The 52,133-nt window shown below is 42.5% G+C and overlaps 3 protein-coding genes across 6 annotated transcripts in view; 1 reads left to right on the forward strand and 2 right to left on the reverse strand.

Annotated features, from left to right (window-relative positions):
* LOC120054666 (long-chain-fatty-acid--CoA ligase 1-like) overlaps positions 1-653 on the reverse strand; it is a 9,691-nt gene extending 9,038 nt beyond the window's left edge. The window contains exons 1-2 of one of the 4 annotated variants that reach the window (XM_039002197.1): positions 402-653; positions 83-197 (exon numbers count right to left, since the gene is read on the reverse strand). In XM_039002197.1, coding sequence (XP_038858125.1) covers positions 83-197; positions 402-653 — 367 coding nt within the window. The remainder of the gene's footprint in view (positions 1-82; positions 198-401) is intronic. The other 3 variants (XM_039002213.1, XM_039002204.1, XM_039002223.1) reach the window with 3 other exon arrangements.
* A 6,476-nt stretch (positions 654-7,129) lies between these two features.
* On the reverse strand, positions 7,130-22,390 carry LOC120051165 (cGMP-dependent protein kinase 1-like). The gene is made up of 19 exons (XM_038997882.1): positions 22,201-22,390; positions 20,086-20,209; positions 19,666-19,832; positions 18,421-18,534; positions 16,073-16,178; positions 15,835-15,898; positions 15,382-15,459; positions 15,071-15,165; positions 14,469-14,534; positions 14,170-14,241; positions 13,831-13,927; positions 11,914-12,053; positions 11,556-11,645; positions 11,259-11,400; positions 9,822-9,985; positions 9,595-9,717; positions 9,431-9,493; positions 9,271-9,337; positions 7,130-7,228 (listed from the first exon to the last, which is right to left on the reverse strand). The coding sequence occupies exons 1-19, from the start codon at positions 22,388-22,390 to the stop codon at positions 7,130-7,132; spliced, it is 2,061 nt and encodes a 686-aa protein (XP_038853810.1).
* Positions 22,391-23,494: 1,104 nt separating this feature from the next.
* LOC120054689 (ubiquitin-like protein 4A-A) lies at positions 23,495-26,266 on the forward strand. Its single transcript, XM_039002232.1, has 4 exons — positions 23,495-23,644; positions 24,093-24,198; positions 24,929-25,131; positions 25,460-26,266. The coding sequence occupies exons 1-4, from the start codon at positions 23,597-23,599 to the stop codon at positions 25,565-25,567; spliced, it is 465 nt and encodes a 154-aa protein (XP_038858160.1). The 5' UTR covers positions 23,495-23,596; the 3' UTR covers positions 25,568-26,266.
* Positions 26,267-52,133: the final 25,867 nt, after the last annotated feature.

The raw sequence follows: 52,133 nt of genomic DNA on the forward strand, positions 1-52,133 counted from the left end.
AACACAGTCTAGTCAGGTACACTCTGGCAAGTTGTCAGTGCTCCTAACTAGCTCATTAGTCCACTGTGTCCGGCCAGCTCACCTGCCACTCTCAGTCCTCTCTGGAACATGTCATAGGCTGTCCTGGTGTCATCATAGTAGAACTCCAACAGGACATCGTCCTTGAGCAAAGCTGAACGCCTCCAATTGGGCTCTCCCTGCAATACACAGACTCCATAAAACTCTCCCTCTTCAGCTCTTTAATATAATCAACGTTAATGTAGTAGTATAACTACAAACCAAAATACAGCGATAAATACAACTACTATTACTCACACAAACAAACATGACTATTCTGAATAAATATTACTCTTATTAACACTCATCTGCTCCTTGAAGCTTCCAGAACACAATACTCTCACCTGTACAGGGATAGACTGGGCATTCAGATCACAAGGGGGGCGCATGGGCCGAGGGCGAGTCACCAGCCAGTATGCAGTGAAGGAGGCCAGAGCACCTATACCCAGCAGAGAGGACGGGGATAGAGAGAGGGAGGAGAAGGAGAAAGAGGACGACAAAGGGAGAAAGGGGACAAGGCTCCAGAAGTCTTTGTTTACAGGTCCTCGAACCCCCCCACTGGTACGAAGGGACTTTAACCACTCCTGAAAATGCATAGCTGAGAGAGAGAGAGAGAGAGAGAGAGAGAGAGAGAGAGAGAGAGAGAGAGAGAGAGAGAGAGAGAGAGAGAGAGAATGAGTGTATTTGCCTGAATGAATGAGAGAGAAATGTAATGAGAGAGTCAAAGTGAAAGGGGAAGCAATTACATCCAGGAATTCTCTACAAACTTGTGAAAAGACGTCCACAGAGGTGCTATTGTACTTTAGAAACAGAACATAAAGCATGTGCTGTATGCAAGAAAGAGGAGCTAATCTCCCTTATACAAAAGTATTCTACAGTCGTGGCCAAAAGTTTTGAGAATGACACAAATATTAATTTTCACAAAGTTTGCTGCTTCAGTGTCTTTAGATATTTTTTGTCAGATGTTACTATGGAATACTGAAGTATAATTACAAGCATTTCATAAGTGTCAAAGGCTTTCATTGACAATTACATGAAGTTGATGCAAAGAGTCAATATTTGCAGTGTTGACCCTTCTTTTTCAATACCTCTGCAATCCGCCCTGGCATGCTGTCAATTAACTTCTGGGCCACATCCAGACTGATGGCAGCCCATTCTTGCATAATCAATGCTTGGAGTTTGTCAGAATTTGTGGGGTTTTGTTTGTCCACCCGCCTCTTGAGGATTGACCACAAGTTCTCAATGGGATTAAGGACTGGGGAGTTTCCTGGCCATGGACCCAAAATATCGATGTTTTGTTCCCAGGGCCACTTAGTTATCACTTTTGCCTTATGGCAAGGTCCTCCATCATGCTGGAAAATGCATTGTTCGACACCAAACTGTTCCTGGATGGTTGGGAGAAGTTGCTCTCGGAGGATGTGTTGGTACCGTTCTTTATTCATGGCTGTGTTCTTAGGCAAAATTGTGAGTGAGCCCACTCCTTTGGCTGAGAAGCAGCCCCACACATGAATGGTCTCGGGATGCTTTACTGTTGGCATGACACAGGACTGATGGTAGCGCTCACCTTGTCTTCTCCAGACAAGCTTTTTTCCGGATGTCCCAAAGGGGATTCATCAGAGAAAATGACTTTACCCCAGTCCTCAGCAGTCCAATCCCTGTACCTTTTGCAGAATATCAGTCTGTCCCTGATGTTTTCCTGGAGAGAAGTGGCTTCTTTGCTGCCCTTCTTGACACCAGACCATCCTCCAAAAGTCTTCGCCTCACTGTGCGTACAGATGCACTCACACCTGCCTGCTGCCATTCCTGAGCAAGCTCTGTACTGGTGGTGCTTCGATCCCGCAGCTGAATCAACTTTAAGAGACGGTCCTGGCGCTTGCTGGACTTTCTTAGGTGCCCTGAAGCCTTCTTCACAACAATTGAACCGCTCTCCTTGAAGTTCTTGATGATCCGATAAATGGTTGATTTAGGTGCAATCTTGCTGGCAGCAATATCCTTGCCTGTGAAGCCCTTTTTGTGCAAAGCAATGATGACGGCATGTGTTTCCTTTCAGGTAAATATGGTTGACAGAGGAAGAACAATGATTCCAAGCACCACCCTCCTTTTGAAGCTTCCAGTCTGTTATTCGAACTCAATTAGCATGACAGAGTGATCTCCAGTCTTGTCCTCGTCAACACTCACACCTGTGCTAACGAGACAATCACTGACATGATGTCAGCTGGTCCTTTTGTGGCAGGGCTGAAATGCAGTGGAAATGTTTTGGGGGGATTCAGTTCATTTGCATGGCAAAGAGGGACTTTGCAATTAATTGCAATTCTTCTGATCACTGTTCATAACATTATGGAGTATATGCAAATTGCCATCATACAAACTGAGGCAGCAGACTTTGTGAAAATTAATATTTGTGTCATTCTCAAAACCTTTGGCCACGACTGAACATGTCAGTTTCAGGGATAAGAGGGGCTGGGGGGGGGGGGGGGGGGGGGGGGGGGGGTGTCAATGTTTATGGAACAATTAGGAATGAGGCTGACAGATTGTATACAGCCCAAAATGAATAAAGCAAAATTACAAACAAACTTGGTGACCAAAACTAAATAATGCAACATCCACTGTTTTTAAAAAGCCCAGCCGAAGCACACTGGCCCTCCGGCTCAGCAGACAGACAAGGGGACTGAGGAGAGAATGAATGGGCTGGGGAGTAAAGGGGAGAGGGACTCGGAAGTAATCATGATTGGCTAACCAGAAACATGCGCTTAGGTTACTCTTAGTCAATGCTGTTTCTACCAACATAGATGGAGCTAGAGAGAGGAGAGAATAAAGAGAGAGCGAGTGAGGGGGAGAGTAGATGCATACAGTAACAGTTTGGTGGCGAGATGGGAGGGACAGCGTGATGGCCTGTAGGTCCACCCTCATGTTTCCCTGCCAGTCTGTAATTGCTCATAACCAAACCAGAGTATGAGAAAGAAACATGGACACTATGTTAAACAAAACAAACGTGAAACAAACGTACATCTACGAAAACATTTCATTCTCACACCCTCCTGTCTTCTAAAATCTTGTATGTCCTTCCAAACTATGAGTTTGCCCACAGTTCCACTTTCTCTGCTTATGCACATGGAATTCACTTCACCAAATAAATCCCCCTCCCCTATACCCCTCAACCTCTCACCCACTTTCTCTCCCCTTCTTTCAAAAGTGAAGGGGATAAAGGGTGTCCCTCTCCTTCAGTCTTTGAACCAGGCCAACCATGTCCCAGTTCGCTCCCCTGGAGAAAATAATTACCAAAGATCCATCATTCTTTTTCTCATTACTTGTTCTTCAAGTTCTTTGAAAGTTCTAGGACCTCTCCAAATGCACAATATCTAGCCAGAATATATTGCCCTGAACTCAAATAAAATGGCATGTTGGAGTGGTCACATAATTCATACTGTGCCCAGCATTCATAATAATTACAATTCTTTTAGCCGATAAAATAATAAATATGGCTACAATTGTCTTAAGCGTTGCACTACAATAGGAGCCAACACCTGCTGAAAAGTGTCAGTCTGAGTTTGGAAGGTCCCCATGGCTCCTTTGACATATACAAAAACAAAATAAATGGTCTTTCATATATGACACATAACAAATGGTTTGCTAAGAAGAATATCCCCCTATGTTCCCCTCTTTCTCTCTTTATCTAGATTAGAATGTAGCATCATCTCCCTTCTTCCCTCAGTCCCATTCATTGTGGCTATTGTCAGAGCCAGACAGGGACTATTGTGCTTCCCTGGCACTTACTCCCAAACAGAGATGAGACAAAGGGAATAATGGAGACATGTGAAACAGTTACTAAGCAAATGAAATATCTAAGAGGGATTAAATACACCCATTGTAGGCCTGTAACATATATTTGCTGTGTTATAACGTGTAGATTAAACACAACAATCTGGAATTAATCACCTATACTGCTCAGTAAGATACGCATTAAAGGGTGGCATAAAGCACCAGCTAAGAGTTTCAAAAGTGACAAATATTTAACAGACACCCAAAGGCAGTTTGCATGTCTGTGCATATTCACTCCTGCTGGCAGGCAGAAACAGAGATAAAAAAAACAGAGCAATACTAAGACAAAAGCAGAAACCACACAATGTGTAATTCTCTCCAATGGAAAAGAATGAGGATCAGGAGCAGTATTGCAGCCACTGTCTGTATCCTCATTGTCTTTGTACTAAAATAACATAAGTACCTATGTCATTGCAGACCTGGATCTATGTTCCACAGGAGAGAGGTGTATGGGGGAATATGGTTGGCAAGGGATTTCTTCATCAAGCAGATTCATTATTTTCCAGATTTCCAGTGATCAAAAGCCACCACACTACAAAAATCTCATTACGTGTGTGAGCAAATGGGATGTTGGCTTCGAAGAACATCCCTGATGAAAGACAAATGGCATGTTATTCTCTGACCCAGAAAACTACAGGTGGTGAGAGGAAGGACTGAGTGGCAGCATAGCCTAGCACTACACCAAACGGTTCTCTGAATGGAGATGGGAAGAGCACTGGGGACACGTGAGGTTAGTGAATAAGTGACAGAGTAAGGGGGAGAACAAGTGAAATGCAAGGTTGTTTTCCGGCTGTGATTCCCAAATGAACCGTGAAAAACACGGACAGTCACAATTAGGGTTTTGGGAAGGGAAAGGCGACAGAGAGGAAGAAAGATGGCACGGTATGCGTCACGATGATGGCTGCTGGGAAGATTAACTGTACAGGAGCGGACAGAGCAGCATCACTCTAGTCAACACACACTCAGAGAACACAGGAGTTCTTTGCAGAACTCCTACCACCATCATTAGACTCCCATGGTATTGATTAGAAGGAGGGCCTGTCTTGAATGTGTGTTTGTGCACTAAAGCAGCACAGCCCACTATACATAAATGGACACTCAAACTTCAGCTGTCCAAGGTGTTACTTTTACCCAGTGTTACTATACCTCCACTATCTGACTGTACCAGCGACACAACAGTATGCCAACTCAGCCCTGCCCAGACTGCATTCCAGCAACATGGACAACTTTTAAACATGTTGCCTGTGGTTTCCATAGACAGACATAGACTTCAATATTAATGCAAAGGCATAAAGCCCCTGCAAAAACAAACTCAATGCAGACATATGGGTACATGCAGCCAGACATTATGTCTAGTAACTGTACAGAACTCAAGCTATACATGTGTTTGGTCCAGCTGGCCAAATACAATGGGTTTCAAGCCATATAGCAATTACCTTTGTTTGGGGAAAAAGAAGGACCACATCATTCTGCAATGGGTGTTTTCACCTCATATGCTAGAATTAAAAGTATAAAGAAGTATTTAAAATATATCCTTACTTGAAACTGATAACTTACTGTTATGGCAGCTGACAATTTCTTACCATGCATTGCAAAGTTTAGAATGTCGAGCTCGAAAATCTTATTTCTGTCCCATTCATGACCAATACATAACTTAACATGCATCATCTTCAGAAAAGACACACGCCTTTCTCTCTCTCTTCATTGACATAATTGTGCAGGACAACTCAAAATCGTCAAAAATGTACTGTAACGTTACCTGTTTCAAAGCTTGTATCGAATGGAAATGGTAAACAGGTTATAAGCAAGTGTATTGCACTTATGCCCCACGATGAGTACGCTCGCTTGTATCCAATAGTGTCACTACTAGTGTGTTACAATTACCTACTCTAGTTAATTTGTACCTAGTAGAGAACTTTCCCCACAGTTTTAAAGAAATAGTTTCACAAGAGTCGAGGCAACCGACTCTTACCTGAACAAAATCTAGGTCACCCAATTTTCTTCAAATTGTGTTCTTCTACTTCGGCAGGAGTAGCGAAATCACCAACCGACACCAAACACACCAAAGTGTAACCCTTAACCCCCCTCTTCTTGAGAGGGGTACAGCTGCAGACCTCATCCCTCAGGCCCCTCTCTATACCGCCACCTACTGGAGACCTCATCTCTCAGGCTCGTCTCTATAATGCCACCTATTGGAGATCTCTCAGGCCCCTCATCTCTCATACCCCTCATCCTCAGGCACCTCTCATCTATCAGAGATTGCCATAGAACTGTTGCCATAGAACTGAACTCTACATGTCAGACAGGATTATCGTCATCATCCAACATAATTCATAATTCTTCAATAATGCAAAATAGGGTTCAATTTGTTGTCTCCCAAATAGAATGAAATAAACAAGTCAATGAAACAATTGGGATAGCGACATGAAAGGCATTCCATGAATAAAATACTTACAAATAAGCATATAAATCAGGAACAGTAGCCTGTCAAAAAATGGCTGCTACTGCGACCCGTAGAACGATAAAGTAGTCACAAGCCAATAGAAAGAGAAGCATCAAATAGCCTTTTGATAGAGGGGGTTCGTTTTTCCTGGGTCGTTTGTCACTGAGGGGCCTGAGAGATGAGGGGTAGGGGCCTGAGCGATGAGAAGGACCTGAGAGATGAGGTCTCCAGTACGTGGCAGTATAGAGAGAGGCCTGAGAGATGATGGGCCTGAGAGATGAGGTCTGCAGCTATTCTATTGCTCTTGAAATAAATGATCATGAGAGAAAAAAAGCTATTGAATTAGTAAAGCACTTCAACAAAAAAAAAAAAAAAAATGCTGGAGGTGATTAAACATTTTTTTTAAATTAAAGTGCTTTAAAACACCCTATGATTTAACAACCAGTTATTGAATGCAATTACATGATAAAGCTCAGATTATTATTTGATTGTTTATTTAATTACAAATATTCAGATGTTGACTCATAGGTTTATGAATTGAAAATGCCTACATAACACTTTTGGTAAAACAATAATACAAAGTAAGAAATATCACATGATAATACAGGAACAGCTATCAACATTTACTTCTTTGCTAGTTCACAAAATATGGAATTACAAAATATTCTAACCAGTTGAAATAAAAGAATGCTGAACACAATGGCATTCCATTGCTCTGTCTCTTCGGTTTAATTTATTTCCAGTACCAAAAACTATTTTCGTATCAGATCATGTGTAGGATTCAACCCAGATCAGCATTATATTGTTCAATCAGAAATCTATGTCCCAGTCTGAGTCCTCAACAGCTGGTGAGTCCTCAAGGATGTCAGTGAAGGGGTCCAATTTGCTGTCCTCCAAGTGACTGATGAACTGAAAAAATAATATTTCTAAGGGTAAAATACAATATGCAAGTATATATATAGTCAACTTCTGATTATTATAGTACCAGTCAAAAGTTTGGACACACCTACTCATTCAAGGGTTTTATTCTTTTTACTATTGTTGACATTGTAGATTAATAGTGAAGACATCAAAACTATGAAATAAATCAAAAATATTTTAGATTCTTCAAAGCAACCACCCTTGATGACAGCTTTGCACACGCTTGGCATTCTCTCAACCAGCTTCACCTGGAATGCTTTTCCAGCAGTCTTGAAGGAGTTCCCACATATGTTGAGCACTTGTTGGCTGCTTTTCCTTCACTCTGTGGTCCAACTCATCCCAAACCATCTCAATTGGGTTGAGGTCGGGTGATTGTGGAGGCCAGGTCATCTGATGCAGCACTCCATCACTCTCCTTCTTGGTCACATAGCCCTTACACAGCCTGGAGGTGTGTTGGGTTATTGTCCTGTTGAAAAACAAATGATAGTCCCACTAATGCTGCAGAATGCTGTGGTAGCCATGCTGGTTAAGTGTGCCTTGAATTCGAAATAAATCACAGACAGTGTCACCAGCAAAGCACCCCCACACCATCACACCTCCTCCAACATGCTTCACAGTGGGAACCACACATGTGGAGATCATCCATTCACCTACTCTGCGTCTAAAAAAGACACGGCGGTTGGAACCAAAAATCTCAAATATGGACTCATTAGATCAAAGGACAGATTTCCACCTGTCTAATGTGCATTGCTCGTGTTTCTTGGCCCAAGCAAGTCTCTTCTTATTGTTGGTGTCCTTTAGTAGTGGTTCCTTGCAGCAATTCGACCACGAAGGCCTGATTCACGCAGTCTCCTCTGAACAGTTGATGTTGAGATGTGTCTGTAACTTAAATTCTGTGAAGCGTTTATTTGGGCAGCAATTTCTGAGGCTGATAACTGTAATGAACTTATCCTCTGCAGCAGAGGTAACTCTGGGTCTTCCTTTCCTGTGGCGATCTTCATGAGAGCCAGTTTCCTCATAGCGCTTGATGGTTTTTGCAACTGCACTTGAAGAAACTTTAAAAGTTCTTGACATTTTCCAGATTGACTGACCTTCATGTCTTAAAGTAATGATGGACTGTCGTTTCTCTTTGCTTATTTGAGCTGTTCTTACCATTATATGGACTTGGTCTATTACCAAATAGGGCTATCTTCTGTATAACACCCCTAGCTTGTCACAACACAACTGATTGGCTCAAACGCATTAAGGAAAGAAATTCCACAAATTAACTTTTAACAAGGCACACCTGTTAATTGAAATGCATTCCAGGTGACTACCTCATGAAGCTGGTTGAGAAAATGCCAAGAGTGTGCAAAGCTGTCATCAAGGCAAAGGGTAGCTACTTTTAAGAATCTCAAATATAAAATATTTTTATTTGTTTAACACTTTTTTAGTTACTACATGATTCCATATGTGTTATTTCATAGTTTTGATGTCTTCACTATTATTCTACAATGTAAAAAATAGTAAAAATAAAGCAAATCCCTGGAATGAGTAGGTGTGTCCAAACTTTTGACTGGTACTATATAGAGTTGAAGTCGGAAGTTTACATATACCTTAGCCAAATACATTTAAACTCAGTTTTTCACAATTCCTGACATTTAATCCTAGCAAAAATTCCCTGTCTTAGGCCAGTTAGGATTCCGCCAAAATTCACCCAACTTATTGTGGGAAGCTTGTGGAAGGTTACCCGAAACGTTTGACCCAAGTTAAACAATTTAAAGGCAATGCTACCAAATACTAATGAGTGTATGTAAACCTCTGACCCATTGGGAATGTGATGAAAGAAATAAAAGCTGAAATAAATCATTCTCTCTACTATTATTCTGACATTTCACATTCTTAAAATAAAGTGGTGTTCCTAATTGACCTAAAACAGGGAATCTTTACTACGATTAAATGTCAGGAATTGTGAAAAATTGAGTTTAAATGTATTTGGCTAAGGTGTATGTAAACTTCCGACTTCAACTGTAGCTCTGCCAAGTACTTACTTTCGGTATGATTGGGGGAGACAAAGTGCCTTTGCGAAGTCCTTCCCAGTTGAAACCTTCAAACCACCTGAAAGAAAGAACAAGATAACAGACTATAAGCTGCTGCTATATAGATGACAGTCACACAGTCTGATGTTTTCATCTCAGCCTTTCATCTTACTTGTGCTTCTGGATGTCCTTGGCCCCGTTTCTCTGGTTCCCCAGTCTCTCTGCAGGGTTGTTCCTGAGAGACCAGGACAGAGTGTCATCATGACACACAACTAATAGCTGAGGAAGTGTGATACAATGAATGTCTGTTTTCAGTCATTGCTAAATGTGTCACACCTGCAGAGCTTCTTGATCAGGCTTGAGGCACTCTTACTGATGGTTTTTGGGAATTCAACCAGGTCAATCCCACGGATGGTGGCTGTGAAAGTCTTCATAGGATCAGGGCCACAGAATGGGAGACTGGAAAGGTAAAGATTGGGAAGAGACATCTATGAGAATGACTGACAGAGACAAGAACAAAAAACTGGAGCTCTGGAGAGAAATGGACTGTCTTATAATCGCACCTTCCACTCAGCAGTTCAAACACGAAGACGCCTAGAGACCAGAGATCTGCAGACACACTGTGCCCCTTGTTCAGGATTATCTCAGGGGCCACATAGTCAGGTGTGCCACAGAACGTCCACGTTTTCTTACCCAAGCCCACATTCTTAGCACAACCAAACCCCACCTAGGAATAGTAGCACAGTCAAGTCATGAATATGGATGTTCAGTATCTCACTGGATCCATAACATATATTTTCCAAAGTGATATTTTCCATAGATTATTCAGACTCTTTGATTTTTCCTTATTCTAAAATGTATTATATTGTTCCTTTCCTTCATCAATCTACACACAATACCCCATCATGACAAAGCAAAAACAAGTTTTAGAATTTTTTGAAAAATGTATAAAAACCAAACAAACGGAAATATGACATTTACATAAGTATTTAGACCCTTTACTCAGTACTTTGTTGAAGCACCTTTGGCAGCGATTACAGCCTTGTGTCTTCTTGGGTATGACGCTACAAGCTTGGCACGCCTGTATTTGGGAAGTTTCTCCCATTATTCTCTGCAGATCCTCTCAAGCTCCGTCAGGTCGGATGGGGAGTGTCGCTGCACAGCTATTGTCAGGTCTTTCCAGAGATGTTCGATCGGGTTCAAGCCCTGGCTCTGGTTGGGTCTACTCAAGGACATTCAGAGACTTGTCCCGAAGCCACTCCTGCGTTGTGTTGGCTATGTGCTCAGGGTCGTTGTCCTGTTGGAAGGTGAACCTTCGCCCCAGTCTGAGGTCCTGAGCGCTATGGAGCAGGTTTTCATCAAGGATCTCTGTACTTTGCTCCGTTCATCTTTCCCTCGATCCTCACTAGTCTCCCAGTCCCTGCAGCTGAAAAACATCCCCACAGCATGATGCTGCCAACACCATGCTTCACCGTAGGGATGGTGCCAGGTTTCCTCCAGATGTGACGCTTGGCATTCAGGCCAAAGAGTTCAATCTTGGTTTCATCAGACCAGAGAATCTTGTTTCTCATGGTTTGAGAGTCTTTAGGTGTCTTTTGGCAAACTCCAAGTGGGCCACTCTACCATTAGGGCCTGATTGGTGGCATGCTGCAGAGATTGTTGTCCTTCTGGAAGGTTCTCCCATCTCCACAGATGAATTCTGGACCTCTGTCAGAGAGACCATCAGGTTCTTGGTCACCTCCCTGATGGTAGAGTGGCCAGGTATTGTGTGTAGATTAAATAGTCGTCCCCCCCCCCCCCTAATCAATACATTTTAGAATAAGGCTGTAACGTAACAAAATGTGGAAAAAGTCTAGGGGTCTGAATACTTTCCGAATGCACTGTAAATGTAACCTTTGAAAGTACTGTATTTCTTTGTGTAACCTTGTGCAAAATTGACAATTTTGTACCCCTCTCCATCTTGTATGGGTTTGAAATGCAGTGAAAGGAGCTCATGTTACCACTTTGGCATATCCACGCTGGTCCAGAACTACATTCTCAGGCTTCAGATCCCTGTATGTGATACTGTTTTGGTGCAGGAAGATAAGGGCCTCAACAACACAGGCAGTGTAAAAACGTGTGCTACTGTCATCAAACGAGCCTCTGAAATGTAGGAGCAAGAGCACAATAGTGATTAGAATGTGGGACATACGGATGTTGTGCTCTAAAAATAAGAATTCAAACGCTATCAATTCAGTTATAAAATCCATACTGTAAAATATACAAAAACAACATGTAGTAGACAGTAGTGAAGTTACCTGTCTTTCAGTAGATTCCAGAGCTCACCACCTAAACAAGCTTCTGTCAGCATGTACAGGCACTTTGCATCTCGGAAGGTACGGTGTAACCTAGGAGTGGCAAAGAAGACAGGTGTTGTCCAGTTGATAAGCATATAGTGAGTTAACCAATCTAAGATTAGTGCAAGGATTCAGTCCGATCACAGGTGATAGGCATTGAGTTAAAAAAAAACAATTGAGCCGATATATGCAGCGTTTATACAGTGAATGGGATCTCCGCGAACGTGGGAACATTGCCTAAGCCGCAATGCCTATAACCCGCGATACGATTGAATCCCAGCCTAGGTATGTTTGGCTGGTGGTTGGGTGCACAGCACACCTGACGATGAATGGACTATGAGCTGCCATGAGGATGTGTCTTTCCCTCAGGATGCACTCCTGTTGAGCAGTGCTTAGGATCTGATGCTTCCTCAACACCCTCATGGTGAACGGGCAGTTGATGTTGGTCTTAAGCTGTACCTAGAAGGAATGCAAAAACCTCAACATGTAGGTTAATCCATTAAAAGCAACATGGAAACCAGACAATAATGCACTGGGATTTACTGACACAGTTTCAAGCTTGACCCACTACTTACTCCCAACTTCGGCCAATTAGACCACGTCGGTATTCCTACAAGCAGGAACTCAAGAGGGAGTCACCAACACAGAGAATAGTGAGGCGCTGGACAGAGGAGGCAGACTCAATGCTGCAGGATTGTTTTGAGAATGTTTGGAATATGTTCAAAGATTCATCCACCCAGGACTCATCCATCAACATTAATATACATCGTCAGTCACAGGCTTCATTAGGATATGTGTTGATGATGTTGTACCCACAATAATAATCTGGACATACCCCAACCAAAAACCATGGATGAACGGCGATATCCGTACAATGCTGAGAGCCCGCATTTCAGCATTCAATGTCAGCAGAACGAACCCCGATGACTCGGTTGTGCACAGCGCGTACAAGACAAGCAGGTACGAGCTCAATACATTCGGGAAGCAAAATGACAATACAGACTCAAACTTGAATTGATGGTCGACAACTCAGACTCGCGTCACAATGGCAACTCCAGCTGTACGTTGCCCACCGAAGCCTCCCTCACAGACAAGCTTAACACATTCTATGCTCGCTTCGAGGCAGACAATACCCAACCATCCAGGAATACTCTCACTGCTCCGGAGGACCAAGTGATTACACTCTCTTAACACAGGGCCCCCCCAGGTGTGTCCTCAGTCCTCTGCTGTATTCCCTGTTCACCCACAACTGCGTGGCTTTGCACGACACCAACTCTATCATCAAGTTTGCTGATAACCAACAACGACAAGTCACCCTATGGGGTGGAGGTAAGTGAACTGGCATTATGGTGACATGATAAAGACCTCAACGTCAAAAAAACAAAGGAGTTGATTGTTGACCTGATCCACATCAACAGGACTGCAGTAGAGAGAGTCGCGAGTTTTAAGTTCCTCTGCGTCCACATCACAGAGGACTTGTCATGGACCAACACCACCACCATTCTTGTCAAGAGGGCACAACAGAGTCTCTACTTCTTAAGGTGGCTGAAGAAATTCTCTCCAAATACTACCGCTGCACCATTGAGAGCCCCTCCTGCGAGTGGTGAAGACAGCCCAGTACATCACTGGGACCGTACTCCCAGCCATCCAGGACATCTACTTGAAACGGTGCCTGAGGAAGTCACACAGCATCATCAAGGGCCCCACAAACCCCAGCCATGAACTGTTCTCTCCCTTACCGTTGGACAGACGGTATCGGAGCATGAGGTCTGATACCAACAGGTTCAGAGACAGTTTCTATCTACAAGCCATCAGACTGCTGAACACTTGAACTGGACTGACCATCTGCTCTGACTCTCCGCACCTTAGCACACATGCCCTCAGTCATGCACACACCCAGACAGACATACACACACGCATATACAATCATGCTACACACACACACACACACAACTGCTGCTAACAGACTCTTATTATACGGCTCAGTTTATACACTGTCCCCCTTCCCCAATACACGTGTAAATATTGGACTATAAATTGTGCCTTCCTTTATAATACTTATGCTAAAATGTTTATTCTATTCTACTGCCATTTACTTTTTGTTTGTATTCTTATCTTTTATTCTTTTTTATTGTTGTTGCATTGTCAAGAAGGCACCTGCAAGTAAGCATTTCCTTGGATGATGTATTCCATGCATATCCCGTACATACTACTAATAAAACTTGAAACAACTCACCAGCTCTGAATGACCGGTTTCTCCCTCTCCTAGGTTACAGATGACCTGGAAATCTCTGAGAGACGCGTTGGATAGGAGAACTGCATCTTCCTCTGACCTGCTCATGTGGAAAAGATGAATTAGCCAATGTTGCTTTACTTGTTCTAAATAAAGGTTAAATCCATAAAAATGGTTCATTTGGATCAAGGCTCATTAAAATATAAACAGCGAGCTAGAGAGACAAAACATGTAAGCCTTATGATAAGACATTATAAAGGTTTATACCATGCTTATAACAAGTACTAACGCAATATACCTGTTGGCTGGAAAGTGTTACCTATAGTTTCAGTTGCTACTTACTGGGCTTTGAGTTCGCTGCTCTTGTGCACATTATGACTGTCCTCTACCAAACCTATGATCTTTTTGAAAGACCTGATGAGAGATGATATGATCTCAGGTCACTTAAAACATTTTTAACAATTTTCACATCATAACAAAGTGGCTTATAAAAACTATACTGGCACTGTGTGCTTGGGGGTCACTGTGGTGGGGCATTGTGTGCATGTTGGAGATCTGTACTACATATTCTACAAATAAGATTGAAGCAGAATGTCCAACATTCTCAAATAATCATGCCATAGTCTAAACAAATCACTTACTCTCTATCCACAACCAGGCATGTGACATCACCAGCAGCAATTACATTCACTGTCCGCACATCTTCTCTGGAAATCGAACAAAAGGTTTGTAATTGAAAGGTTATCAAAATGGCATTGCAATAAATGACAACAGTACTGACACCATGCAGACAGAAAATGTTATCGCTCAGAATATTCTCTTGAAACCTGTGAGACCTTGTGTTGCTTTTATTACTATCATTTTCTCGAATCCATTGACCTCGATAGTTTCATTATGAATTTGCATATTGTCACTAGCTCACACTGTCCTATTGATTGTAGTTGATTATGAGGGACAACATGATGAGCAAAATGCAATCACATGGGGAGAGTATGTCTCATTCCCCAGATGATTACGTCAATCAAACTTGGCAACGTTGGCTTAGTAATAGCTGAATTATACATATAGTATAATGTATGTATGTTCTATTACTCTGTAACTACAACTGTCTAGTGGTTATTGAGATTTGTGATACAAGAGAGCTAGTATGTCACTGTATATCAAGCCATGTAATGTGTACGAATGTAAGCTGCTGTATAACAGACCTTTGGATAAAAGCACATGATGTATTACTGTTTCTCACCCCCTCAGTGCTTTCTCTCCAAACCAATGGCCCTCAGAGAGAGTTGACAGGAGTACTGCCTCTTCATTGGCTGACTTGTTCTCTGTCACCTTCACCTAGGTCGGGAAGCAGATAGAGGGGTAGAGACTGCTTATCTGTCTTGTCTCTTTCATGCCATCTTTGAAATGTGGCGATGCACGGATTAATTAGCACCATCTGTGCCCGTACAGTTGTTGTGTCAGACTAACCCCTGCAGATGCCTATTTCTGTCCTCCACTAGTTGAAGCTTGTTTATTGAGTTCAAGGTAAGGTTCAGCCATCCTCATCCTTACCTGGCCACTACTGATGATATAGAACGTGTCCCCTGTTGCACCCTGGCGAATAATATAATCACCTTCACTGTAGCGACTCTGTTGAGACAGACAGGTGAGAGATGGTGGATAGGTGGGAAAATGAGCGACGGGAGTTAGAAATAAGTAGCAGTATGACGGCAGGGGGAAAAGGGATATGTAGCATGTGAGATGTTGAGAATCCTGGCATGAGTACATCACCAACCAATCAACACAGATATTTTTGTCTGTGTGCCAACCTGATTAGGCCACCAATGCAATGCAAATATACCTGTAAACTGTCAGAGAATGCATAGCAGATGGGTAATTATTATTTGGAAGACATACAAAAATCATTAGCTAGCTAGATTCTGTTTGTGGAACATGGCTTTTCTATAGCATGTTGTGTTAGTGAATCTGAGGAGTGAATGTGTATAATAGATTCATGTTCTGTACCTCTTCCAGAATATCAGACACTTTCATGAGCACATCCTCTGGCAGCGAGCGCAGGAAGGGTACTCTGCAGCCAGACAAACACACAAACAGCAGAACGACTGACTCACAACATATTACATTTGAACTGTTCTATTATAGTCGCGTAGATTATAGATTAGTGTAAATTCTACACAAATATGTATTTTAAATTTTACACAGATATGTATTTTCCTTGTGTAGTGATGAGGGTGGTATTGACCTGCAGAGGAGCTCTCTGAACTGGGCCAGTCTGCTGAGGCCACTCTGCACCATGATGGTCTGAAAGCTCTGCCGGTCAATAACCCACAACATGCTGTTTTTTAGGGCTGCAGAGAAAGACAGGGAATGGTAAAGAAGATCTTCCAAATCACACAATGTCAAGAGCAGTGGTAGGAAGAAACATAAATCTCTTTACAGATGAATGTATTCTGTATTCTGTGAGTATACCGTATGTGTGTTGAGTGGAAATTTAAATTCTTACCCTTACAGTTTATGTTAGTATTATAGATAGTACCCTCTGTTGCATTACAATGTAAGGCTAGGGGACTTAGCAAATGTCTTCTATTTCACAACATTTTCATCTCTATAAATAGATGTCAAGGCCGGGTTTGCAAACGAGGCTCTACAAACAATTTACTCCAAGAAACACAGTTACATAACACTACTATAAATGTTTCCTGTACTCTTAAAAGGAATGTCTGAGTGTTTGTGTTCCTTTCTCTGAAAGTGTTGTGGATAAAAGAATAAGGAGGACAGATTCTAGATTACATTCCCCACGCAGCCTTCCTCTCTTCCTTTGTCTGTTCTGTGCACAGACAGTAATGGAACTCTGATACAGATGTTGTAAATTAATAATGATCCAGATGAATTGATTCAGCAGGGCTTTGTGCGAAGAGGAGCCTCTGTCCTGTACTGGCCATACAACTCCAATCCTTCTAGTCCTTCCCCTCCCAATCATGCCATTATTTAAGTTGGTAATGTAAGCACGGTGGGAAATCAACATGCCATTGTTATCTTTATATGGTACGTATTGCAGCGAACGGCAGGGAAGTGAACCCGGGTCGCTGGCCTACGCATTGCGCCAATAGGTTTAACCCACTTGGTGGGAATTCTAACGTGGCTCATATAGCAAGGGTCACTACACTGCTGCCTTCGAACGGGAAGGCACGTCCCCGTGCTTCATCACTACCGCAGCCCCCTCACGTGTCTGGCCATGCGTTCCGATGGTCTCGACAACTTCCATCCCACTTCTGACACCAATGTACCGAACGGCAGGGCAACCAGGCAGGGAAGCGAACCCAGGTAACTGACGTGAAAAGGCAAACACCCTATCATGCCAATAGGGTTAACCCACTTGGTGGGAATTGTAACGTGTATATTTGAGTCTAAAATGTGAATGTCAGATATTAGTCTAACCCTTTTAAATGTCATACTCTTTGCCATTTTCTGGGAAGAACATCCTGTGTGACCATGAATGTCAAATCAGGGAACACATTTTTTCACCTAAACCTCTTACTGTTACAGTGATTTTAGACTACAGGATAGAAAGCTTTATTGATGTTCTTTGATGGCAACAAAGGGAAAAAGTAATTTCAGGTCAGCCAGGAGAACCAGGGAATGGGTTGGGAAGAGTGCATACAGAAGAAAGAGAAAAGGCCAGGAACATAAATTGAAACGTTGCTGTGAGAACAGATAGGGAGAGGGAGATTAACTGAAAGATAAATGTACTATACAATTAAACAGGAAACCGGCAATGCACTGAAAGAGAAAATGGACATGGTGGCACAGTGGAAAAGAGGACAGGAGGATGACAAAGGAAACACTATAAGAGGGGGAGAAATGAACAGATTTTTTTCATTTGCACTGATTCTGTCCATTCCGTCAACCTATTTCCTTGTGAAAGCAGGTCAGATGTGAGCAGCAGTGGCTGCGTTTCCCAGTGGGCTATGGGCACAGACAGTGTAGAGAGACGATAGCACACATTTAATTTTCCATTGAGAAAATCAACTGCAAGTCACTGAGCAATAATAGGTCTCGTTGAGAGGTTATTTGGTCAGTCATGAGGAAAAGTGCAGTGAAATCAATAAAGAGAAAATGTATAACCAAATAAAATGTGTTGTTTTGATATACAGGTATCATTATACATATGTGCGTATGTTAATTTCCATTTCCAAGTAAATGGTATAAATAGCAGGAAAGCTGAGAAAGGAGATGAGTTAGGCAGTCAGGTAATTTATGAGCCAAAGATGTGTTTTCTTATTCCGCACATTTCAGAGGAGAGGAGTGTTTGAAGCTGTGATGTAGTGTTTGAAAAAGTTATTTTGATTTGAAATTCTACAGAACTTCCCAATCTGACACCAAATCTACTCAGCTGTGATGAATAGGCTGGTCTGTGATGGCGATGCTCTCTTGAACAATCATTTTTTTAGGCCAATGAAAAATCAATCCAAGCACAGCAAAATTGTGAAAGGATTTCAAGACAACATGTTTTGCATTCACTTCAGCTGTTGTTACAAAAGGAATAGAACAACCACATTACACAGCACTCCATGCACAATGCTCCAGTACCTGATATAGTGTAGGTGTAGGTGCAGCTGTACAGGAGTGCCAATTCTCCAAACACTTTTCCTGGTTCAATTGTGAGAAGCTTCTTGGCATCCTTGGTCATCTCCATCTTCCCCTCTGTTAAATGCCCATTTAAAACACAAATACACAATGCAGCAAATACAGAATATATTGTTATCAACAGATTACAAATGCTTAAAATCAAAGTGCACCAGTGATGTTGCAGCAATATGTGGCGTCCTTGTGTTTAAGTATGCATGTATGTGTTTACCTTTGTGCATGTTTATGTTTGCATGTGTGTGTTTATGGCATTGGCATGTGCGTGTTAGACTATGTGTGTGTATGACAGTGCAGTTGCTGTTTGATCTCCTTCAGAGGAGGATGGTAAAGGATGGTGATGGCAGACTGAGGCGTCCATACAAACAGCAGGGTGGCAGCTGAGGAGGTGTGACCACACGTTAGCTCAGCCCCCCTCACCCAGCTCCCAGCTGCAGGTGCAGGGAGTGTGACTGACACAATCAGATGAACGCAGCTGTCTGAGATATGCCATGTGTCAGGTAGAGACACTTTCATCTACAACAGCACAGCAGAAACAGAAACAGTCTAGGGCTCAGGTAACAAGAAAAGCAAATTGGACAACCGTGCCCGATTGCCTGTCACATCAGATATGAGGGTAGCAGGAGAAATGCCTGAGCTCCAGCATCAATGAGCATTGCAAACCAGGGCCGATCATGAATGGGCCTCTTGCCCTGTCCCTGTCTGACATTAAACATTTTGTATGCCGCTTATCATGCACAACACCATCTCCCCCTCTCTCCTTCCAGAAACAGGTCATTCTAACATTCCCCCTCATTGCGCCAGAAAGCAGTGCCGGCACTAACAGAGGAGCATACCAACTCAACTTGAGCCAGAGGGAGGAAGAAATTAGGAGGGGGGAGATGTGTACTTGAGTAACATTTACTGGGCATATCTCTGAGCAAACTTAAAAAACGAATAACCAACATACATTAAAGACCAAGAGCTGCCTGCTCTTAGATTGTGGAACCATGTGCTCAAAGAATCATTCACCAAAACATCTTGAGCAATTACTATACCTTGGGGACTTTGGGAATACTTAAGTCTTCTTTTTGAGAGTGGGGCTATGCATGGAAATTCAAGAAGACAACAGGGTTTGGACCTTGAAGTGACTGTATTGCCAATCCACACTATACTCACCACTTTTAAACCACTGTTGATTTAACTTGTTACCTTCTAGAACATAGGCAAGAGTTCCACTGTCTCCCTCTTGAATGACGCAGCAGCCTTGGTTGACCGTGGTGGGGTACATACAGTCCATTATAGCCAGGATTTGCCCACTTTCCAGGTTCTTTAGAAAGTCATTCTCTAAAAAGGAGGTTTGAATCAGCTCCTGTGACCTGAAGGAGTAAAGATTGTGTGAGGCAATCAATAAGTAATTTCACTGTGGCTAGTGTTTGACAACAAAGGCTCTAAAGCCTTGAGCCAAGTTTCATACAGTGTGTATAAATCAATGAAAATCCTTATTGACATTTGTGTCTGTGCAGGTACCACTTGATCAGCCTTAAGGGCCTTTAGGAGCACATTTCTCAAGTGGAACAGTTAAAAGGGAATGTTGCCAAGGCTAACGGTGTCTTTAGTGTGTTCTCTCACTGTTGGCTTTTGTTGTAGCTTTTCAGGGTGGCCAAAGCACGTTGCCTTGGATCCTGAGTGAGGGGCTTTGACAATATGGTCTTTCTTCTGGTTCTCTGGATCTCTTCACACTGTGCAGAATGCCCTAAAACAGGCAAATACATATATTTCTCTGCTCACTTACTTTGTGCAACATATAAGGAGCACAATTTAAGTCTAAAAACAACAAATAGCCAAATGTAGAGTATTTGCAGGTAGCCTAGTGGTTAGAGCGTTGCTGGATCGAATCCCCGAGCTGGCAAGGTAAAAGTCTGTCGTTCTGCCCCTGAACAAGGCAGTTAACCCAATATTCCCAGATAGGCCGTCATTGTAAATAAGAATTTGTTCTTAACTGACTTGCCTAGTTAAATAAATAAAATAAAAATAATATTCAGACACTCAATACAATGTATCCTGTGTCGGCACATATAGAAATACAGCGCCTTCAGAAAGTATTCATATCCCTTGACTTATTTTCTCATCCATCTACACACAATACCCCATAATGACTACCTGAAAACATTTTTGCAAATGTATTGAAAATGAAATATCTAATTTACATAAGTGTAACGGCATTCCTCCTCCTCTTCATACGAAGAGGAGGAGTAGTGATTCGACCAAAGTGCAGCGGGGTGTGAATTCATAATGATTTATTAGACAAGACAAAAAACGAACTAACTTGAATAACTAACAAAATAACAAAACGGAGTAGACAGACCTGGACATGCGAACTTACATAAAACGAAGAACTCACGAACAGGAAAATGACTACACAAAAGAACGAACGTACAAACAAACCGAGACAGTCCCGTGTGGCGCGACAAACACAGACACAGGAGACAACCACCCACCAACAAACAGTGTGAAAACACCTACCTTAATATGATTCTCAATCAGAGGAGATGAAAACCACCTGCCTCTAATTGAGAACCATATCAGGTACCCAAAACCAACATAGAAACAGAAAACATAGACTGCCCACCCAAAACTCACGCCCTGACCAATAAACACATACCAAACAACAGAAAACAGGTCAGGAACGTGACAATAAGAATTCACACCCCTGAGTCAATACATGCTAGAATCACTTTTGGCAGTGATTACAGCTGTGTGTCTTTCTGGGTAAGTCTTCAAGAGCTTTGCACAGCTGGATTGTACAATATTTGCACATTATTATTTGTTTTATTCTTCAAGCTCTGTCAAGTTGGTTGTTCATCATTACTAGACACCCATTTTAAGTATTAGATTTTCCCCAAACATAATGCTTTGTCTTTAGGACATAAAGTTAATTTCTTTGACAATTTTTTGTTGTTTTACTTTAGTTCTGTACAGGCTTCCTTCTTTGGAGTAACTACAATGTTGTTGATCCATCCTCAGTTTTCTCCTATCACAGCCATTAAACTCTGTAACTGTTTTAAAGTCACCATTGGCCTCATGGTGAAATCCCTGATCGGTTTCCTTCCTCTCCGGCAACTGAGTTAATAAGGACGCCTGTATCTTTGTAGTGACTGGGTGTATTGATAGACCATCCAAAGTGTAATGAATAACTTCACCATGCTCAAAGGGACATTCAATGTCTGTTTTTTTTTTACACATCTACCAATAGGTGCCCTTCTTTGTGAGGCATCGGAAAACCTCCCAGGTCTTTGTGGTTGAATCTGTGTTTAAAATTCACTGCTCGACTAAGGGACCATACAGATAATTGTATGTGTGGAGTACAGAGATGAGGTAGTCATTCAAAAACCATGTTAAACACCATTATTGCACACAGAGTGAGTCCATGCAACTTATGATGTGACTTGTTGGGCACAGTTCTACTCCTGAACTTATTTAGGTTTGCCATAACAAAGGGGTTGGTTACTTATTGACTCAAGACATTTCAACTTTTCATTTTTAATTAATCTGTATAAGTAGGCCTGTGCCACAAAATCTCAAATTCATCCATTTTTATTTCAGACTGTTACACAACAAAATGTGGAAAAAGTAAATGGGTGTGAATACTTTCTGAAGGCACTGTATGTGATAAGTAAGATGTATAAGAGCATAAAATAAAAACATTGCCTGAAATGTGGATATACTTTTTGCATAATGTTTTACCTTCAATAGCTCCAGAAGACTCTGGGGGAGTGATGGTTGCCCTGTAGCGGTCCAGTTCACCCTGCAGCCTCCGAATCAAGTCGTCCTTGGCATCCAACTCCAGCTCCAGCTCATCAATGAGTGTATCCCTCTGGCGAAGCTCCTCAATCTTCAGTTGCAGGGCAAACTGCAAGTCTCGAAGTGTACCCATTGCCTCTGTAGAGCGGTGCAGAGCTGATCGGCAAGGGAATTATGAGATACTTAAGAGTGCGTGTTACATTGCAAATGTTTTATTTGTTGCATTTCAGAACATTCTAATTAGACTGTCTTTGATTGAAAAGACAGCTCAAAAACGAATCTCTTACTAAGGATGCAGTTGATGAAATAATAGGCATAGTACGCAACAAAATATGTAAAATTGTTAAGAGTATACATGCATTCAGCTATGAAACTTTAACTTCACAGCAAAACAATTATAAATCACAAAGTAAAATAACTTACCTACCTGTCTAAGCAGAAGGACATCAGCAAGAAAGTCTGAGAATCGAATGCCTGCAGTATAGTCTATCTTTTAGTTTTAAAGAATCGAATCACATCTGTCGCTGACTGTTTTCGATTCTGTTTTCGCTCGATTTAAAAGAATGGACAGGTGCAGCACAGGCACTTGCAATACTGTCAGTGAAGATTAGATGTTTGTAGCTACAGAAAGACTATGGATAGATGACGCCTGAACGCTCTCGCCAGTAGGCTACTCTTGGCTCTCAGATTCCCTGTTCTCTCGCGTCGCCCAACATTGCTCTCGTACCTAATTGGGACACGGGACACACTCCTTTCAGTGTTTTTCGTACATAATTAGCCTACATGACTCGCTCAATAGTAAGGGGGTGTTTGTTCTCCAAAGTTTCTTGTAGGTAAAATCGTGGATGTCATGTCATCATATTACAAATTGGAATCGTGGTGCACATAGCCCTATTGCATAAAGGCTATATCTAAGGATTTTTTTCTGAATTTGATGAGCAGGTTCAACATTTCTAATAACCTAATGTTATAAAGAAATACTATTACAGTTGTGTAATGCTCTCGATAACATAAATAATAATATTACATGTGTGTAATGCTCTCGATAACAAAATTATCATGATGACATTTAAAATATATATATATATATATATCATCATGCACAAATGATCCTTGCACCAATGGTTCCATCTATGAATTTGAGAGTAACATTTCTCCAGCCCCATAAGTGACCGGTCGAACATACTCCACACAATAGGGGGCAGCACGCACATATTGAGTAGTAAAAGCAGTAGGGAAGTAACTAGAACATGGATTGTTGATAAGGTTCGGCCTGTTTGAAGAAACAACAAACCTGATATAATAACGTCGAATCGTTCTTAATTAAACAGTCAATACAATGATTTTAACTGTAAAACCACTTCAAGGAAAGGAGTGCAACGTACAGGTAAGCAGAGCAAAAGTCAGCCCAAGCCGGTGGCTATGTTTGGCTAGCTTAGCTGAAAATGTTGTTTTCCTGCATCACGGGCTTCAGTACAGGTTACAGTTTGGAAACTAGCTAGTTAGCATTTTTAAAGAAATTTGTATTTTTTAAAATGTAACTAGCTAACGTTAGCTACAGAGTGTCTTGATAGATATGTTGTTCACAGCAGGGCTGTAACTTAATGAAATGATAGCTAGCTGGCTACAAATGCAGTGTCAGCTAGCTAACTAGTTACTGTAGCTTTCTTGTTCTTACTAGTAGTGAAGATAGCTAGCTAACGTTGTAGTTTTGGTTCAGGGCGTTAGTGCGCGTTCAAGTCAGGAAGACTTGTTCAATTATATAAATTGTGCAGTAGCTCATCAATATAGTCACGAATATTAAATGTCAGTTGTTTAATCTGTCACAATTTCAGGTCACAGAAGATGAAAAAGTATCCACTGTGAAAGAACTGGTGTCTGAACGTCTGAATATACCTGCAAATCAGCAGCGATTGCTTTACAAAGGGAAAGCCCTTGCAGGTACCTACACCAACTACCGTAGCTAGTAGTTAACGGAAAAGTCCAGTTTACTAGACTCTGCCATATGACAATCATACATAGCTGGGGTATTGTAGACAACTGTGTATGATGATGTCAAGTCACTGAATCTACCAAGCTACACATTGACCCGCTGCATGTTTGAATACTCTTTGTAACATCCATACCTGTACATACATTGAGTATACCAAACTTTAGGAACACCTTCCTAATATTGAGTTGCACGCCCCACTTATTCCCTCAGAGCAGCCTCAATTCGTCAGGGCCTGGACTTGACAAGGTGTCGAAAGCGTCCACAGGGATGCTGGCCCATGTTGACGCCAATGCTGCCCACAGTTGTCAAATTGGATGGATGTCCTTTGGGTGGTGGACCATTCTTGGTATATGCAGGAAACTGTTGTGTGAAAAATCCAGCAGCAAGCCACCCTTTGCCTTGATGACAACCAGTTCTTGACACAAACTGTCTGCACCATTACACCTGGTCTTGCCCATTCACCCTCTGAATGCCACACATACACAATCCATGTCTCAAGGCTTAAAAATTATTTAATCTGTCTCCTCCCCTTCATCTACACTGATTTGAAGTGGATTTAAGAAGGGATTATAACTTTCACCTGGTCAGTCTGTCATGGAAAGAGCAGGTGTTCTTAATGTTTTGTATGCTCAATGTATATTACAAAGCTATACACCTCTTTGTCAATTTTCCTTTCAGATGAACACCGATTGAGTGATTATTCCATTGGGCCAGAGGCCAAGTTAAATTTGGTGGTTCGTCCTGCGGGGGAGAGGAGTGGTGTGACTGGGATGGCTAGCAGTAGCAGTGCTGTTGGTGGGGTGTGGCAGACTCTGTCCACTGTCCTGGCGAAGCACTTCAGCCCTGCAGATGCAGCTAAAGTGCAAGAACAGCTTGTCAAGGTACAGTATTTCCATTAACAAGAGTAGGCAGCTGTTGGTCCATATCCATAGGTCTTATCATGCTCACCAACAAAAACAAAACACTCAGGAAATACATTATACTGATTTCGGAGTATATAAGCTGCTTTGCATGCACACCCATTGAATGCTGTTTCTACGCTACAATAATTACCAATGAAGTGTTTAAAAACATCCCTCTGTACTTTCGCTGAAGTACATAATTCACTGAATGTTCTCACCTGAGACTGTGTAGTTACAACTACTTTTGTACTGTATGAATTATTTTATATTTCTCTAGCTATTGATTAACACTGCTTTCTCTTTTAAGGATTATGAACGTTCACTTCGGCAACTCAGCCTGGATGACATTGAACGCCTGGCCGGGCGACTGCTTCACCCAGACAGTGAGGGTATGGACACATCGTACATGGATTGAGGGCCTACCTATCTGACATGACAGTATTCTGGCGATTCCCAGAGGAGCGGTGGGTCAATTTTGACAGATTATGGCAGGGGAACTGCAGTGTAAATTAACTTCATGCTGAGAATCCCCAGTGTCAGCCTTATATAGGTTTAATTGTACAGGGATAAAATGAACTGTTGACTATAGTCTTATTGCAAAGCTTCCAGATTACAGCCTGGCTTAATGATTATTTTCTTTGTTTTCTTCAGTCATTCCAGTTCAATTAATAGGATATTTTCACTTGATCAAATCAAGACTGAAATGAGAGCCAATCCCTTTTGACTGTTGGTCTAAAGTTATCTGTGGCTGCTACATCACGCTACAAGAGGACACTGAGTAATTATGGAAGTTCTTATTTATAAGCAATGTGTTTGAAATGAATGATGGTATGTTTTCTGTAAACTATCTGTAAGAAGGTGAGTGGTGCCTGTCTGTTCAGCCATTTGCAGCCATTGTATGATTTGTAAATATTGTGTTTATACAAGCATTAAAAAAGAAAGTTACTGTTTTTCCCTAAATTCCAAATACAGTACAACTCAATAGGCCTAGCCCTAGTATGAAAGAAAGCACAATCTACCTCAAATAGTGCTGTCATAATTGCACCTTTTTATTCAACTTTGTCAGGAAGTTATTTAACAATTTAATAAAATATATAGGGGTATTTAACTTCTACTTACAACCTTATACATTTTGTATATAGACTTGATGAGGACCTGCATATGGTTGTGTTTGTGTATATATACAGTGGGGAGAACAAGTATTTGATACACTGCCGATTCTGTAGGTTTTCCTACTTACAAAGCATGTAGAGGTCTGTAATTTTTATCATAGGTACACTTCAACTGTAAGAGACGGAATCTAAAACAAAAATCCAGAAAACCACATTGTATGATTTTTAAGTAATTAATTTGCATTTTATTGCATGACATAAGTATTTGATCACCTACCAACCAGTAAGAATTCCGGCTCTCACAGACCTGTTAGTTTTTCTTTAAGAAGCCCTCCTGTTCTCCACTCATTACCTGTATTAACTGCACCTGTTTGAACTCGTTACTTGTATAAAAGACACCTGTCCACACACTCAAACAAACAGACTCCAACCTCTCCACAATGGCCAAGACCAGAGAGCTGTGTAAGGACATCATGGATAAAATTGTAGACCTGCACAATGCTGGGATGGGCTACAGGACAATAGGCAAGCAACTTGGTGAGAAGGCAACAACTGTTGGCGCAATTATTACAAAATGGAAGAAGTTCAAGATGACGGTCAATCACCCTCGGTCAGGGGCTCCATGCAAGATCTCACCTTGTTGGGCATCAATGATCATGAGGAAGGTGAGGAATCAGCCCAGAACTACACGGCAGGACCTGGTCAATGACCTGAAGAGAGCTGGGACCACAGTCTCAAAGAAAACCATTAGTAACACACTACGCCGTCATGGATTAAAATCCTGCAGCGCACGCAAGGTCCCCCTGCTCAAGCCAGCGCATGTCCAGGCCCGTCTGAAGTTTGCCAATGACCATCTGGATGATCCAGAGGATCAATGGGAGAAGGTCATGTGGTCTGATGAGACAAAAATAGAGCTTTTTGGTCTAAACTCCACTCGCCATGTTTGGAGGAAGAAGAAGGATGAGTACAACCCCAAGAACACCATCCCAACCGTGAAGCATGGAGGTGGAAACATCATTCTTTGGGGATGCTTTTCTGCAAAGGGGACAGGCCGACTGCACCGTATTGAGGGGAGGATGGATGGGGCCATGTATCGCGAGATCTTGGCCAACAACCTCCTTCCTTCAGTAAGAGCATTGAAGATGGGTCGTGGCTGGGTCTTCCAGCATGACAACGACCTGAAACGCACAGCCAGGGCAACTAAGGAGTGGCTCTGTAAGAAGCATCTCAAGGTCCTGGAGTGGCCTAGCCAGTCTCCAGACCTGAACCCAATAGAAAATCTTTGGAGGGAGCTGAAAGTCCGTATTGCCCAGCGACAGCCCCGAAACCTGAAGGATCTGGAGAAGGTCTGTATGGAGGAGTGGGCCAAAATCCCTGCTGCAGTGTGTGCAAACCTGGTCAAGAACTACAGGAAACGTATGATCTCTGTAATTGCAAACAAAGGTTTCTGTACCAAATATTAAGTTCTGCTTTTCTGATGTATCAAATACTTATGTCATGCAATAAAATGCAAATTAATTACTTAAAAATCATACAATGTGATCTTCTGGATTTTTGTTTTAGATTCCGTCTCTCACAGTTGAAGTGTACCTATGATAAAAATTACAGACCTCTACATGCTTTGTAAAATCGGCAGTGTATCCAATACTTGTTCTCCCCACTGTACATGGATGGTTTAAAAAATATCAAAACATAAGGTCTGTGTGTGAGAGAGACGTTCTGCCTTATCTATGGTAGCAGGGTGCATATTGGCCTGCATATTGAACAATCTTAGCTGGGAAAAGCTATTTCAACTCGCATCTAATAAGATGTCCAGTTTTGTATAATCAATGTGACTTGATAACAAGAATTTCCCTCTGACTGCATTGTCCATATTAGAGAGATACAGCACAAATTGCTGATCATAATGGATTTCCTAGTGAGCGTTGTCTCCTTTCTCCCACCTACTGTCACACTTGAGTCCCATTTCTACACTCAAATCAGCAGCTCAAAACTGTCTTCCAATTCTCTATTGTTCATGCAATTATGCTGTACGTAAGTATTAACCTACTTTAATAGTAAATACAATAGTAGTGCAGATAAGTGAGAATGACAATGTGACACCAAGTTCTTTTGAGGAAGAATGGTAGTTATGACTGCCATGACAAACACAGTGAGCTAGCACAGAAAACACAACCAAAATGGAAGGCACGTTGATAAGGGAGAATCTGCATTGGATGTCTCCGTGACATAACATACGTTATGGCATGACTGATGAGTATCAAATACAAAGCCAGTTGTCTTGGTGAAAAGACTGAAATTGTAACTGAGGGGGGAAAAACTTCAAAGAGAAAAACAGGGAGATTTGCATTTTTCATCTGATATCACGTATGGGAAGACATATAAATGGTAGGAATGTACATGTTTGTAGTTCCACCCCCCTCAATCAAACATTGTGTATATTCATCCTTTTTCCTCCCTTCAGCAGCTGCAGCCATCACTGGAGGAGGCTGGTGTGTCATCCCTCAGTCTGATCTGGGAATCATAAGTCTCTACTTCTGATTCCTAGAAATGGAGAGAAAAAAAGCTTTGTGAATGCATGTTTGTATCTGTATCAATCAATTGTTCTTCGAGTGTGAAAGTTGTCATTAGTTTAACATCTAAATTCAATCAGCATATGGCTACCTGTTTGAGAGCATTTAGGCAAATAGTCTGGAAGGCTTGATCAACATTGGCCTACTTCGGACTTGTCTCGAAGGAGGTGTACTGATCTTACTTGTACACCATGCCTGGGCTTGATTGGTTATCACCTGGTCAATAGTATAATATTTACAAATGACATTTCACACAGCAAACCAAAAACTGAGGTAACTATGCAGCATGGCACAACTTCACATAATTCACACATCTGGGCAAATGCACAGACCTGACTGTTCTCCAAGTCAATTCTGTGGCCGAGCACAACGAAGGGGAAGTTCTCTGGGTCACGACGGCTGACTTGAATCAGGTACTCATCTCACCAGCTTTCAAGAGTTTGAAGGTGTTGGGAGCGGTAATATCGTACACAAGGACACAACAGTTTGCACCTTGATAGAAAGCAACTCCCAACAACTGGAATTTCTCCTGCCGTGCGGTGTCCCAGGTCTCGTAAAAAAAAAAGGATGAAATTCGCAACAACTGTAAACTCACCACTACATGCATCTCGAGACAACCAAAGGGACCATGTTACATAATAGAGAAAGGAATGACTTAGGCTGTGTTTACACAAACAGCCCAATTTGAACCTTTTGCCCAATTATTGTTCTTTGGACTTTTGACAATAATTGGGCAAATGGATCAGAATTGGGCTGCCTGTGTAAGCACAGTCTAAAAGGTTTAGTTGTAGGGTTGTTCCATTTGATTTCAATCCCTTTTTAACCGCACCCCTTTGATTTGAATGAAACTTTCCATACATGGTAGAAGTGGTCAGAAAGTAACTTTTTGGACCTGGATGCCAAAACATTTAGGGGAGAGATGTGCTCAAAGTTGACCCATTTTAGATACCCCACCAATGAGACATCTATTCCTTCATCACTGGAAAATATAAACTGTTGAGTTTGATATAATTTAAAAGCTTACAATCAGGGTTGTCAAACTATTCTATAATTTCCCCAAAATGTGTCTAAAAACCGCGAAAACTATAATTTCTGCATATATTTTAGCTTAAACCCTATTTTACATAATCTGAGGTGTTTGTGTTGTGCCCGCCATTGGTTGACATGTTTTGGCTGATAAATGTACTCAAATGGGAATAAAAATTTAAAAGGTAGCGCAAACATGTTTGGAGGTCCACACATCAGAACATTTTGATTTGAATGGGAATATTAGTAGTTTTAAATTATACTGTCAATCTTACAAAGAAAACCTTTTGAAATAATAAATAAATAATCAAATATACATTCACATTTCCAATTGTGTGTTGACTGGCAGCCATCGTTATGGTAGTAATTGGAAGTGAAACTGTAAATGATGTACCAGCTAAATTGCAATAGTCTGAAGGGATATGTACAGTCTGATTGAAATGAGACCCACACTGTATTCAAGAGTATGCTGTCTCTCAACTGATGGCAGGCACAACACAAATACCTCAGGTTATGTCAAATAGGGTCTAAGCTACAACATATGCAAAAGCATTCATGTTTTTAGATAGACGTTAAAGGTAAAATAATGTAAACAATTTGTTTTAATGTTTTATTCAAGAAATGTTTTAATAGTTTGACAACCCTATTTGTTAATGATGTCAAACTCAACCATTTATCTTTTCCAGTGATGAAGACATGGATGTCTCATGGTAGGGTAGGGTATGCAAAACAGGTCAGCTTTGAGCAAAAATTGCTTGAGTTAATACAGCAGAATACAAACTTGGTCTCTTTCTTTGAGTGCATCCAAGTTGCTTGACATAGGCGTTTGAAAGAGCCGTCAGTCAAGCCGAACTCATTAATATAAGCTTCCGGGCCACTCAGCCTGTCTTTTCAAACTTCCTGATAGTTAGCCATGAGAGAAAAAGTACTTTTCAGAATGGCTGTTCGGGGCCTTTAAACTGGGATTACTAGGGGAAATTGTGGCTCAGCTAGACACGGCATATAGACAAGCCCTGACCTTCACAACCAACAAACAAAGGAGAATAGGTACGTGCTTGCCTAAATTACAGCTCACATTAAATTGAGTGGCAATTGTGAGACAGCACTGCAGGGCTGTGTCACAAGTTTGCCTACAAAAAGGACCGCCATGCCATCTTCCTGTACAAGTGAGCACAGGACAACAACAGTGAGTCCAAAAATATATATTGTATGCTGCTGCATAAGTGATGTAATATGCCAGGGAGATATGTATACTCTAGCTAAGAAAGTAATACTAAGTGTAAGCTGTTAGTAGCCTATGTGTCTCACCCTAAGAATTTGGTCCATCTCAATATATGGGTGGTCCCGGGAATCAAACCCACTACTCTGCCGTTACAAGTGCCATACTCTACCAATTGAGCTACAAATCCTCTCCCCCTCAGAACTTAGCCTACTGTTCTGACTTGGTGGTGCACATGTAGCCTATAGCTGTTAGAGAAATGTAATCATCGAATATTGTAAGAGCTTTCATTGTCTGCTTATGTGCCCCCGTTATTTATCCTGCGGTTCTGACTTGGTGTACTGAGAGAATACTGTAAGAACGGCCCATGTTCTGAATTCTGTCGCTGTCCATTTGAAAAGTGCCCAACGAATAGGCATATACACTAGGCTCGTCCGCCTCAGCTTGCTGATGTCTTAATCGAAATTACAGCTTGCCTCTCAACCGCTCATCGTTCCCTTATGCCATCGTTTGTACACCTCCATTGTTATATTGCTTATATAGGTCCATCTCATTCATCATTTTATGCAATGTTAGAATGGTGCATTTCATTGTTTTGCTTACTATTTGTATTATAATTAGCTTGTGCTTTTTTTCACGGGGAGGGGATACTATATAGTGTTGTTGGGTCTGTAACCATGTTTGACAGTCTCTTCCCATTCAAATATTGTTTTTCAACAAAAGGTTCAGTAATAGACCCCTGTAATTCCAGTTGATATGGCGAGGGTTGTTTTGTTTGCGCAATGCGTTGTCTGTGCGTCGGTATATTGTCTATAAAAGTGGATTTTCCTTTCTTTTTAGACCACATAATAAAATATTTCAAATGGTAGGCTAACCGCTGACTCTGCATCGCTCTCTCTCTCTGTGTGGTGTCTTAAAAAAAGAGTAAAGTTAAGGCCTCAACATCTTGCTAAATCTATCTGAACTAACATCTATCAATTTGTTGCTGTCCATTTAGAAAGTGCTGAACGAATAGGCCTACCTCATCGCAGCTCGTTTGCTTGCACTAACTTATACTTAGAGCTACAGTACCAGTCAAAAGTTTGGACACCTACTCATTCCAAGGTTTTTCTTTATTTTTACTATTTTCTACATTGTAGAATAATAGTGAAGACATCAAAACTATGAAATAACACATTTGGAATCATGTAGTAACCATTTTCTTTTAAAACAAATCTAAATATATTTGATATTTGAGATTCTTCAATGTGTTAAGATTCTCCACCCTTTGCCTTGACAGCTTTGCACACTCTTGGCATTCTCTCAACCACATTCATGAGGTAGTCACCTGGAAGGCATTTCATCTACCAAGTGTGCCTTGTTGGGTTAATTTGTGGAATTTTTTTCCTTCTTAAAACATTTGAGCCAATCAGTTGTGTTGTGACAATGTAGGGGTGTTATACAGAAGATAGCCCTATTTGGTAAAAGACCAAGTCCATATCATGGCAAGAACAGCTCAAATAAGCAAAGAGAAACAACAGTCCATCATTACTTTAAGACATGAAGGTCAGTCAATGCGGAACATTTCAAGAACTTAAAAAGTTTCTTCAAGTGCAGTCACAAAAAGCATCAAGTGCTATGATGAAACTGCCTCTCATGAGGACCACCACAGGAAAGAAAGATCCAGAGTTACCTCTGCTGCAGAGGATAAGTTCATTAGGAGTTACCAGCCTCAGAAATTGCAGTCCAAATAAATGCTTCACAGAGTTCAAGTAACAGACACATCTCAACATCAACTGTTCAGAGGAGACTACGTGAATCAGGCCTTCATGGTCGAATTGCTGCAAAGAAACAACTACTAAAGGACACCAATAAGAACTTGTTTGAGCAAAGAAACACGAGCAATGGACATTAGACCGGTGGAAATCTGTCCTTTGGTCTGATGAGATTTTTGGTTCCAACCGCCGTGTCTTTATGAGACGCAGAGTAGGTGAACGGATGATCTTCGTATGTGTGGTTCCCACCGTGAAGCATGGAGGAGTAGGTGCGATGGTATGGGGGGTGCTTTGCTGGTGACACTGTCAGTGATTTATTTAGAATTCAAGGCACTCTTAACCAGCACGGCTACCACAGCATTCTGCAGCGATACGCCATCCCATCTGGTTTGAGCTTAGTGGGTCTATTATTTATTTTTTAACAGGACAATGACCCAACACACCTCCAGGCTGTGTAAGGGCTATTTGACTAAGAAGGATTGCAGTGCTGCATCAGATGACCTGGCCTCCACAATCAGCTGACCTTAAACCAAATGAGATGGTTTGGGATGAGTTGGACTGCAGAGTGAAGGGAAAGCAGCCAACAAGTGCTCAGCATATGTGGAAACTCCCTGTTGGAAAAGCATTCCTCATGAAACTGGTTGAGAGAATTCCAAAAGTGTGCAAAGCTGTCACCAAGGCAAAGGGTGGCTACTTTGAAGAATCTCAAATATAAAATATATTTTGATTTATTTAACACTTTTGGTTACTACATGATTCCATACTACATGATTCCATTCCATTATTTCATCCTTTTGATGTTTTCACCATTATTCTACAATGTAGAAAATAGTAGAAATAAAGAAAAACCCTTGAATGAGTAGGTGTGTCCAAACTTTTGACTGGTACTGGATGCTTGGGATGTGTGACAGGCTTTGACCATTAATCATGATGATCACTGGAAATTCCAGTGGAATACAGAAAAGGCAAATTGGTAGCCCAGCTATACTTCTTGCTAACTGTTCAATTTACACATGACCTGAGACATGTTGGCTAGGTAATAGCTAGCTATAGCTAACGTTGGCTAGCTGACTATCTTGAGGGAAAATCAAATGTTTAACGTTACCTTTTACTTTGGCTTCAGACACATAATGTTAAGGATACAGGTATCCTGTGTGTATTTGTTTTCTCTCCTTCTGCTTTAGTCACAGGTGGCAGTCATCAGTCGCCAATCTGAAGACACACCTGCTCCTTTTCCCTTACCCAATCACATCCCCTTTCCCTTGGTTTAAAAACCCAGTCAGTTGTGGGGTTTTCTCGCTCTCACTCTCTCTCTTTCTTCCCCCCCCCCCCTGAGTATGTATTGTTGTGGTGTATGACTGATTGTTGGTGGGAAAAGGGGATACCAAGCCAAGTCGCCCATGGCCATACATTACCCGTAGGAAAACATTGTCTAAATACCCTAGTTAGAACTGGGCGGACCACCCACTGTATTTTATTGGTTAGTTAGCTAGCTGTGCTTGAAGCAGGTAAGACTAGCTTAGGGGTTTTTGGACCCTTTTCCCCACACCCCATTACCGTGTGTTTAAAATAAACCCGAAGTGTTTGACGGTAGGTTTAAGTTGTCTGTGGATTTCTTTTAGTTCTCACTGTTCCTTTACACTGTTATGATTTGCATGAGATATGTTACGGGTCTCGTTTCCATCCCCCCTAGACTGCAGGGCCAAAGGGGTTTGTAACATAAATGGGGGCTCATCCGGGATCTGTCTTTACTGACACCCATGCCGCTCGTGCAAATTATTGTGGTGGTCTAGTTCAGTGTTGAGCGTCACAGCTGGGAATAGCTGATGTAGCATTAGAGTTTGCTATTTGTTGGCGCTTGTGTTTTAGTGGTAGTTCAAAATGTCTACTTTTGATTTGAAATCCTTTATGGATAACCCTACGTGGGAGGTTTTTGACAAATGTCGTAGTTGATTTACTGACCTTGGCTGACCATTATTCTGTATCTATTCCGCAGAGTTTAATTAACCTCTCTAGGCTAGGGGGCGGTATTTTTACGTCCGGATTAAAAGCGTGCCCAAAGTAAACTGCCTGCTACTCAGGCCCAGAAGCTAGGATATGCATATTAATAGTACATTTGGATAGAAAACACTCTGCAGTTTCTAAAACTGTTTGAATGATGTCTGTGAGTATAACAGAACTTATTTAGCAGGCGAAACCCCGAGGACAAACCATCCAGGATTTGTTTTGTTGAAGTGACAGTGTTTTCAATGGTTTTTCTATGTGGATCTAGATTTCTAAGACACTTGCTTGCAGTTCCTATCGCTTCCACTGGATGTCAACAGTCTTTAGAAATTGGTTGATGTTTTTCCTTTGTGTAATGAAAAAGTAGGGCTGTTCAGAACGAGGGTCGAGTCTAGTGTACTGTTGTGGTTGGGGCGCGGGACCTGAAAGCTCGCTCCACTTTGTTTTTATCCGCTATTGAACGGAGTTTATCCCGTCTTAAATTTGATCGATTATTTACGTTAAAAAATACCTAAAGTTGTATTTGAAAAGTTGGTTGAAATGTTTGGACAAAGATTACAGGTAACTTATTAGATATTTTGTAGTCATGTTACGCGAGATGGAACCAGTGTTTTTCTGGATCAAACGCGCCAAATAAATTGACATTTTGGAGATATAACGACGGAATTAATCGAACAAAAGGACCATTTGTGATGTTTATGGGACATATTGGAGTGCCAACAGAAGAAGCTCTTCAAAGGTAAGGCATGAATTATATCGTTATTTCTGAGTTTTGTGTCGCGCCTGGCGGGATGAAATATGATTGTCTGTGTTTGTTTGATGGGGTGCTGTCCTCAGATAATAGCATGGTTTGCTTTCGCCGTAAAGCCTTTTTGAAATCTGATATGGTGGCTGGATTAACAAGAAGTAAAGCTTTAATTTGGTGTATTGCACTTGTGATCGTATGAAAGTTAAATATTTCTAATAATTTTATTTGAATTTGGCATTTCACCCGTTAACGGGATTTGATCCCTATGTTAAAGCAGAGGTTAAACACTTGGTGTTAAATGTTTTGTTGGAAGAGCAAGTGTTTGTGTTACCGCTGTCTGAGCCTACTACCCATGTAGGGGATGTTGCTGCTCCTGTAAGCCCGTTGGTGTCAGAGAATGAGGGCGAGGCTAAAGCTCCAGCCACATTGCCCCGTTTTGATCCACTCTCCCCACTGTCAAACGGTGATGCCATGAGGGATGTCCGTTCGACACGGCTCCAACTGGAGGCGGAAGAGAGAGGCCAAATTAGGCGAGAAAATCTCCAGTTGGAAATGTGTAAACTTGAGGCAGAAAAAGAAAGAGAACAGCGGCAGTTGGAGTTCAAAATGCGCCAGATGGAACTGGAGGCCTCCATTCCTGCTGTGCCTGTTAGTGAGCCGTCCTCACCAGCTGGAGCTTCCAACACTTTTGCCATTAGTAGGCAGATTGCCTTAGTACCTTTGTTCAGAGAGTCAGAGGTTGACTCGTATTTTTGTGTTTTTAAACGTATAGCTGTAGAATTTAAATGGCCTGAAGAGTTATGGTGCCTATTACTTCAGTGCAAAATAACTGGTAAAGCCCAAGAGGTTTTGTCAGCGCTACCTCTTGAAGACAGTTTGAATTATGAAGTGGTCAAAGCTACTGTTCTTCGCGCCTATGAGCTTGTGCCTGAGGCATACCGACAGAGATTTAGGTCTCATAGAAGTCTTCTAGTAAGACTTATGTGGAATTTGCTAGAGACAAGGGAAATCTGTTTGATAAATGGCATGCTGCTAGGAAGGTAACTGATTTCAACTCTCTCCAGGAGTTAATCTTGTTGGACGAGTTTAAATATTGCTTACCCGAATGCATTGTAGTTTACCTAAACGAACAGAAAGTATCCTCCCTGTCAGAAGCGTCTGTGTAGGCAGACGAGTTTGTGTTGACGCACAAGAGCGTGTTTTCGGCTCATAGAGAGCCACTGAGTTGCCTACTTTTAGCCCTAGTCGGCCAGCAGCAGTATATCAAGCACGCCCGAAAAATTAGCGTCCCTGTTTCTATTGTCATAAGAAGGGACATATGATTAATGATTGCTTCCTGCTAAAACGCAAACAAGGGATGCCTCTTTGTGCCAAGCCGCCAACAGGTGTTGGTCTAATTCGTACGGTTGTGAGGTCTGAAACGAAACAGGTGCCTCAGGGTAAATGTAGTTTGAAAGTCCCAGTCCCCGACCGCAGTTATGAACCGTTCATTTTCGAGGGGTTTGTTTCCCTAACGAGTGACGAAGCGTCTCAGCGTCCGGTTAAAATCCTTAGAGATACTGGTGCGGCGCAGTCGTTTATATTGTCTGATGTGTTGCCCTTCTCCGACAATACCTACTGTGGTTCCAGTGTGTTAGTTCAGGTTATTGAAATGGGTTTTGTCCCAGTGCCATTGCACTTTGTGAATGTACACTGAGTTAATCAGTGGAATATTCAGAGTGGGGGTACGTCCTATGTTGCCAGTAAAAGGTGTGACCTTTATAATGGGTAACGATATTTTGCCGGAGGAAAGGTAGTACCCTTATTGGATAAAAGTGACCACTCTCTCTCCAATGAGCTGGCACAGAGTTATCCACATGTGTCCCCCGCTTGTGCTGTCACTCGTGCTCAGGCACGACAAGTGGGTGACGGGATAGATTTGTCGAACACTGTTCTGTTCAAAGAGTTTGATCAAGAGGATGGGTTGTGTGCTACCTCTGGGAAGCTGATCCCCTCTGACAAACAGCCCAGGGAAGAATCGAAGGATATGGAACTTATTGCTGATGCAATACAGTTACCAGTCACTCGTGAGCAGCTGATTGCTAACCAAAAGGTTGACAACAGGCTTGCTAAATGTTTTTCTAGGGTTCTCTCATGGGAAGAGGTAAAGAAGAAGAAAGTAGCTTACTTCATTGATGGTAATCTCCTCATGCGTAAATGGACATCCCATTTTGAGCGGGTGGAGATTGGAATGCTGTTTACCAAATAGTGATTCCTACAGCCTTTAGACAAAATGTTTTATCCCTTGCCCATGATCACCAGTGGTCCGGTCATTTAGGAATCACCAAGACTTATGATTGGGTCCTTCGACATTTCTTTTGGCCAGGTTTAAAACAAGATGTGGCTCAGTTCTGTCTAACATGCCACACATGTCAGATAACAGGAAAACCAAATCAGGTTATTCCTCCCACTCCTCTTTGTCCAATACCTGTCATAGGTGAACCATTCGAACATGTAGTGGTTGATTGTGTTGGACCGTTACCGAAGACCAAATCGGGTAACCAGTTTCTGTTAACGGTTATGTGTATGGCAACAAGTTACCCCGAGGCCATTCCTCTGCGAAGAATTACAGCTCCGGTTGTGAGTAAAGCCTTAATTAAATTCTTCACGACATTCGGTTTACCTAAGGTGGTACACACTGATCAGGGTACCAATTTCCTATCAAAGCTCTTCCAGCAGGTGTTAAAATCCTTGTCAATTACGCACTGTGTGTCAAGCGCATATCACCCAGAGTCTCAGGGTGCGCTTGAACGTTGGCATCAGACACTGAAGTATATGCTATGTAAATATTGTTTGGAATCTGAGAAAGATTGGGATGAGGGAGTTCCTCTAGTTTTGTTTGCTGCTCGTGAAACTGTACAGGAGTCCATAGGGTTCAGCCCGGCTGAACTAGTGTTTTGTCACACAGTGAGAGGACCAATGAAAGTCCTTAAAGATCAGTTTTTGTCCCAAGAGTTGTGTGCGGGAGATGAGAATGTGTTGCACTACGTTAGTCACGTTCGTAAGCGCCTACACCAAGCCTGTGCTCTCGCAAAGGAAGCTCTGTCTTCCTCACAGAGGAGTATGAAAAGATACTATGATAAACAGGCTGTTTCTCGTCCACTACAGCCGGGTGACCAAGTACTGGTGTTATTGCCTGTTCCAGGGTCTTCACTGTCAGCTCGTTTCGCTGGTCCTTATTTAATTGAAAAGAAATTAAGTGAAACTGATTATGTGCTTCAAACTCCTGATAGAAAACGCAAATCTCGTGTGTGCCACGTTAACATGTTGAAAGCATACCACACCCGACCCATCACCCAGGTAGATAGTTCAAAAACAGTGGCAGGTACTACTGTCTCCTCTGCTTCTGCTGCTATGATAGTGGGCTGTCATATTAATGATGTTGATGGAGATGGATTAGAGTTGCGCAATACTCAGTAGCAGTGCGTAAGATTGCCCAATTCAGAAATGCTGCTGTCTCTCCAGTCAGGTCTGGTTCATTTAACGGACGGACAGGCCGACGATATTGTGAGGCTAATACACAGTTTTCCATGTCTCTTTAATGATGTTCCTACTCGCACAAACGTGTTGGAACATGACATCAATATTGGAAATGCTGCCCCTATCAAGCAACACCCATATCGTGTCAACGCTTCTAAGAGGAAGATAATGAGGGATGAGATGAGATATTTGTTGAAGAATGATCTGGCTACACCAAGTTCAAGCCCTTGGAATTCTCCTTGCATTCTGGTTCCTAAACCTGATGGTATGTCCAGGTTATGTATGGATTATCGAAAGGTAAACTCTGTCACAATGCCAGATTCGTTCCCGTTACCCAGACTGGACGACTGTATCGACACTGTTGGGGCTGCTACTTATGTAACTAAGTTGGACCTCTTAAAAGGTTACTGGCAGGTTCCGTTAACCTTACGAGCTTCTGATATTTCTGCCTTTGTAACCCCAGACATCTTCCTACAATACTCTGTAATGGCTTTTGGGATGCAGAATGCACCAGCCACTTTCCAACGACTGGTTAACTCTGTATTAGCTGGCGTTCCCAATTGTAGTGCCTATCTTGATGATCTAGTGATTTATTCGTCTGAGTGGTCAGATCATATTAACTCTCTAAGGGTAGTATGTGAACGTTTGGCAGCTGCTTCTCTAACCCTGAACTTGGCAAAGTTTGGGAAGTTTGCGAGTTTGGGAAGGCCACTGTTACCTATCTCGGCAAAGAGGTCGGCCATGGACAGGTGCGCCCTGTTGATGCCAAGGTCTTGGCTATAACTGCATTCCCTGCACCTACCACCAGACGAGAGCTACACCGCTTTTTAGGGATGGTTGGCTACTACCGTAGTTTCTGTAAAAATGTCTCTGCGGTAGTTGCTCCATTGACCGATTTGCTCAGTCCGGCTAGATCGTTTGAGTGGTCCCCTGATTGTCAGGTAGCTTTTGATACTGCTAAAGCACTCTTATGTAATACCCCTGTACTTGCTGCTCCGGATTTCGAACGACCGTTTAAACTTGAGGTAGATGGTAGTGCCAGAGGTTCTGGTGCTGTTCTACTGCAGCAGGACAAGAGTGGAGTGGATCATCCTGTTTGTTATTTTTCTCGAAAATTTTACAAATGTCAGGCTAACTATGCAACCATCTAACAAGAAGCTCTAGCTTTGTTGTTAGCTCTGCAATACTTTGAAGTATATATTGGTTCCAGTGCCCTACCAGTGATTGTATATACTGACCATAACCCCTTAGTGTTTCTCCACCGTATGTACAACCAGAACCAGCGCCTTTTGCATTGGGCGCTTATTGTACAAAATTATAATTTGGAGATCTGCCACAAAAAGGGTTCTGAAAATGTATTGGCAGATGCTTTGTCTCGTGTTTAAAAATGTATGATTTTTGGATGTCTCGTTAGGTTGCCTTTGATTGTTGAACTTGTTGGTATTCTTTGTAAATACTTTGGTCGCAATCCTTATAGGTTTGCTCTTTTAAGGGTGAGAGTGTTACGGATACAGGTATCCTGTGTGTATTTGTTTTCTCTCCTTCTGCCCTAGTCACAGGTGGCAGTCATCAGTCGCCAATCTGAAGACACACCTGCTCCTTTTCCCTTACCCAATCACATCCCCTTTCCATTGGTTTAAAAACCCAGTCAGTTGTTTTCTCTCTCTCTCACTTTCTCACTCACTCACTCACTCACTCACTCACTCACTCACTCACTCACTCACTCACTCACTCACTCACTCACTCACTCACTCACTCACTCACTCACTCACTCACTCACTCACTCACTCACACACACACACACACACACACACACACACACACACAAAATAAAATTTGCTTTATTGGCATGACGTAACAAAGCTTATTTTGGATATTTACAATATAAAAAATGAGAATCAAAATTGTCAACGGGACAACAGTAACAAAATAAGCATACAGTAGAGTACATGTGCAGGTTGATTGGTCTGTCAGACACTGTCCCTCAAGCAGTAATGTGGTGCGCTGCCAACCCACAGCTCTCTCCGTCCTCCCCCAACAGGACGGGTAGCCTACTCTCATCAGAGAGGTCTTTGAAACCTTGAATAAGGGTTTCAAATATGGGAAAATTACACTCTCTAATTGTTTTATATTTTTGACATTTTGTCAGGAAATGCAGCTCCGTCTCAGGTTCTGCTGTTGTGCAGTGGTTGTTCTCTCTCTCTCTCTCTCTCTCTCTCTCTCTCTCACTCTCTCACTCTCACTCACTCACTCACTCAAGGCCCCGCCCCTGGTTAAAGAATGCTGTTCTTTTCTTACCAATTTTAATGCTGCACGTATTGCCAGTATACATTGATTTAATTATGTCATATGTTTTACCCCCTACACCACTTTCAATAACTTTGTAGAACAGTCCTGTATGCCAAATAGAATCAAATGCTTTTTGGAAGTCGATAAAGCAAGCGTATATTTTGGTATTATTTTGGTTGACATGTTTATCTATCAGGGTGTGTAGGGTGTAAATATGATCAGTTGTACGATGTTTTGGTATAAATCGAATTTGGCTTTTACTCAAGACATTGTGCTTATTAAGGAAGTTTAGAACTCTTACATTGATAATACTACAGAAAACCTTCCCCAGGTTACTGTTCACACAAATGCCTCTGTAATTGTTAGGGTCAAATTTGTCTCCATTCTTAAAGATTGGGGTTATGAGTCCTTGATTCCAGATGTCAGGGAAATAACCTACACTCAGGATCAAATTAAACAGTTTTAATATAGCCAATTGAGATTTTGCACTAGTGAGTTTGAGCATCTCATTTAGGATGCCATCAGGTTCGCATGCCTTTTTAAATTTGAGAGCCTGAAGTTTCTTATAGAGCTGGGGTGGGGAAGAGGGTGGGGAAGATCTCCTCTGAGTAATATGGGGATTCTGAGGGGGGGATATATATTGCGCAAAGGAACACATATTTTTCTGTCAGTACAAGTTCTTTTTTCAGTTTTAACCAAATGGGATATTTGCCAATTTTGAGGGGATCAATTAGATGTTGTAGTTCGGATTTGTACCAAATGATCAGTCCTCCAGAGTCTGTGCCTCTATTGACAGAGCTGTGTTTTTGTGACGGCACAATTACCTCTCTGTAGCCTGTGGGGCAGTGAGTGACAATGTCAGCCTTACACCATGTCTCCTGCAGAATGATGACGTCAACATCTTAAAGATTTTTGTTGAACTCCAGTGCTAAACTCTTCAGTCCAAAGGTTGATGAGTTCAGGCCCTGAATGTTCCACATGCTATCTATCTCTCTCTCTCTCTCTTTCTCTCTTTCTCTCTCTCTCGAATAATTAGTTGTCATTAACTAGCTAACTACTTTGATTACAAATTGGTAGATTAGGATTGTCTGTCTATACACAACCCTCTGCTGTTGTTTTTTTAAATCAACAGGGCCCTGTTTCAGAAAGCGGGTTTGTGAAAACTCAGTTAGTTGACTCAGAGTTGAAGGAAACTCTGGGGTTTTGGTTTCACAAATTCAGTTCAGTTTAACTCCGAGTCAGTTACTATGGCAACATACTATGGCAACAGAGCCCATATTCCTATCAGTAAATGAAGGAGATTGTGAATAGGAAGTTTTTCCACAGCATTAATGTGCAGGTAGACCTAAATAGTAGTCTTTAGCATTCCAAGTGAAAGATATTTCACAATGCAGCTAATTACTGTTTTGCACTGTGAAGATCATATGTGATGCAGCCCACATCATCAGCAACGTGGAAGCTAAGTGGCCTGGGTCTGTGCATAACTCGCAAATTTTTCATGAGTGTACACTGAGCGCTAAATTTGCCTGTGGTAAGTTTATATATATCCTATTATAATCAATATTTTGTTTCCGTCTATTGTAACTGAAAATGTTAACTGTGTACTCAAATTATCATGTATATAGACTTGTCTATTGTCAAATCAAATCAAATTTTATTTGTCACATACACATGGTTAGCAGATGTTAATGCGAGTGTAGCGAAATGCTTGTGCTTCTAGTTCCGACAATGCAGTAATAACCAACGAGTAATCTAACCTAACAATTACACAACTACTACCTTATACACACAAGTGTAAAGGGATAAATAATATGTACATAAAGATATATGAATGAGTGATGGTACAGAACGGCATAGGCAAGATGCAGTAGATGGTATCGAGTACAGTATATACATATGAGATGAGTAATGTAGGGTATGTAAACATAAAAGTGCATAGTTTAAAGTGGCTAGTGATACATGTATTACATAAAGATGGCAAGATGCAGTAGATGATATAGAGTACAGTATATGTGTAACAGTATAGCTTCCGTTCCTCTCCTCGCCCCAAACTGGGCTCGAACCAGGGACCCTCTGCACACATCAACCACAGTCACTCACGATGCATCGTTACCCATCGCGCCACAAAAGCCAGGCCCTTGCAGAGCAAGGGGAACAACTACTTCTAGGTCTCAGAGCGAGTGACGTCACCGATTGAAACACTATTAGCGCGCACCACCGCTAACTAGCTAGCCATTTCACATCGGCCACATATACATTATATTAAGTGGCATTGTTTAAAGTGGCTAGTGATATATTTTTGATCAATTTCCATCAATTTCCATTATTAAAGTGAGCTGGAGTTGAGTCAGTATGTTGGCAGCAGCCACTCGATGTGCTAGTGATGGCTATTTAACAGTCTGATGGCCTTGAGATAGAAGCTGTTTTTCAGTCTCTTGTGTTATTGACTGTACGTTTGTTTATTCCATGTGTAACTCTCTCTTGTTGTTTGTGTCACACTGCTTTGCTTTATCTTGGCCAGGTCGCAGTTGCTTGTTCTCAACTGGCATACCTGGTTAAATAAAGGTTAAATAAAAAAATAATAGGAGTGTTCGATGGTTCCCTGCTCGGTGACAGAGGGTACCCCTGGCAGCCCTCTTACCCTGATCGCGGCGCGCAGAAACATAACTTGGCTCACTGCAGGACACGAACCAGGGTAGAGATGACCATTGGGATGCTCAAGGCCCGGTTCCAGTGTCTTCGTAGGCTCAGGGTCACCCCAGAAAGGGCATGTGACATTATTGTGGCATGTGTGATTCTCCACAACATTGCCACAATTAGAGTAGAACAATGTCCTACTCAAGCAGTGAACGATCCTGATAACAATCCTGACCACCCACTGGCGCACGAGATGGAAGAGCATTTAGAGACAATATGCTACCATAATTTCTGATTCACCCATCACCTCCCCCATGTCAAATAGACACAATATGGCTTTTTATGAAGTCTTTATTTCCTGCAAGTATAAATGACATTGAATTTCACAGTGCAAGTTCAACTTAGTTTCATTGTAATTCATGGGCCAATGCTGAACAACATCTTACTGAGATAAGTTGTGCTTTGGAAGTGGATGGACCCTCTTCCTCATTGTAATTTCCAGCATTGCTCTGTTAGAGAAAAATGTGCACATTTTATTATGGTACAACACTATCAACTGTTATTTTTAAGGTGTAAACCTCAATAGTATCTTCCCTCTCTGTGGCAACTGACAAGGTGTCTTCATCATCCTCCTGTAATGAAAATGAACAATTTTGGTGTTCTACTCTAACCCATCATGAAAAATGTGTGGAGTATTAAGAGTACTTACAACTGCATGGAGGTCTGTTATGGCAGAAGGCGCCACCAGACAGATTACACCATCAGTAACTGTTAGAAGATGAAGATTAGACAGTTAAATTATAACTCTTCCCAGAAAAGTGTCCCACATAATTAGAATTTTGTTTTTACAACAGTGTGCAGGCCACGTCACAATTTTTAAAATATGTAACTCTGAGTCACCTTAAAATAGATTGATGTCTGAAGGACAACTAAGAATCTGAAAAAGTAACAGCAGTCAACTACAAAGAATTGTACCGCTACAAGAAAGTCAGTGTGCCAAGTTGTGTCTAAGATCAATGGGTGGGCATTACTGAGGTAATACTGGCAAAAGGATGAATGTACATATATCATTAATTTGAATAACTAAGCTCTTATGTAGGCCCTTGTGTCCTGGGGGGGGGGGGGGGGGGGGGGGGGGGGGGGGGTTGGTAGTTGCGTCAGATGAGCTTCCTACAGAGATGCCTTCAGCAATAGGTCACCCACTATTTTGAGGGCCATCTCTTCAGCTTCTGAGTTGTGGTGTACCCCCACCTGTTTTTTGGCCCTCAGACTTGTTCTATTGGCTATAATGGAGGTCAAATTTGAACATGTCCATCCAGTAAGCACAAATTTTGAGATTTGTATGTATAAAGGCATTTAGGTGTTACTTTCAAATAGACAATATTAAATACGGGTAGTGTTGGGATGGCTGAAAGTGACATTTTCTAAGAAAAAAAGTTTACTTAAACTACTTAAATATATCACATGTTGAACGTAGCCACTGAATGCTGTTTAATTAGGTAGGGTAGGCTAAACATCACAATTGCTTGTAATTAAATTATACCTTACCTGTTTGAAGTATATTTTCATATTTCATCTTCAGTTGCTGCCAAGTACATTTTGTGTCTGTTGGGTTGCATCTGCACATTATATAAAACATTGAATAAGTGGAACACTCGAGATGAAATGACCAACATTGTTGTTCCACCTCCCACATATGCGATGACATCACCTGGTTTAAACGTCTCTCGAGACTATATCTCTCTCTTCATTACTCAATGCCTAGGTTTACCTCCAATGTACTCTCTTCCTACCATACCTTTGTCTGTACATTATGCCTTGAATCTATGCTATCGTGCCCAGAAAACTGCTCCCTTTACTCTGTTCCGAACGTGCTAGACGGCCAGTTCTTATAGCCTTTAGCCGTACCCTTATCATACTTCTCCTCTGGTGATGTAGAGGTTAATCCAGGACCTGCAGTGCCTAGCTCCACTCCTACTCCCCAGGTGCTCTCATTTGTTGACTTCTGTAACCGTAAAAGCCTTGGTTTCATGCATGTTAACATTAAAAGCCTACTCCCTAAGTTTGTTTTATTCACTGCTTTAGCACATTCTGCCAACCTGGATGTCTTAGCCGTGTCTGAATCCTGGCTTAGAAAAACCACCAAAAACCCTGAAATTTCTATCCCTAACTATAACATTTTCCGCCAAGATAGAACTGCCAAAGGGGGCGGTGTTGCAATCTACTGCAGAGATAGAACTCTGCAGGCTCTCTTACTATCCAGGTCTGTACCAAAACAATTCGAGCTTCTACTTCTAAATATGACCCTTTCCAGAAACAAGTCTCTCACCGTTGCCGCTTGCTATAAGCCATCCTCTACCCCCAGCTGTGCCCTGGACACCATATGTGAATTGATTGCTCCCCATCTATCTTCTGAGCTCGTGCTGCTAGGTGACCTAAACTGGGACATGCTTAACACCCCGGCCATCCTACAATCTAAGCTTGATGCCCTCAATCTCACACAAATTATCAATGAACCTACCAGGTTAAACCACAAATCCGTAAACATGGGCACCCTCATAGATATCATCCTAACTAACTCGCCCTCCAAATACACCTCTGCTCAACCAAGATCTCAGCGATCACTGCCTCATTGCCTGCATCCGTAATGGGTCTGCGGTCAAACGACCACCCCTCATCACTGTCAAACGCTCCCTAAATCACTTCAGCGAACAGGCCTTTCTAATTGACCTTGCCGGGGTATCCTGGAATGACATTGACCTCATCCCGTCAGTAGAGGATGTCTGGTTATTCTTCAAAAGTGCATTCCTGCCATCTTAAATAAGCATGCTCCATTCAAAAAATGTAGAACTAGGAATAGATAGAGCACTTGGTTCACTCCAGACCTGTCTGCCCTTAACCAGCACAAAAACATCTTGTAACGTACTGCATTAGCATCGAATAGCCCCCGTGATATGCTACTTTTTAGGGAAGTTAGGAACCAATATACACAGGCAGTTAGGAAAGCAACGGCTAGCTTTTTTAAACAGAAATTTGCATCCTGTAGTACAAACTCCAAAAAGTTCTAGGACACTAAAGTCCATGGAGAATAAGAGCACCTCCTCCCAGCTGCCCACTGCACTGAGGCTAGGAAACACTGTCACTACCGATAAATCCACAATAATTGAGAATTTCAATAAGCATTTTTCTATGGCTGGCCATGCTTTCCACCTGGCTACCCCTACCCCGGTCAACAGCCCTGCGCTCCCCACAGCAGCTTGCCGAAACCTCCCCCATTTCTCCTTCACCCAAATCCAGATAGCTGATGTTCTGACAGAGTTGCAAAATCTGGACCCCTACAAATCAGCTGGGCTAGACAATCTGGACCCTCTCTTTCTAAAATGATCCGCTGCTATTGTTGCAACCCCTATTACTAGCCTGTTCAACCTCTTTGGTATTGTCAGAGATCCCTAAATATTGGAAAGCTGCCACGGTTATCCCCCTCTTCAAAGAGGAAGACACTCCAGACCCAAACTGCTACAGACCTATATCTATCCTACCTTGCCTTTCTAAGGTCTTTGAAAGCCAAGTTAACAAACAGATTACCGACCATTTTGAATATCACCGTACCTTTTCCGCTATGCAATCTGGTTTCAGAGCTGGTCATGGGTGCACCTCAGCCAAGCTCAAGGTCCTAAACGATATCATAACCGCCATCGATTAAAGACAATACTGTGCAGCCGTCTTCGTCGACCTGGCCAAGGCTTTCGACTCTGTCAATCACTGTATTCTTATCGGCAGACTCAACAGCCTTGGTTTCTCAAATGACTGCCTCGCCTGGTTCACCAACTACTTCTCAGATAGAGTTCAGTGTGTCAAATCGGAGGGCCTGTTGTCCGGACCTTTGGCAGTCTCTATGGGGGTGCCACAGGGTTCAATTCTCGGGCAGACTCATTTCTCTGTATACATCAATGATGTCGCTCTTGTGTTGTAGCCCAAGAAATTGGCTGATGGACCTTCTCAGCTAGCCGGGAGGTGGGCCTAGCTCAGGGCTAGCTCCAGGCTAACTGGTGCTTGCTTCGGGACAGAGACGTTAGCCAGGAGTAGCCACTCGGATAGCAGCTAGCTAGCTGTGATGATCCGGTGTAGAGGTTCAGAGCTTGCGGTAGGGATGTGGAGATGTGGGAAAAAAGGGCGTTATCTGTAGATTTGTCTTATCATATGCATGATAATTTTGCCTTTTTACTTAATTTTATTTTAGCTAAATTCCATATTCATACGTGTACATTTGAGTCGAAAACCTATGTTTATCATTTTTTTGAATGAAATTGAACAATATATAAACATGGAATCTTTACTTTTTACAAGGTCTTATATATAATATATTGTCTGTATTCCCCTGACTGTTTGTATACTCTGTTCTATACAGGGCGCGTTCGTAAATTCACCCTGGCTATCTACTCTATTTTCAGAGTGCTTGAGCGCAGAATAACTGACGAGTTTGCGAAAGCTCAACACCCAGTTGATTATGGCCGGTGTCAGTAAACATTGGCAAAAAAGCTTAATTAAATTGTTGCCAGCAGCAAAGTTAGTCACCAACCCTCTGGATAACATGAAAACAGCCTAACCAGCTCTGCTAGGGCAAGTAAAATGGCCAGAGTGAGGGGTTCTCTCATTTATGTCTGGAAGTACTGTAACTAGCAAGTTAGCTAACTTTAGCCAGTTAGCTTGGGTGCTTGACTGTTGTTGAGAGGTCAGAACGCTCGGATCAACCCTACTCCTCGGCCAGAGCGTCCAGTATGTGTTTGAATGTTAAATGACGAGACAGAGGCACTGATGCGAGTAACCAGTCTTGTTCAGTACATTACAATACATCCGGGTATCTCAAGCACACCGGTAAAACACTGGAGTTGCAGTAATTAACATTTACCAACAGATGGCATCACTGTGCCATCTTACACCCATAACATCTTCCCTTTTATAAAATAGGACAGGAGCTGTCAATTCACTAACAAAACAAACCTAGTAATAATTTCCAACATGAACAGTTTTGTTTTGTTTTTTCCCCCCAGGTAACAACTTAACACATTTTGATACTCTCTTCACTTTTATCTCTGTCTGTCAACAATCCCTAATGGGAAACCTACAGACGCCCGCAGCGTGAAAAGACAGGGGGCTTGTCTGCGAGGACTGCGGGTTCCCACACAGGCGTGTCACCTGACTGTCTAAGGGGAGTATTGATGGGCGTGGGAGCGGCCGACCTGTGATCCCCTGGCTCTTCGCCCAGTGCCTCAGGCCCCATGTGACTTGCTGGGGTTCCGTCTTTTGTCATGCGACCCCTTTGACCATCAGGGTTCTGAGTAGGTGCTGGCTCAGCAATCCAAAGGTCAACCCTGTTACGACGGTACAGTGATCCATTCACTTCGACCAAGTAGGAGCGTGGTGCCACTTTCTGTACACAGGATCCGAGTCTGCAGAGGCCCGTCCGGTCCCCTGGTAGTGGCTTCATTCACACCGTTTCACCCACCCTGAGCTCAGGTAAGTCTTTTGCTGATTTGTCGTAGATGAACTTGGAGACCTGTCTTCTGTGACGTAGCTTCACCAGCACATCTGTCACCACACATGGCTCCAGGAGAGTGCTGGCTACTGGCAGAGCTGCTTTTAAGCACTGTGCCATGAGGCGCTGGGCCGGGCTGCTATCCATGCCTTCTGTCGGGGTATTGCGCCACTGCAGGATTGCTTTCCAGGCAACTTTGCCCTCTCGCAAAATCGTTCTTTGCGATTTTGACTGCGGACTCCGCCTTCCCATTAGCTTTTGAGTGTCGTGGTGATTGCAGCGTTTGATCGTTGTCTCTGCTGAGAGGTTGGGGAGGAGGTCAATCTCCCAGAAGTCTGAGTAATGATCGACTACCAGCAGAAAGTCTTTGCCACTGTGCTGGAAGAGATCTAGATTTACTATCTGCCAGGGGCGCATCGGTAGCTCGTGGGACATCATCGTCTCTCTCTGTTGCTCAATGGCATATTTATTGACATCGTTTTTGATTTCACTCTGTATTACTGGCCAATACAGTGTGTCACGTGCTTGTCTGTAACAGGCCTCACCTCCTATGTGACTTGCGTGCACGCGCGCCAACATCTCAGGGCGCAGAGACCGGGGAATAACGACTCTCTGACCCTTGAATATTACTCCGTTTTGAACACTGAGCTCCTCTTTGACTGGCCGATATTCTCTGATGGCTAAAACAGTTTCTTCCTAGCAGTCGGGCCAGCCCATCAGAATCACAGACCTCAAAGCCTGGAGTTGCTCGTCCCTGTCTGTGTGCGGTCTGATTTGTATAAGGCGCCGGTCCGTAACATTGAGGTAGTCAGCCTGGTTGATGTGTTCAACATCCACTTGCTCTGTTTGTAAGCTGCACACTGCATGTCGTTCATGCATGGAGCGTGTGTGAGTGCCTGATGCAGTAGCCCTGCTGAGCGTGTCACTCACATACATCTCTGGCCCTGGCTTATACACCACCTTGAGGTTGTAGTTTTGTAGGGCCAGTAGCATGCTCTGCAGTCATTTCGGGGCATTCAGGAGAGGCTTGCTGAATATAGCAATAAGGTGCTTGTGATCTGTCTCTGTGGTAATATTGTCGCGCCCGTACAGGTAGTGGTGGAAGCGTTGGCATGCAAACACAATGCTGAGGCACTCCTTCTCTATCTGGGCATAGTTCTGCTCTGTTGGGGTGAGTGCCCTAGAGGCGAATGCCACAGGCTGGCCCTCCTGCATGAGGCAACAGCCAAGTCCATACGGGCTTGAGTCACTCTGAATCGTGACAGGTTTTGACACATTGTAGTATCACAGTACAGGTGTCTGGGTGACCAGTTGTTTTATTTCCCTCACCGCTGCGTCATGTTTTGGGAGCCAATGCTAGATGGTGTCCTTGTCCATGAGCCTCCTTAGTGGCTCACACATTTCAGAGAGCCGCGGTAGGAACTTGGCCAGGTAGGTGACGAATCCGACGAAGCGCTGCACTCCCTTCACGTCAGATGGGTGGGGCATTTCCAAGACAGCCTTCACTTTTTCAGGATCCGCCTTCAATCCGGTGGAGGACAAGATGTGGCCATGACCTCTGGCACTTTAAACTGAAGCTTTTTTATGCTTAGCCTTAGCTTGACCTGTCTGCATCTGACCATCAGGGCTAGCAGCTTGGAGTCATGGTCACATTCTGCCTCCTCATCACTGTCCCCACAGCCCACTAGGAGGATGTCATCTGCTATGGGTTCCACGCCACTGAGTCCCATCAACAGCTCGTGCTGTTTCCGCTGATACACCTCTGGACCCACGGAGACACCAAACGGGAGCTTCAACCACCTCTTCCTGCCCCAGGGTGTCCAAAAGGTGGTCATGTAGCTGCTGGGCTCGTCGAGCTTGCACTGCAGGAAGGCATCTCTGGCGTCCACGAGCGTGAAGACTCCGGCCTTTGGGAGCTTGTAAAGAACATCCTCCAACGTGGGCATAATGTAATGTGAACGTCGCAGAGCCCGGTTGATGTGTTTAGGATCAATGCATATCCGTAGCTTGTCTGGTTTCTTGACGATAACCATATTACTTATCCAGTCTGTAGGCTCGGTGACGGATATGATGTGGCCATCTGCTTCGTATTTGTCAAGCTGAGCCTTTGTAGCTGCTTTCATGGCCACTGGTACGTTGCGGTCTAATCTCCGAATTTACGAATGAACAATCTGACAAAGCTCTGAATTTACGAACGCCCAGAGCGCTCTTTAGCACTCCAGAGTGAATTTACAAACGCACCCTCTTTTTTGTTTTATATTTTTAATTGCTCTTAAAAAAAGCGTGGAGGGCATTGTCAAAATGATGAACTTTATTTAAACCAATCAGCTAAGAAATATATGTATACGAATCACGTTGTATGACCAATCACCTCTTTTTAAAATGACGCGAGAACACCCAATTATCTATCACTCCTTGAATACAAACCGGTTTGTTGTCGCTAAAAATGCAGACAGCGCTAAATAGTAGATAATACACAACTTCAGTTACTGTAGTTATCATTACAGTATGAAGTGAGAACGTTCTTGGATTCGGAGGAAAGCTTTCACCGTGTCCTCCTCCGG

This window comes from Salvelinus namaycush, chromosome 1, assembly GCF_016432855.1.
Source record: "Salvelinus namaycush isolate Seneca chromosome 1, SaNama_1.0, whole genome shotgun sequence".
In the NCBI taxonomy this organism is placed as follows: Eukaryota; Metazoa; Chordata; class Actinopteri; order Salmoniformes; family Salmonidae; genus Salvelinus; species Salvelinus namaycush.

Excerpts from the sequence above, each read along its gene's own strand:
- LOC120051165 (XM_038997882.1), bottom strand. The coding sequence starts at position 22,390 with ATGGGTACACTTCGAGACTTGCAGTTTGCCCTGCAACTGAAGATTGAG. Across the intron at positions 11,401-11,555 it reads TGGAATCTACTGAAAGACAG|AGGCTCGTTTGATGACAGTA; the intron begins GTAACTTCACTA and ends CCTACATTTCAG. Across the intron at positions 9,986-11,258 it reads AGCGTGGATATGCCAAAGTG|GTGGGGTTTGGTTGTGCTAA; the intron begins GTAACATGAGCT and ends TACTATTCCTAG.
- LOC120054689 (XM_039002232.1), top strand. The coding sequence starts at position 23,597 with ATGATTTTAACTGTAAAACCACTTCAAGGAAAGGAGTGCAACGTACAG. Across the intron at positions 23,645-24,092 it reads GAAAGGAGTGCAACGTACAG|GTCACAGAAGATGAAAAAGT; the intron begins GTAAGCAGAGCA and ends TCACAATTTCAG. Across the intron at positions 24,199-24,928 it reads CAAAGGGAAAGCCCTTGCAG|ATGAACACCGATTGAGTGAT; the intron begins GTACCTACACCA and ends TTTTCCTTTCAG.